The sequence below is a fragment of the Gopherus flavomarginatus genome (genome assembly GCF_025201925.1).
Source record: "Gopherus flavomarginatus isolate rGopFla2 chromosome 13 unlocalized genomic scaffold, rGopFla2.mat.asm SUPER_13_unloc_1, whole genome shotgun sequence".
Taxonomy (NCBI): Eukaryota; Metazoa; Chordata; order Testudines; family Testudinidae; genus Gopherus; species Gopherus flavomarginatus.
Window position 1 is genome coordinate 3,417,180 of NW_026114609.1, and position 70,715 is coordinate 3,487,894.

General features: G+C 51.8%; 5 non-coding genes across 5 annotated transcripts; 4 read left to right on the forward strand and 1 right to left on the reverse strand.

Annotated features, from left to right (window-relative positions):
• Positions 1 to 10,803: 10,803 nt before the first annotated feature.
• On the forward strand, positions 10,804 to 10,877 carry TRNAT-UGU (transfer RNA threonine (anticodon UGU)). Its single transcript has one exon. It is a non-coding gene; the product is annotated as a tRNA-Thr (tRNA).
• Positions 10,878 to 15,818: 4,941 nt separating this feature from the next.
• TRNAS-AGA (transfer RNA serine (anticodon AGA)) lies at positions 15,819 to 15,903 on the forward strand. The gene has a single exon. It is a non-coding gene; the product is annotated as a tRNA-Ser (tRNA).
• A 7,591-nt stretch (positions 15,904 to 23,494) lies between these two features.
• On the forward strand, positions 23,495 to 23,567 carry TRNAV-UAC (transfer RNA valine (anticodon UAC)). The gene has a single exon. It is a non-coding gene; the product is annotated as a tRNA-Val (tRNA).
• Positions 23,568 to 36,717: 13,150 nt separating this feature from the next.
• TRNAC-GCA (transfer RNA cysteine (anticodon GCA)) lies at positions 36,718 to 36,789 on the reverse strand. The gene has a single exon. It is a non-coding gene; the product is annotated as a tRNA-Cys (tRNA).
• Positions 36,790 to 47,585: 10,796 nt separating this feature from the next.
• On the forward strand, positions 47,586 to 47,667 carry TRNAS-GCU (transfer RNA serine (anticodon GCU)). The gene has a single exon. It is a non-coding gene; the product is annotated as a tRNA-Ser (tRNA).
• Positions 47,668 to 70,715: the final 23,048 nt, after the last annotated feature.

Sequence of the window (70,715 nt, forward strand, 5' to 3'; positions counted from 1 at the left end):
CAGTGCTTAGAAAAAGCTAGTGTTACTTAGGGTTTACTTGAATATGTTAAACTTAAAATCAAAACCTAATAAACAAAGAATAAAAACTTAGGGAAACTGAACTTAGCCTAGTTCCCTTGAAACTTAAAGTTTAAGAACGATTACAGCCTACTGATAGTACATAGAGAGAGAGTGGAGGAAGTAAGTCAGAATGATAGAGCAAAGTGCTCTAGGGAGGTGGGTTACCTCTTTTATAGGGCACAAGGGCTGGAAATCCTTCCTCCTATGCCCAAATTTCATTCCTCACCCACAAAACATTAGGATACGTTTACTTCATAGCTAGTATGTTTGTGCTTGTTGATGACATGTACATATGCACATAAGTTACCTTGTAGTGTACCTGTTAAATCTGTGGGTACAACAATGAAAAAACCCCTATGCCTTTCTCCATTGTCGATTGGTCTAGGTAACGGTCTTGGACAGGCATGGGTACTTATCTATTTAAGTAGCATGATAAAGGTCGATTTTCCTCTCTGAGTTAAAGGTCACAATATAGATATGCTAACTTTGCCTTAGCTTAACATACAGGATATGGCCTGTAGGTTCTCGTAAGTCATGTGTCTCAGTCCCCTAATCATTTTTATTGCCCTCTGCTGGACTCTCTCCAGTTTGTCCACATCCCTTCTCATGTGGGTCCCAACCCCAAAAGTACTCACATTTCACCCCATTGGCCCCAAAATGCCGGCTTTTAATATGTAAATAGGGTGCTGCCATGGTCAAGTCACTCCCGAGCTCTCCAGTGGATCCTGCTGGTGGAGAACAAGGTGAAAATTAGCCAGGATGTCACTCAGTCAAATCCCTGTGCTCCCCCGCAGGTGGTATCGGAAAGCTCCAAGATGGCTCACTTCCCTTTCTCTCATCAGCTTCAGGCCCCAGGGTTACAAATGCACAAACCAGTTGGGATTCTCCCCTGGCCTCAGGGTGTGGGGCTGCTCTGAGGGGATGGACTTGCTCACTTGGGATATTAGTGCAAAGATACAATTTCAATTTCTCTTAGAGAAATTGGAGGGCAATTTATATTTGGAAAAAATCTTATTCAATGAAAGGAAAGCTGCAGTGACATCCTGGTTACTGGGGTGCAAAATACTTTCCTCCTGGGAAAAACAAGAAGATAGAATTTGAAATTTACATAGTTTGTTCCAGTGTTGGTACAGGTTTAATTCTGCTTCTGTGTAGGTTTGTTTCAGGCTGTGACCGTTTTGGTTTATTGGGTTGTTTTGGTTTTTTTAGTTGGAATGGAGCTTTTAATTGACATTTGCTGGATTCAAATGCCTGACCTGCAACACCAGTTTTGACATAGTTCTGCATATTGTATACAGATTTGGCCAGTATTCAAGGATTCAGTTCCTTTATAGGAGATTTTAGTGGTCATGCTTATTTATTTGATGTTATTTTATCATTCTGCTGTAGCACACTTTTTTGATAAAATGTTGAAATTCTTAATTTACAGCATTTGTTAGCTTTTATTTTTACAAACAAAGTTTTTCTTAATGTTTGGGTTTTAAATTAAGCCTTGTTTTTGGTTTCAATTTTTCGTTTAGGTTTTGGTTACTGATGGGATCTTTAAGAGAACTTTGGATTCAGTACTAAAATTTGGACAGATTTAGAATATTTAAAGTAAATCCTGTTTACTATTTTATTTTAATAAAGGTTGTATTGCTCTAAACACTGGCTGGGGTGAGAGGAGATGAGCCTGGCCTTTAACTGAGAAGGAGCAGAGGCATGGCCCCCGTGAAGGGTGTGGCCAGGTGATGGGGGGGTACCGCCCCCCCAATTTTTTTTGTCTAGCCCATCTCAATCCCCCACTAAAGGAGAAGAGTCTGTTGCCACCCCTGCTGGTCACTGGGTGTCACTGCTGCTCCATAGGAAACATGCTCTGTGCCTTAGCCAGACTGGTGGGAAACACACTCTGTGCATTACCGTGACTGGTCCGTGGGTGTCACTGCTCGTAGAGGGCAGACACATGCTGTGCATTACGCCACCTGACCAGTGGGTGTCACTGCTGTATCAAGGGAAACACCTTCTGTGCATTACTCTGACTGCCCACTGGGTGTCACTGCTGCGCCAAGGGAGACATAAGAACGGCCAGACTGGTTCAGACGCAAAGTCCATCTAGCCCAGTATCCTCCTGTCTGCTGACAGTGGCCAGTGCCAGGTGCCCAGAGGGAATGAACAGAGCTGGGAATCATCAAGTGATCCATCCCCTATTGCCCATTCCCAGCTTCTGGCAAACAGAGGCTACAGGCACCATCCCTGCCCACCTTGGCTAATAGCCCTTGATGGATCTATCCACCATAAACTTATCTAGTTCTTTTCTCAACCCTCTTATAGTCTTGGCCTTCACAACATGCTCTTGCAAGGAGTTCCATAGGTTAACTATGCAACTGCCCTGAGTTTACACCCCCCTCCCGTCCCCAGGTTGTATATGGAAAGGATGAGGAGAGCCATGATGTGTCTGTCACTGGCTGGTGCCTCAGTTTCCTCTAGGCAGCAGTGCTGCAGGCTCCTTTGGTCTGTACCCATGCAACTGTGTCTGGGGAAGGGGGAGTAGAAGCTCATGCTCCCCAGCCCCACGCCCCTCCCCCAGCAGCTGGGGAATCCAGGCCAAATTTAACCCTGGTAGCTGGGCTGGGATTGGCCTGGGCTGGGACAGGGGTGGGGAGGAACTGGGAGGGAGACAGACGCACCTGCTGTGAGGGAAGATCCTCCCATTCCCTGCCAACCCCCCTCACTCCTTGCAGCACGGCACCCCCTAGCATTTCTTTGTCTGTCATGGGAGCTGTCTGCTGCCTGCTTCTCCCTTATCATCGTCTCTCCCCACCCTGGGGTACTGACATTGCCCGTCCTGTGCAAACAGGCAGGCCCCGGTGTGCCGCAAGGCACTGCCCTGCACTTGTGGGGGCAGCTGTTGGATGGAGCTATATCAAAATATGGGGGTGGGCAAGGCTGGGGACCAGGACTCCTGGGTTCTCCCCTCAAATGTGGGAGGGGAGTGGAGGTTAGGCAGTAGATTAGGGGAGGGGCAGGGCTGGGATCCAGGGCTCCTGCTTTTTCTGTTTTTCTCCACCTCCTGCAGCAGCCTCGGTCCTTTCAGTGCGTTTCTTGTTCCAAATTCATTTGCTGACTTGTGTAACTCACCCCAGAGGTGGCTGCATCTCAGTGTTGGGTGAGGCACCCTTGGCTGCATCACCTCCTAACCGCGTCTCTCTCCCCCTTCGGGTGACCCTGCAGCACTCCGCAAACATCTACAAGATCATGGGGCACTTTCAGCACTGGGCAGGCAGGGGCCAGGCGCCCAGCCCTCCCTCTAGAGAGTGGGACCCAGCAACCCCTACTTTTTACAGGGATTAAAAAGGGGCAAAGGAGGGCAAATCAGAGGAGGGGGTGGCCAGGGTCTGAGCAGGGGGTGAAAATTGACCGGTCGAGGGGTCAATCAACTGGAGGCAGAGTTAGGGGAGGGACTGAAGGGCAAAGTCAGGGAGGGGGGAAGGAGCCGGAGTTAAGCCCAGAGGGAGGCGCTGCCAGAGGGTTAAACCCCAGCACAGGCAGGGGCAGAGGGGTAACAGTTATCCCGGTGGGCTGAGACTCCAGTGTTTGCAAACATGGGGCGGGAGGGCAGAGGGCTTTTTTATTTCCCCTCCCACAGGCAGTACCTGTCAGCATGGACTTCCCAGGGCTGCGCTCTTAAAGGCACAGGCATCCCACCGCCTAGACACTGCAGCTCCTCTCTGATGTAACCTACTGAGGTGCTGCAGTAGGAGACTCAATTCAGTGAAACTGGGCATTCCCTATACGCCCCCCAGCCAGGGGGCTGTGCACCCCCTTCCCCGAATTTCCCCAACACCCCCTCCCTCAGTGGTCAGGTAGTTACATGCAGCGCTGCCAATGTTGTCATTGGTTGTAAATTTGAATGGAAATTGAAACGTTAACACACACTTTAAAAGCAGATACAACGTATGAAAAATACTTGTGCCTGAGAAAGTAAAATAGGTTTGAAAAGTCTGGACAAAGCCGGGTTTCCTCACCCAGCTGTTGTGTTTGCTGACAATGTCGGTGCATTGGCTTCGGCAGTGTTGGCCAACCTTAGAATTTCAAATGATGATTTGTAAGCGAGGTGTGAATGAGCTCTCCCCTGACAGCTACTGATGACCAGGGTTGGGGGAGGCTTTGGGACCAGACTGTATTTACATGAACTCACCTACTCTGCCGAGGTATCCAGCGGACAGAGCTGGGCTGCCTCTGCTCTAGGTGCCCGGAGGAGGGAAGGTGTGTGGGGCTCCAGCCTGGGACTCTTCCTCCCTCCTGCCAAGCCCTGACTATTAATCCCAGTCCTGGCACTCCTTTCTTCAAGGGGCGTGTGATGGCCCGAGGAAAAGTGTGGTAGGAAACACAAGGGCCAAGCTTGTGAACATCAGGTGCAGCAGCAAGAATCCCAACTATCAGGGTAGCAAGTTCTAGAGCCCTAACCCATTGTAGCCATCCCAGCCAAAGACTTGGCTCTAAGAGGTGTGAATCACCCAGCAGGAGGAGAAAGATTCATTCTTACACAGCTGGAGACAGGGAAGTTGAGCACTGTGAGCTCTGGGGCTTTACCACAAGGTCCCACTAAGATCTGAACTCAAATTACAAGATTCAGAGTCCTGAGTGCTGCCCATTACACCATGGGACCAGCTTGTGCTGCCTTCTCTGCACATCGGTGACCCTCATGGGGCTGGCTTGTGTAAGGGGGCTCTTGGCCCTTTACTAAAACGTAGTGTGGGTGGGCGGGTGGAGGGGGGTTGGTTGGCTAGTTCCCAGCACCAATAGAAGGGGGAAGGATCAATGGGAAATCAGGACCCTGAGACTGACAGTCCCCAGGGACAATGGGGAGAGGCCAAAGCTCCAAGTTAGCTGCACTGACAGGCCAGGCAGTGTAATGAGGGAGTCACCAGGCCAGGGGGTCCCATCCTCCATGTGAACTGGAACTGCCTGGGCGAGAGTGGGGCAGAGTTAAGGAGAGAGCAGGAGCCCGAGAAGAGCCAGGGAGCAGAGCTGTGCAGGTGTAGTGCCAGAAACTGCTACATGTAGGAATTTGCAACCTGTAGCAGTTACTGATACCTGAGGTTGTTCTTATTTGCTGACTTGTCCTAACTGGCTAAAACTTGACAGTGGTTTCTCTAGCAAAGGCCAGTCCCTGGGCCCTTGGTCCAGACATCCTCATTCACATCAGGCTAGGGTGACCAGATGTCAAAGATGAAATATCGGGACGCAGGGGGCAGAGCAAGAAAAAAAGCCAGAGGGCCCCCCCTGCTGCGAAGCGGCAGTGGCACAGCGCTGTCTCCAACCAACTCTTGGCTCTGACACCCGATACACCCCCATTTCCTTCGCTCCTGGGCCCAGGTTGGGCTCTGAGCTCTGCAGCCAAGCCATGATCCGGGCCCCTCCGGCAGCTCCGGGGCAAGGGGCGAACCAGGCAGCCGGGCCCAGCCCCTCCCAGCAGGAGCGTGTCCGCCCCACGTGTGTCTCCACCCTCTGCCCACATGCGTCCTGCTTGCTCTGCCCTGCCCCCAGCCCCACTGCGCTGCCTTACAGGCTGCAGGGCTGGAGCAGGCTCCGCGCTGTGCTCCCGGCCATGGCCATGGCCCATGTGCAAACCTGGGAGGGAGGAGAAATGCCACGTGCTTGGGGAAGAGGTGGGGCCAGGTCGAGGATTTGGGGAGGGATTCAATGCGGCAGTGAGGGGGTCGGGCTGGGGGAAAGGCCAGGGCCTGGATTTGGGGAGGGATCCAATGGGGGAAGGAGGGGGCGGAGTCGTGGTGAGTGGAGGCATGTGTCTCTCCGGACTCTGCCTGTGTGCTGGAGCAGAGGGCAAAATTATTTGTTTGTCCAGGGTCCCGACCAAACATCGGTCGGGACGTGGGACAAACAAGCAAATATCGGGACAGTCCTGATAAAATCGGGAAATCTGGTCACCCTACATCAGGCTTCAAGTTGAGAATCATTTCCCATTCCCACTCTGCGGGAGGGGAGACTTTTAAACGTGCTCTCTGTGTGCACATGGCTAAGCAAAGAGAACAAACCCAAATCCCCCCTGTGCTTTGGGAGCCAGGTTTGCGGTGGGAATTCTGTAGTTCAGATGACTTCACACCTGGTCATTGTGATTCTTTACCAGTTTCTCTGGCATTGGGGCATTTTTGTGCTTACAGCTGTGATGGCCGAGTGGTTAAGGCGTTGGAGTTGAACTTCAATAAGGTTCCCCTTCATGGGTTCCAAACTTGCTCATAGCGAGGCCTGTGTTTTAGCCAGTATCTCACCCAGGCAATACCTCTGTACAACCCCCTGAGACACTCTCAATTCTCTCCCCACCCCAAGTAAATCCTGTTCTGCTCCTTTCATAGAGATCCCTGGGGCAACACCTCACACTGTGTCCCTGAGGGGTCAGGCAAACTCTCAGCACCTGAAGCCTCTGGCACTCACCTAGTGCCCCATAGATCAGCCATAGCCCTGGTTCTGTTCCTCTCTCTAGAGTGCGAAAGGAGCCAAGTCAGCGACTCCATGGGAGCTATGGGACTGCAGAACCAACAGAGAAAAAATAGGTGCTCAGCTCCCACTAGCAGCCAGCTCCCCCCCTCCCCGCCTACTACAGGCCTTGCTGACAAGCTCCTCCTCTTCCCCTTCAGCACCTCCCACTTGCCAGTGATCAGCTGTTCAGTGGAGTGCAGGAGGTGCTGGGTGGGGAGGGGGAGGAGCAGGGACGGGAAGAGGTGGGGGTGGGAGAGGAATGGGGCAGGGAAGTGCAGGATGGGAAGAGATGGGACAGGGATGGGGGCTTGGGGGAACGGGTGGGGTGGGGAAAGGGCCTGGGGACGAAGGAGGGATTTGTCCCGGACCCCAGACCCATCTAAGGCCGGCCCTGAAGGGAAACACTGACTATCACAGTGACAATACAACTGACCTGCATTGCGGGAGAGACTGAGGGAGATCCACACTCATCAGGTCTCTTCTCTCCCCAAAGGTGAGCCAGACACTGCTCTCTCCTGGCTCTCACTCTATCAGCAGGACGCCAAGGAGCCATTTCCCCACAGGAAGTGCATTGAGTGCCCCTGTGGTGCTGGGGGCTGGCGCTGCTGCTGCCTGTGGGGCTGGCAGGGGGCTGATGTCTGCACAGACTCTCAGCTGCCAGGCTGGAGGGGGCACTTGGGACCTTACCAGACTGGCTCAGTGAAGACGGGGGGTTGACAGACGAATACAGACGCTCTCCAGAGCATGGAGCAGCATCCGACCATGCAGCCAGGAAATGAGCATTTCCTACAGCCTGGAGCCGAGGGGGAGGCAGCAGCTGCTGTTCCAGCTCCTGGGGGACAGGTCCTGCCAGCCAACAGACACTTCTTACTCACCACAGCTAAGGGCGCCGGGTTCCTCCAGTGGGAGTGTGAAGCAGCCGTTCGTTTTCCTGTCATTTTTGTGTGCAACTGCTGACAAAAACATCCCAGACAGAGAAGCAACAGGCCAAAATGCTATCATGCAGCTGTCAAAGTTGCTCAGTTGGGAGAGCGTTAGACTGAAGATCTGAAGGTCCCTCTTTCAATCCTGGGCTTTGACAGGCCCTGTGTGTGCAGGGAAGGCTTGTTTTCTGGGAGCATAGCAATGTCTGCACCCAAGGTGAGTTCCTGAGCTTGGGCTCTGCAGTAGGAAAGCATAGAATTGGCTTCTGCCCCTAGTTGGCCCACCTGCCCTTTAATGATGAGAGCTGTCTTTCCCAACATGGCAGGAAGAAAGTGAGGCAGGGCAGCCTTCAGGAATGGTGCCAGAGGGCTGCTAGGCAGGGATTGGGGATGAAAACTCCTCTGTGCAGCTGAGCAATGGCAGTACCAGGGAAGGAGCATCTGTAAAAGTGACCCAACAACACCTCTCCTCCTCTGGGCGCCTAGAGCAGAGGCAGATGGTGCTGATAGCTCCAAGGGAAGGCTTAAAAGCCACAGAGCAACTGAGGTCAGGGCTAGAGGAAGGCAGGACCATGTCTTGGTGTGGCCTTCAGAGAGGCACAAAAACACCCAGCCAGGCTGCTCCCTGCCATGCCAAACACCCACTGAAGGTCACCAGCATTTGGGGCAGCTGCTGATGTTCTGTGGCCAACATCACAAGATGGTAGGAAAGCAGGGCCAGCCCCCATGGTGGGGCCTCTAAACGGTCCCACTCACAGTGCTCACTTTTGCAGTGGGGCAGGAGATTTTACCCCAAGAGGCTTTTCCTGAACTGGCGAGAAGCAGAGAAACACCCAGGCTCCGAAGACGCTATGTAGCAAGTACCCTCCAGCACAGGGACAGGCGCACACGCCAGCCTGGGCAGTCGCCCACTTTCTTCGGCAAGTCAGGAATGGCAAAGGGTAGACTGGAAGCACTTGGGGCTCATGCCCCAGCCTTTGTGACACCCAACTCTCAGCTCCTTCCTGGGGCTCTAGCTGAAGCCAGAGCATTGGCCTGAGCAGCCAAGAAGAGGTTCCAGCCCTGAAGGGAACAGGACTTTCAGCACAAAGGTAAAAGTGCAGAAACACAACCACCAAGGGACTCAAACCCTCAATCTTTTGATCCACAGTCAGATACCTTATCCATTAGGCCACATGAGGGGTTTTTAGGACTTTTTTTTTGCCTCTCTTTTGCCCACCTGCTTGCTATCATGGTGAATGGTGGAGCACCAGGCTCTTACTCTGAAGGTCTAGGGTTCAAGCCCTTGTCTGGGTGCTCAGCTTTTAAGTTGCCTTGCGTGCCAGGAGCCAAATGATTCCCGGTGCTATCCACCAGCCACATGCTGATTCCCAGAATCCATGGCCATTTCCTGGAAAGGTTCCTTTCCTCAGGAATCAGGAGAGAGGCCACATCCACAGGAGCAGGCCTAGAACATGCAGTCTCTGGCTGGCAGGAAGCACTGTGGGGCCAGGTGCTGAGAAAGCTCAGAGGGAGAGCAGCAGACATGAGGGGAAGAGAAACAGAGAAGCAATGAGTAGAGAGGGCAGGTGTACAGGGGGTTCTGGTCTGGCTATTGTGGGGAACTTCCCTGGTTTATACATGACCCTGGTGCAATTGGCCAGAGAAAGGATCTGAGTCCCCACCCCCTTACCAGAGGCCTGCCTGACCCCAAGGATGCTCTTTCTACTCTCATGTGTGGCAGAGTCCTCGTAACCCCAACAAGGCTGGGCCCAAGAATCCTGCTGAGAAACCAATACTAGTCTGGTTGGGGAATTTGGTTTGAATGTATTATTAGTATTCTCTTCTGATTTCTGAATCAGTTCAGCTCAGTCTTTGTCCTCCAGGTGTGTTTCCAGCTGTTGAGTTATGGGGGAGAGAGGCCAAGTCATGGTGTCTCTACCCTTCTTTCATATTTTCTTCCAGCTTGTTAGGAAGCTCCTTTGCTAGGATGAGAATCAAGCAGTGTCCATCCTCACAAGGCAGACTTGTACAAACCATATGATCATTATATGAGAGTGGTGAATATGGGGCTTCCAGGGTGCTGCTTTGAGCACAGCGTGCCACACCTGGGCTTCCATTGCAATGGAGACGTACCCTTAGAGTCCATCTCTCCTGGGATAAAGATGGCAGCAGGGCTGGCCTGGCTCATCTGACTTGGGCTCATGGACGTAAAGCTGAGAGGCTAAAAACTGTGGTGCAGATATTTGTGTTCACACTGAAGCCTGAGTTCAAACACCCTCACCCCTCATGGGACCTCAGAGGTTGGGCTCAAGCCTATATGTCTGCACTGTAATTTTATAGAGGTTGGGAGGGAGTTTAGCAAGTGGAAATAGTAAAACTGCATTGAGGGGAGTGGATCACTGACCTATCAGCTCTTAACACCCAAACTTATAGTAACTCTATTATCAGTGCCTGTGAGTGTAATTTAAACCATAGGTCCATCTAGTTCTGAATCTTGTCTTCTGTCAGTAGCCAATGCCAGGTGCCCCAAAAGCCACTCCCCAAGGCACCACTGGGAGTTGAATCCAGGATCTCCTGTTTACAAAACAGGTACTTTAACCACCTAAACCATGGTACCTGCTGTTACTTAAAGCATTGTGTCTGCCCACACCTGACTGTCTGCCAATCCCCACTGGGCCCTGACAAACGTTGCTTGTGTTTGGGTTCTGTAAAGCAGAGGAGCAGGTGAAGTTTTGCTCCCAAGGTGTGTGTGTGATTCTTTGGACAGCTCTACACTACAAAATTAGGTTGGTGTAATTACGTTACTTAGGCTGGCAATGCAGTATATCAACCTAATCCCAGGGCAGATAGCGGCTCAGCTGTTAGAACTTTCTGGAGCTATGAAAGGGGAGGGGCCCAGCCTCTGTAGCAGGAATGCAGGGCAGGTGAGTTCACAGTGGGCATTATGGGATACTGGTGGAGGCCAGTTATGGTGATATAACGACCAGCAGCATTTACACTGACAATTTGTCACCTTAAGTTTGCTGCACAAAGCTCTAGGCCTCTCGTCGAGGTGGTTTTATTTTGTCACCAAAACAGGGCAGTTTTGTCGCCAGACGTGGCATTGCAGTGTGTGCACCAGCCAAAAGCTGCTGAACGAGGGAGCGTTGTGTGTTTTTCACACACCTGAGCAATATAATGATGCTGAAATAACTTTGTAGTGCAGACCTGGCCAAAGATTCACACACACACAGCTTGCAAGGAAAAGCTCACCTGCTTCTCTGCTTTGCAGAATCCAAACACAAGAAAAGCTTGTCAGGCCCCAGTGAGGATGGCAGGGAGTCAGGTGTGGGCAGACACTGTAGTTAAGCTACAGGTGGGCACCATGGCTTAGCTGGTTAAAGCCCCTACCTTGTAAGAAGGAGATCCTGGGTTCAACTCCCAGTGGTGCCTTGTTGATTAACTCTCGGGGCACCTGGTATTGGCTGCTGTCAGTGGACAAAACACAGAGCTACGTGGACCTTTGGTCCGGTCCAGCCCAGCATGGCAGTTTTAATTATACTCACAGGCACTGATAACAGAATTACTGAAAGTTTGGGAGTTAAGAGCTGATAGGTCAGTGGTCCAGCCTCTCACAGATGACCCCCCTCCCTTTGGGACAGGGGCAGATCTGGGCTCTCACACCAATTGCTCGTTGTGGCTTCCAGAATCTGTGAGCAGCTCATTTAGTTTGCACCAAGGGTTGAGCCCTGCTTCATGCACCGTGTGTGAGAATGAAAATCCTAAACCACCCTTTGAAATAACAAATGCAGCAGGACATGTTATTGTCCCTGCCCCAAAGCAGACAGACCAATGGAGAAATGCCATTGAGTCCAGGGTATTACTCCACTGCCATTTTACATTTTTTGCTTGCTAAACTCCCTCCCAACCTTGAGGGCTCCCAGAGCCCAATATTGAGCTTGAGCTGAGATGTCTACAGTGCAAATTTACCACCCCACGGCCAAAGCCTTGGGAGCCCAGCCTCCGAGACCCCACGAGGGGTGAGGGTTTCCAAGCCTGGGCTCCAGTTCCATTCCCAGGAGCCCAAATCAGATCATCCAGGCCAGCGGGATTTTATCACAGTATAGATGCCCTCTTAGGATATGTCTACATTGCAATGTAAGCCCAAGGTTAGCAGAAGTCATGTCAGCAGCCCCAACACATAAACATAAACCACGAGGAAAAGACCCACCCCCAAATAAGCTGGGCAGTGTCCTTTTCCCTACGGTTTGTAAATCCAGCAACCAAAAGTCCTTAAACATGAGCCCCCCCTGGCACCCCACTCACAGCTGTTGTCCTTAGTCAGTGCAAGCCCAGAGGTGCCTCTGTAGAGTTCACCTGCCATCCTGAGTGGAAAATGGGGAAAATAAGAAGGCACCGTATTCACTGTGTTGTCTAGGAACTCACTCATCCCTCCACTGCCACCCTGTCCTAAAGCTGGTTTAACACCTAAATTTTAGTATTGGGACCCCAGCCCACTTGGCCTTGGAACCCTTGTCCCCTGCCTAGCAAGTGCTATTGAATTGAAGGTGAGTCCCTCAGTCGGGGTCTGCCAAGCACAGTTGTGCTGCCCTTGATTCACACAACAAGGATAACAACCCTTTATTTCTCCTGTCCCAATAACAAGGAGACTGGGAATCCAACAAAAGCCAAAAGTGATCATTTTGGCAAGCAACGCAACATATTTCCAACGCACTGTAAAATCCACATGCAGACTCATACACGAAACCTTGCAAGAAAATCTTCCTGAGGGAGTCTGAGGCACCTGCTGCTGGAGGGAAGGAGGGAGCAGTGGTTTGGGATTGAGGGCACTGGGAATAGGAGGGACCTGTGCGTTGGGATTGAGGAGCAATGTAAAAAGGAGGGGGCTGTGGGTTGGGACAGAGGAGAAGGGTGAAGAGGAGTAGGTTCTGGTTGGGAGTGAGGAGCAGTATGCACAGGAGGGGCACTGGATTGGGACTGAGGGGCACTGAGAGTAGAGAGGACATGGGTTTAGGCTGAAGAGCATCATCATTTGGGGATCCAGCATGATAGAGAAAGGCAGCAGGTGATTCTAATTCCTTAGGGATATTCTGTTGTGTTTTCTGTGTGTGCGTGTGCATGCAGGGGAGGAACATGCTGTATGCCCAGAGGCCTTTATTCCTCCAGGCTGCAAGGACAGAGAGGATGTCAGGAAGTTGCCCCTTCAAACCCACACACACAAAGGCCCCTCTTAGGAAAGGCACAGTCTTGAAGACAAAAAGTAACACCAAAGAGGACATCAGAAGAACAATTTTTAAAGGTATAGTGAGTAGTTTATTACCTGACCAGGGTCTTGAACCCTGGACCATCATATTAAAAGTCTGACATTCTACCAGCTGAGTTAGCCAATCTCATGGCAAAAGAAGTACAAGTTATGCAGAGGAGAAACTAGTCAAGAAAAAGGGAAATGGATACAATATGGGAAACCTGCTGCTCTGTCTCTCTTCCCAGCCCTGGCCTGTCCTGGTATTAGTGCAGGTTAAAAAGACAAGGAAATATTGGCATCTACCAGCCTTTCATAGCTGTACAAGACTCAGGCACAGAACAGAGGTGCCCATCAAAGAGATAATGATAATGATGGGAAGGTTCACAATTGACTCAGTAATTGCATACAAAGGTGCATGTTTGGCAGTTACATTGGGAAATTCTGGCTCCTTCTCAGGCTCAGATTGGCCACCCCGGTCTAGGTGTAGAAGTTACAACATTGAAACTTGAAAGAGGGGCCAATTTCCCCATCATTTCCCACCTTCACATCCAAACACGATGACTTTCTGAATGAACCCACCTCGTTCAGCCAGAAGATCTTGGGGTGGGTGTAGGAGTCACTGGGTAAAATTCTCTGCACTCTGTTCTGGATCAGGTCAGAGCAGAGGTACCTAGTGATCTAGTCTGGCTGTAAAATCTATATATCAACCCCAAATATGGTGTGAAATTAATCCTCAGGAATGGCTGTTCCCCACCCAGACCCAGCAAAGGGCTTTCCAAGGGAGGGGGCTTTTGAGGAAGGAAAGAAGAAAGATATCCTTCTCTCCCTGGAGGAACTGGGCTCTGCGCTTTGGACAGAAAGGAGGGGAAGGAAATGGCCACATGATGGCAGTGGAACCTAAGAAATGAAACACAACAGGCTTCTGTGCACATTGATTCTGCACAGTGAACGAACCTGACTCCTGTATCCTGAAAAGCCAAAAAGCTATTTCTTTGTGTGACAGGGGGAAAAGAGTTCCAATCATTCCTGCCCATTTACTTTTGAATTATTTTACATTATAAAGAAAATTGTAACAAAATTAGTCTGAACTTGAGCTGCCTGTTATTAAAAGCCTGTTGCCCAATTCAGTTCCAACTGCCCTGCTAGAAACACCCCCAGGTCCCTGCTCACCCCAGGAAGAGGAAAAAGAGAACCCCCCACTGGGCACTGCCCTTGGCTCCAGGCTGCTGTCCCAGGGTGTGTGTGGGGACTGATTGTTTGCTGCTGAGGAGGGAGCCAGTACAGGGCTCTGGTGCTCTGCTCCTAGCATCTGCCCAGCCCAGGCTGTCCTCTGCCTCAGCTGCTGCTCCCAGCCTGCTCTAGAGTCAAACAAGCAGGGCTCCCAGGGGAACAGAGGCTGGGACAGGGCAGCAGCCTGGGTTGGGCTGAGAAGATGCTAGGAGTTCTCGTTCCCTGAGAACTGGCCTGGCTCGCTTCTCAATAGCAAACAAACCAATTCCACATCCCCTCCCCAGAAAAATCAGCCTGAAGCCAAGGGCAGCAGGGGACGATTGCCTTTAGTTCCCACCAAGGCAGGAGAGAACCCAGGGCCTTTCTAGCAGAGCTTATAGAACTGACATGGGGAAACCAGCCTTTAATAACAGGCAGCTCAAGTTGAAACTAAGTGTTTTTAATGATTTCTACAACATTGAATAACCCTGCGATCATAGTGTCATCATCCGTAAAATTGCTTCAGCCTTACAGGTTCTCAAGTACGAAACTAAACATCTCTTCAAATCCAAGGAAGTGGAGATCAGTCAATCTTCAGAGTCATCCCACATAAAATAATCATGTTGTGGTACATACTGGCCCCATCATGTGGCCATCGCTTTTCCCTCCTCTCTGTTAAAAGTTTTAGTATTTTGCACAGAAACTTTCTTCCCTCAGGAGAGACCTGGGAACCAGGGCTGCCAGCCAGACAAACACCTTTAAGAGGAGGCGTAATCTGTCAAAAAGTGATCTCCCTCCTTCAGTTCAGTGACACCGTGAAACGTTACTTATCAGGGCAGAGCCGGAGGACTGAAAGCAGCTACATCAAGCCCCTGTGTAACTCACAGGAATGAACACAAACACTCCCTTGTATCTGAAGAGATGTTTAGTTTTACCCTTGATAAACTACAAGGTTAAAGGGAAAGGTGATGGTGGTGTCAGATATAAAGAGTGAAACATGAAACAATCATCATACTTATGCTCATAGCAACTGTAAATATTTCTATATTCTTCTTATTATCATCAGTGTATTATTTTCTCTGTCATCTAGACATTGACTAGATCTTGACCAAGAAATTTGGATCTTGACAAAATAATCAACTACCCCTCGTTAAGATAATGGACTTGACACCCACTCGGGTGTCTCCACGCAGGTTCAAGTACTAACAACAGTGGCACCTTACAGCCATAGCTTTTAATCAGGGCAATACATTGATACAAATTCCTGTTAAATCATTTCTCAGACAGAGTCCATCGCCCACATTCCTTAAGACAGTGGGCCACCATGTGGACGTTTCATTTCCCTCCCCAATTTCACACAGAGGCACAATTTCCTTTGCACAGATCCAATAACAGTAAAACCTCCCTGAGTCTCTTGTCTGAGCCAGGGCATTCGATTGCAGTGAACCCTTCTCTCCTGCAATGGCAATGGTCAGACAGAGGGGACATGGTCACCTGCATCCCTACCAGGGAGATATTGGCTCGGCTCTTTCTTTCTTTCTGCTGCTGTTATTAGTCCATGAAACATCAGGGATGGAATGCAAGGCTAAGCTCACACACCAACCCCTGAAACATTTCAGTGCCCTAGAGAACTCCTGCCCCTGGCTATTGCAATGACATGGTGGAGATTCGAATAGGAAAGCGACTGTCTGAATTGTCAGTGTGGGGAATGAACAACAATCTATAGCAATGTCGTTAGCCACAAACACACTAATCATGCTCCAGCTGGAAGGGAAATGGGCAGGAACTCTTGCTGTTCACCATGGGCACAATTACACTAATGCACAGCCGTGAGTGTGCTGGGGGAGCTCGTCAGAGCCATTTGAAGTGACAATTCTGCGAGAACAGAACCATTGTGTAGCGCAATAGCTGTATATCAATTAGTTGTAGCCGAGTGGTTAAGGTGATGGACTAGAAATCCATTGGGGTCTCCCCATGCAGGTTTGAATCCTGCCAACTACCGAAGCATTAGTGTGTTGTCGTTGCTGCTGTCTTAGTGCCTGAGCATCCATGGAGCCAGATCTAGTCTCCCTCTGAGGCTGGCTATCCTTAAAATACTGCTGTAGCCCTGTGGAGTAGACAGCTGCTACAGTGAGGGGTGGGGTTTTCCATCCCTGTAATAGCTGCATTGGCAAAACAATCTTTCCTTTCATTTAGCACTATCTAACCATGGCTTAGGTCAGCTTAATTATACTGGTTCTGGGGAGTTTCACACCCTGAAAGACGTACTTGTTAGAGGGTTTGTCCCAATTATAGGCCTGTTAGCTTGACGTCTGTAGTATGTAAGGTCTTGGAAATAATTTTAAGGGAGAAAGTAGTTAAGGACATAGAGGTCAATGGTAATTGGGACGAATTGCAACACGGATTTACTAAAGGTAGATCGTTTCAAACCAATCTGATCTCCTTCTTTGAGAAGGTGACGGATTACTTAGATAAAGGAAATGCGGTAGATATAATTTACCTAGATTTCAGTAAGGCATTTGACATGGTTCCGCATGGGGAACTGTTAGTTAAATTGGAAAAGATGGGGATGAATATGAAAGTTGTAAGGTGGATAAGGAACTGGTTAAAGGGGAGACTCCAGCGGGTTGTATTGAAGGGTGAACTGTCAGGCTGGAAGGAGGTCACTAGTGGAGTCCCTCAAGAATCGGTTTTGGGACTGATCTTATTTAACCTTTTTATTACTGACCTTGGCACAAAGAGCGGGAATGTGCTAATAAAGTTTGCGGATGACACAAAGCTGGGGGGTATTGCTAACACGGAGAAGGACAGGGATACTATTCAGGAAGATCTGGACCACCTTGTAAACTGGAGTAATAGTAATAGGATGAAATACAATAGTGAAAAGTGCAAGGTCATGCACTTAGGGATTAATAATAAGAATTTTAGATATATGTTGGGGGCGCATCAGTTGGAAGCGACAGAGGAGGAGAAGGACCTTGGGATATTGGTTGATAGCAGGATGACTATGAGTCGCCAATGTGATACGGCTGTTAAAAAAGCAAATGCGATTTTAGGATGCATCAGGCGAGGTATTTCCAGCAAGGGTAAGGAGGTGTTAGTACTGTTATATAAGGTGCTGGTGAGACCCCATCTGGAATACTGTGTGCAGTTCTGGTGTCCCATGTTCAAGAAGGATGAATTCAAACTGGAACAGGTTCAGAGACGGGCTACTAGGATGATCCGAGGAATGGAAAACCTGCCTTATGAAAGGAGACTCAAAGAGCTTGGCTTGTTTAGCCTGGCCAAAAGAAGGCTGCGGGGGGATATGCTTGCTCTGTATAAATATATCAGGGGGGTTAACGTTAGGGAGGGAGAGGAATTATTTAAGTTTAGTACTAATGTAGGCACGAGGACGAATGGGTATAAACTGGATATTAGGAAGTTTAGACTTGAAATTAGGCGAAGGTTTCTGACCATTAGGGGAGTGAAGTTCTGGAACAGCCTTCCGAGGGAAGTAGTGGGGGCAAAAGACTTTTCTGGCTTTAAGACAAAGCTTGATAAGTATATGGAGGGGATGTTATGATAGGATCATTAATTTGGGCAATTGGATTACCACCAGATAGGTCTGCTCAATGGTCTGCAGGGAGATGTTGGATGGGATGGGAACAGAGTTACTGCAGAGAACTCCTTCTTGGGTGCTGGCTGGTGAGTCTTGCCCACATGCTCAGGGTTTAGCTGATCGCCATATTTGGGGTCGGGAAGGAATTTTCCTCCAGGGCGGATTGGCAGGGGCCCTGGAGGTTTTTTGCCTTCCCCTGCAGCGTGGGGCACGGGTCGCTTGCTGGTGGATTCTCTGCAGCTTGAGGTCTTCAAACCAATTTTGAGGATTTCAATAACTCGGTCCTGGGTTAGGGGTTGTTATAAAAGTGGATGGGTAGGGTTCTGTGGCCTGCCTTGTGCAGGAGGTCAGACTAGATGATCATATTGGTCCCTTCTGACCTATGAGTCTATGAGTCTATGAACCCTGTAATATTTACATCTTGAAGTTACAGAGCTAATTCTTTACTATTTCCTTTCTTTTATTAAAAGATTTCTTTTTTTAGAGAACCTGATTGATTTTTTTTCCTTGTTTCCCTTGTGTTATTGCAGGGGATTGGGATAACTCACCAGAACAGGTGGGGGGGGAGACGGGAGGGGGAGAGAAAGAATCTCTCTTTGTTTTCCTTGAATCTGTTTGCCTCTTTGTGGAAAGGAAGGGAGATGCCTCTCTGTATGGTGATTTAAGAGGTTGGATCAGTATCTCTCAGGATAGCCCAGGGAGGGAAACTCTAGGAGGGGGAAAGGTGGGGGAATGGTTTATTACTCCTTGTTTTAAGAACCCAAGGGATCTGGGTTCTTGGGGTCCCCAGAGAAGGCTGGGGAGGTCAGAGTACTCCAAAACACTATATTTTTAGGTGGTGGCAGCGCTATCAAATCTAAGCTGGTAATTAAGCTTAGAGGATTCAGATGCTAGTATCTCATTTTCTGAACTCTAAGGTTCAGATCTGAGAAGGAATGCTGTAATACCCGTAGCCCACGTCCAGACTAACCCGCGGCCTCGGCGGGTTAAAATCGATTGCTCGGGGATCGATATATCGTGTCTAGTCTGGACGCGATGTATCGATCCCCGAGCGCGCTTACATCGATTCCGGAACTCTATCAACCTGAACGGAGTTCCGGAATCGATAGGGAGAGCCGCAGACATCGATGCCGCGCCATCCAGACGGGTGAGTACCTCGATTTTAGAAATTCGACTTCAGCTACGTTATTCACGTAGCTGAAGTTGCGTATCTAAAATCGATTTTAATACCTAGTCTGGACGTGGCCGTAGTGTAGACATACCCTGTGATTAACAGCTTTGGTGGCTAATTGAAAGGCTGATGGTTCAAACTCAAGTGAAGATGGAGGTGTTTTTTTTCAGTGATGAGAATCCAGTACATTTTAACAGGCTGAAAATCTCCTCAATGCTGCTCTAGCCTCATTGGGCAAGCATAAGTGTCCCTTTCACCAGATGCATTGGAGTATAGTGGTGAGCATAGCTGACTTCCAAGCAGTTGACCTGGGTTCAATTCCCAGCCAATGCAGTGATGTGATGTTCTCTCTCCTGGGAATTGGTTTAATTTCAGTCACATTGTATCAGTTTAGCAATGGAATGAGAGAATCAATGTCCTGCAGGGCATTCAACACACAATGGAGGAAGAAAGGGCTGGGACTAGACAATGAGCAGGTGGAGTTATCCTGGTATTACAATGTTTGGTTTATTTTTTTTTTAAAACTTCCTTTACTTTCCTCTCCCTTTTAGACTCAGAGCCTTTAAGGTCAGAAGGGAGCAATGTGATCATCTAGTCCGACCTGCTGCACCTTACAGGCCAAAAGACCCCCCCTCCCCTTCTGTAATAGACCCGGGAGGGGAGGCAGCTCTGTGCACTGCCCCTACCCCAGGCAGCACATGGAAGCCCTCTGCCACACAGCATGCCCCAAGAGGGAGTGGGGGGCCAAGCAGATGATCCAGCATGAGGGGATCATTCTCATTCGTAGCTGTCCAGCTGTATGGGGCAGGAGGTCCTTGTATTTGGAGCAGTGGGAGTGAACTGCGTGCACTTGTGTCTCTGAGCACAATTTTGTGAATAGTATGGTGTGTGTAGGGGGGGTGAGTGTGAGTGTTGCTGCGGGTGTGATTGTTTCTTTCTTTGGGGGTTGGACTAACATGTCCCTCTGGGTGTGTTGTGTGTGAGCGTTCTTGGGATTGTGTGAGTCCCTTTGTGTGTGTGTGTGTGTGTCACTTGCTGCAGAGTACAAAATCCTGCAAAGCCATTTCTTACTGGTTAGCCCAGCAACACACTGATACAAACAGTGTCACAGACTCACACACACAGAGCAGGGCTCAGCAGAGGGCAGCAGGGACACACACGTCTCCCCTGGGCCAGCTTGGACAATTTCCCATCACTACTTGGCACAGTGCTTGTGCCCTCACACGGGGATGGGCAGTGACTGGGCAGCGGGGGCAGATGTGCTGGATCTGTAAAAGCAGCAGAGAGTCCTGTGGCACCTTATAGACCAACAGACGTATTGGAGCATGAGCTTTCGTGGGTGAATTCCCACTTCGTTGGCTAGATTCAGAAGGAAGCACTTTGGGAAAATCAGTCAAGGCCCTTAGCAGAGCTGGGACACAGACCCAGTGACCCCTGCACCACCCTGAGAGGGCAGTGGGGTTTAGTGGTCAGAGCAGGGAGAGGCTGGACACCAGGACCCCTGGGTTCTATCCTTGGCTCTGGAAGTGGATGGGCCTAGAGCAGTGGGACTGGGATCCAGGACTCCTGGGTTCCATAGGGGAGACTGTTTTTCCCTGTGCTTCCCTCGCTGGAGATCCCAGCCCAGCCCCCTAGTGCAGACTGAGCAGGAGTGGGGGGAGTTGTTCTCCCACTTTGGAGTTATGATTCAAACTCCTCCCCCAGGGACTGTGACATCACAGAATCTGCCCCCCCCAACACAGAGAAAACTAGTGGGGTTAGGAGGGCTCTAGCTGCACCCACCAGACAACCCTGGTCATTGCAAGAAACCCCCAAACCTACTTGCACCCACAAAACACCCTCTCAGGGTATACGCCCTGTGCTAGGACAGGACCTCTTGCTCCCACCCCTTTTCTTATCACCACAAGCTGCTCCCAGCCAGGCACCGCACCCCATTCACACACCTTTTGTCACTACATAGCTCAGTGGCAATCACTGCCCCAAAGTGACTCCGGTGCAGGCACTCCCCACACGAACTCCCCACACCGGATTCTGTCCACACACAGAGAATTCTCTCTGCCCGGCTCCTTCGGTTCATCTCACTGCTCTCCCTACTGCCGCCAGACACTGCTCATCTGCATAACCCCGCATTGTTTGGTTCTTGCTGGCCCGTGCTTGTGCCTGCTGGTTTCCTTCCTGCTGTCCCTGGTGTGTAAAGACAGAAGCGTTTTTGAATCTCTTTGAGTTGTTGTTAGTGCTTCAGTTGTTTGCCTTAATCTTATGCCGTTGGATCTCTTTCAGGGTGTGTTTTGGATCTGAGAAGTAAAAGGCTGCTCTGTGTGTGTGTGGTGTTATGGAGCGAGGTAGCAAAGGTTGGTTGCAGAGATGGTGCATGTGCCACGAAAATTGTTTCTTGTTTCTCCCAGGAGGAAGGTGTTTTGCACCCCAGTAACCGGGCTCTCACTGCAGCTTTCCTTTCACTAAATAAGATTTTTACCAAATATAAATTGCCCTCCAATTTCTCTAAGAGAAGTTGAAATTGTATCTTTGTACTAATATCCCAAGTGTGCAAGTCCATCCCCTCAGAGCAGCCCCACACCCTGAGGCCAGGGGAGAATCCCAGCTGGTTTGTGCATTTGTAACCCTGGGGCCTGAAGCTGATGAGAGAAAGGGAAGTGAGCCATCTTGGAGCTTTCCGATACCACCTGCGGGGAGCACAGGGATTTGACTGAGTGACATCCTGGCTAATTTTCACCTTGTTCTCCGCCAGCAGGATCCACTGGAGAGCTCGGGAGTGACTTGACCATGGCAGCACCCTATTTACATATTAAAAGCTGGCATTTTGGGGCCAATGGGGTGAAATGTGAGTACTTTTGGGGTTGGGACACACATGAGAAGGGATATGGACAAACTGGAGAGAGTCCAGCAGAGGGCAATAAAAATGATTAGGGGACTGAGACAGTATATCAACTAGTTGTGGCTGAGTGGTTAAGGTGATGGAGTAGAAATCCATTGGGGTTTCCCCACGCAGGTTCAAATGTTGCCAACTACAGAAGCATTAGTGTATTGTCATTGCTGGTGTCTTAGTGTCTGAGCGTCCATGGAGCCAGATCTGGTCTCACTCTGAGGCTGTCTACACTTAAAATACTGCTGTAGCACTGGGGAGTAGACAGCTGCTACAGTGAGGGGAGGGGTTTTCCATCCCTGTAATAGCTACATTGACAGAACAATCTTTCCTTTCATTTAGCACTATCTAACCATGGCTTAGGTCAGCTTAATTATACTGGCTCTGGGGTTTTTTACACCCTGAAAAACATACTAGTTAGAGGGTTTATCCCATCACCCTCCCATTCCCTGGCCCTTCTTGCATGACTAGAGAGCAGCAATACCCGAAGTTCAAAGGTGCAAACAATTCAATGTTTATTGGGGTAAACTTCCAGCAAGCAATGATTCCAGTTTCCTTCCTCTGTATCCCCCTTCCCAGCTCTGACACCACAGAGGCTTGTCTGTGTCCTTGTTCCCATTCCCTGTTCCTATTTCCCCCCTTAGCAAAACATAATTCCAGTTCCCCTACCCCATTCCCATTCCCCCCCTTTACTTTCTGATTGACTGCAATCTATATAGTAAAACTGGAGTTCTGCTTAGCTATACCTTAGCTAATCATTTTACTGAAATGTAACTAACCAATCCTAACATACTGTAACATGATTATCTAACCAATTATACCCCACTGCCTTAATTGGTTTACCCCAAACATATTAATTATACAGCAGACAGAAACAATCACAGAACCAGACAGAGATTATACAGACAAGCAATAGGAAAGTGGGGACTACAGTGACAGAACAACAAAGAAATGAGAATTTCACACCCCAGCTATTGAGCAGTGAGTTGTTGCCAGATGGGATGCTATCATGGCAGAGGTTATGGGTGCTGATTGCTTAACTGTCTGGCCCACAGGGCAGGATTTTGAGGTTCACCATTACTGTCTCAGAATGCTAGCACCCATCTTTTCTTCACTTAAAATGCGAGCAGGGAGATTATAACACCACAGAACTCATGGAGCTCCAGGAAACTTGTAACTTTAGGTCCAGGTGAGTGTGTTTAAAAATCAGCTGTGCTGTGGAAGGTCTCTAGGAGTTGAAAGAGATGTGCCATCTCAACCTCCCTAAAGAGTTCATCAACTATTAATGAAAACTAGGGTTGATAAGTCACATTCTTTGTAGTATCAGGATGGTGGACGGGTCTAAAGCGCTAGTTATGAGACTCATTTTTTCTAATCCTTTGGGTGTTCTGGTCTCTGCATGGAAACATGGTTTCAAATCCCACTCCTGATATTACCATTTAATTATATCTGGAGAAAATGGCCTCACTTCAATCTCCTTTGGAACAATAGAACCCTATTTGCTTAGCTTTTCTATTCCAGTAGCTGCGAGAGAAGCTCCAAACCAGGGGGAAACAGGGCCTCTTCTCTCGACCGATCAATTTTTGTCTTTCTTCATTCCAAGCCATTTTCTGAGATACATCCATATTTCCCACACTATTGTGTTTAGAGTTCTTTGCTTTTATGAAACTTTAGAATCATCATTTAATTGCCACACAACTGTACTTCTGAAGTGAAGTGAAACAATATTATTTGGATATTCTTGCAGAAGAGTTTTGCTTTCTGACCTGGAAATGAACAAGGCCTACCTGAGGGGCACAATGCTACTCCCTTTTCTTGGCTCATCCAAAAAACATACGTTCTTGATGGCCTTTGTTTTCCTGTTCTTCAAAGGGAAATCAGCTGGTGTAGCAGCTACTGAGAAAGCCTTAGAAAAGGGCTCCAGGTTTCACAGTAGCTGGTTTCTGTTGTGTAGTGGTTATCACATTTGCTTTACACGCAAACGGTCCCTGGTTCAAAACCAGGCAGAAACAGTGCTGCTTTCTCTCTCTTGGTCTCTTATTGCTCCAAGTCTTTTCTCAAATACATCCATAGCTTTTATGATTTCTTCCTCGTTATTTTTTTTTCCTTTCATGGAGCTTTAAATTCAAAAGGAGAGGTTTAGCTGGCATTTTGAGGGAAGGAACAGACCATCATTTGGGAGACCGCCAGCTCCATAACAAATCTGAGCATAGAAGAATCCCAACCCATTGTCCAGCATATTTAGCTCCCAGCCAGCAGTTTTTCTCTTGTCTTTTTTTTTTTTTTTTGAGCTAACCTTGAGTCCAGGGGGCGCACACTCTCTGCCCCACACATCAAATCTGGCCCTGCTGCAAAGTGACCCCTAAGAACCAGCAACCTGCATGAGAGCATGACTGGGGGGAAAGGGTTTCCCATGAAGCGTATAAGCCACTGGATGCGTTGGAAAGAGCAGCTCTGACTGTAACAGTCAGCAAAGAAGGTCTGTTTGGGGATGTGGCTCAGTGGTACAGTGCCTGCTTTGCATGTATCAGGCCCTGAGCTCACTCCCCACATTTGCCTTTCACCTCTGCTGCTTTGCTCATGGCCAGCTGGCATGTGGCCCAGCCAGTCTCCCTGCACAAGTTTCAGTCCTGAGCAGTGAGGGCAAAGTGCCAATTGCATGGAAGCTCTGTAGGGGTTTCTGCTCCTAAAGCACCATGGTGACCCTAAGATTCCCATCCACTGAGCTGCTTGATGAGGAAGGACTGGAGAGAAGGGTCCCATCAGCACCAAGGGAGGGACAAGGACATGGAGGAGCAGTCAGTGCTGAGAGAGGAAAGAGGTCAGTGATTTACACAAGACAGGGGACACTGGCCCTTGGAGGGGACAGGAGGTGAGGCCAGCTTGTTTACAATGATGCTGATGATGAATAGAAAAAAAAGGCTGGAGTCAATGAAACAAGAGAGCATAGAAGGAGAAGGGCAGCTCCACAGAGGGCCCTGGGTGCTCATACACCCCAGTTCATAAGTATACAACATCAGACTGGCCACACTGGGTCAGATCAAAGGTCCATCTAGCCTAGTAGCCTGTCTTCTTACAGTGGCCGACCCAAGGTGCCCAAGGGTTCCACAGGTTGACTGTATGTTATGTGAAGAAATATTTCCTTTTGTTTGGTTTAAATCTGCTGCCTCTTCATTTCATTTGGTGAGCCCTAGTTCTTGTGTCTAGAGGAGTAAATAACGCTTCCTTATTTACTTTCTCCAACCCAATCATTGTTTTATAGACCTATATCATCTCTTTTCCAAGCTGAAAAGTCTCAGTTTTATTAATCACTCTTCATATGAAAGCTGCTGCATATCCCTAATCATTTTTGTTGCCCTTTTCTGAACCTTTTCCAATTACAATATATCTTTTATCAAGTGGGGTGACAACATCTGCACGCAGTATTCAAGATGTGGGTGTGCCATGGATTTCTGTAGAGGCGCCCTGGCTTGTCCTAGATAGCAAGAATAGACAAACAGGGACCCAGCCCCCTACAGTGATCCCATGGACAAGAACGTGGTTGTTAGTGGGGTGAAGGTTTCCTCTGGACAAAGGGGAGCTGAAATCCCTCAGTGTCCTGGAACTTAAGTAATGAAAGCTTCAAACCCTTCATAGCCATGCGTTGAGATACATCAGTAGAAGGTTGGGCTGGAGCAGGGGTCGGCAACCTATGCCAATTTTTAATGGCTCGCTGGGGCCTGCTGGGACTCCAGTATGCCATTAGAAATCCTCCCGGCGTGGCAACCCGCTGGCCCCTTCCTCGCCTTCCCCCCGAGCCCTGCTGCCACACGTGCAGCACTCTGGGGGACAGGGGTCTGCACTCCCGCGGGGCAGCATTTGGCTCTGCAGGGAGCGAAAGATGATCCGCGCTCATCCGTTGCCCTGCCACCTTGCGCGCAGCACTTTGGGGGCGGGGCTGCACGCGTGGCAGCAGGGCTCCGACTGAGCGGGAAGCATCATGGTAAGGGGGCCGGGGTTGGGGGGGTGGAGTCAGCAGGGGGCAATCAGAGGACAGGGAGCAGGGTGGGTTGGATGGGGGGTGGGATACCGTGGGGGTGGTTGGAGCGGAGGTCTCTGGAGGGGGCAGTCAGGGAGCGGGGGGGTAGATGGGGCTTGGGAGTCCCAGGGTCTGTTAAGGGGTGGGGGGTGGATAGGAGACAGGGCAGTCAGGGAACAGGGAGCAAGGAGGGTCCTGGGGGCACAGTTAGGGGTCTCGGGGGGGGTCAGGGAACAAGGAGCTGGGTGGGTTGGATGAGTCAGGAGTTTGGGGAGGGCTGTCAGGAGGTAGGGGTGTGGAGAGTGGTTGTGGCAGGCAGAGAGCGGCGGGGTGTATGGGTCCAGAGTTCTGGGGCTCCTGTCAGGGGGCGGGGAGTGGTTAGATAGGCATGGGAGTCCGGGAGGTTCTGTCTGGGTGCAGGGGTGTGGATAAGGGTTGGGGCAGTCAGATACACTCAGCCTTCTCCCCTGCATTGGGTGGGTGGTGCTGCCACTGCCTGCTGGAAAGTCATGAGGGTGGTGGGGCTCTGTGAACAGCTCAGTCCCTGACCCTGGTGGCAGAAATGATGAGATGGAGGCTCCAGCTATTTCTAGGATTTACTATTTCCACTTGCCTGTGAAGTCCAGCTTTCCCCAGCACATTCACTGTGGTGCAGTTGGGTCACTGTTTCCATGGCTGAACAGCAAAGAATCACTCCCAGTTTCCCTTTTATCTGCAGCAGGGTTAGTCTGTGTTGGTGGTTAAGGAGGTGGATCTAGTTGTAAATTGTGATTCATTCCCCACCTTGACAATTCACATAGTCCCTTTCTCATGCAGATTCCCAGCACCTCAGTGATTCTGGTAGCAGGGGTTGGGGCCTGAGATTTTCAGAGTTCCTTTACCCTCCACTTGGAGTGAACTCAATTTTTTTACCATCCCAGAAATTCCATGAAATAACAACAGGGGCATAAAGAAAGAGGGGAGAGAATATTGATCCAGCCTCTGAGGGTTTGGGCTGCTTTAACTCTTGGTAAAAATATGAACTTGATTCCAAGAAGGGAGAGAGGAGAAGCCTGAAGCTGACTTTAGTCCCAGGCTGGGGTCTCCTGAAGGGTAGGAAACATCCTTGGCTGTCACCCAAGGACAGTAGGCTGCTGGCAACATACCAGGGCTGGGATGAGAGGGGAGTGTTACATAGACTTTATCACACAGGCCCCATCCTGCTCCTCAGAGCCCACAGGTGAGAATCTAGAGAAGGGTGAGTCATTTCTCAGCTGCATTCTCAGGAGTAGTCAGTAGCCGTCCTTGATCAGAGACCCAGGGGAGCAACCTCAGCAGTTCTGCGGAGAGGTTTGGCTGCCAGGGGATCCAGCTCGGAGAGGGAGTGCTGGGGGATCTGGAGGGCCAGTCCAATAGGGCTGTCTCAGGAGTCAGAGGTGGCTTTGCCAGTGGGAAGGCGCTAGGCCAGATGTTGGTGGGATGGGGAAGCAGGGAATACAGGATATGAAGCTGGCTAAAATGAAACTGCACAAAAAACCCTTCCTCTTTGCTCCAGCTAAAGGCCCTACTTTGGCCTCTCCCCTTTCATAAAAATCTCCATATCTACCCCAACTGTCAGAAACCCCCTTTCTCCCATGGGTATTTTCACAGTTTCTTCCTTTTTTCATGGTCTCGTACAAATATTTTTGCTATGGAAATGATCAAGTACATTTAACATGAGAAAAACAATCAAACAACACATCTGTATCTCCTTCTCCAAGCATGGTGTGTCTCAGTTTAGCTACTGAAAAGTCTAGGCAGGCAGAGTCACCTCTGCATTATTTAGCGAAGGGATAGCTCAGTGGTTTGTGCATTATCTTACTAAATGCAGGGTTGTGAGTTCAATTATTGAGGGGGCCACTCAAGAATCTGGGGTAAAATCAGTACTCAGTCCTGCTAGCGAAGGCAGGGGGCTGGACTGAATGGTCCCTTCTAGTTCTAGGAAATAGGGTACCTCCATTATCTATTTTTTCTTACTTCACATCAGACCCAGGACTTGCACCCAGCAGTTCTTGGGGCCCTGGGACAGAACTGAGCTTCACTGGCAGCAGTGAGGGAGAACGGTTGGGACTGAACTATCTGGGGAATATTTTAATCCTTATCTAATTTTCAGAGGATTAAATCAATGCAGCTTCCACTTCTCCGTCTTTCCCAAGGAAATAACGTTTCTGTGTGAAGTACCCAAACCTTTTAACAATAAGAAGTGAAATGAAATGGCCACATGATGGCAACAGACCCTACGAAATTTCTTAGTCTCTAGGGTGCCACACGGCCTCTTGTTCTGTTTGAGGATACAGACTAACACAGCTGCTCCTCTGAAACCTATGAGCAGGGCCGGTGCAACCATTTAGGCGGACTAGGCGGTTGCCTAGGGCACCAAGATTTGGGGGCACCAAAAAACGGCACTCCCCAATTTTTTTTAAATGGTTGAGCAGCCGCTGCTGCTGGGAGAGAGAGGGAGTCTGAGCTGCTGACCTGGGTCAGGACGCCGCCGCGGCAGCCGGCAGCCCAGGGCCCCCCCGGGTCAGGGCGCCGCCCCGGCAGCTAACAGCCCAAGGGGTCCCCTGGGTCAGCGCGCCGCCCCGGCAGCCGGCAGCCCAGGGCCCCCCTGGGTCAGGGCGCCACCGCAGCAGCTGACAGCCCAAGGGGTCCCCTGGGTCAGCGCGCCGACGGGGCAGCCGGCAGACCAGGGCCCGCCCCCGGGTCAGGGCACCACCGGGGCAGCCGGCAGACCAGGGCCCCCCTGGGTCAGGGCGCCGACGGGGCAGCCAGCAGCCCACGGCCCCCCCGGGTCAGGGCGCCGACGGGGCAGCCGGTAGCCCAGGGGGTCCCCTGGGTCAGGGCGCCGCCGCAGCAGCCGGGAGCCCAGGGGGTCCCCTGGGTCAGCGCGCCACAGCGGCAGCCGGCAGCCCAGGGCCCCCCCGGGTTAGGCCGTCGCTGTCGCAGCCGGCAGCTCAGGGGGTCCCCTGGGTCAGGGCGCCACAGCGGCAGCCGGCAGCCCAGGGCCCCCCCGGGTTAGGCCGTCGCTGTGGCAGCCGGCAGCTCAGGGGGTCCCCTGGGTCAGGGTGCCACAGCGGCAGCCAGCAGCCCAGGGCCCCCCCTGGTTAGGGCGTCGCTGCGGCAGCCGGAAGCCCAGGGGGTCCCCTGGGTCAGGGCGCTGCCACGGCAGCCTGCAGCCCAGGGGGTCCCCTGGGTCAGCGCACCAGCAGCAGCCGGCAGCCCAGGCCCCCCCTGGATCAGGGCACCACCGCGGCAGCCCAGAGGTTCTGGCTGCCTGCGACGCGCTGACCCAAGGGAATCCCTGGGCTGCAGGCAGAGGCTCAGAATCCCTCTCCCTCCCAGAGCAGGGGCTCCAGCCTGTGTCATTATTTTCGTTGCTGGCGGGGGCGCCGGCGGCTGGGCAGAGCTGCACAGCTCTGCTTAGGGCACGTGGCAGGAGCCCTGCGAGGGCAGCACGACACCAGGGCTTCGTGAGGAAAGTGGGGGCTGCCCCCTGGCTCAGCCTCCACGTCAGCCCAGCGAGGGGCAGGAGAAGAAAAGAGACTCAGCCGTGGTCTGCTGGAGCGGGGGAAGAACGAGGTCCCCGATGCTCATGCGTTGGGCAAGGTGAGCAAGTGATTCCCCACCGCTTGGCCTCAGGTGCCTGTGCTCCTGCCCCCTTCGTCCTTGGCTGGTCCCTGCTGCTGCTCCCCTTGTGCCTGCACGGCTGGAGAGAACAGCAGCCTGCAGAGCTGAGCTGCCCAGTGCCCCCAGGCACCCCCCTGACCCCATCCCCCCCACGGCCCTGACCCCCAGGTCCGAGCCCAGTCCCTCTGAGCTGGAAACCCCCTGACCCCATCCCCCCCATGGCCCTGACAACCAGCTCCGAGCCCAGTCCCTCTGAGCTGGAAAAACCCTCGACCCCATCCCCCCCACAGCCCTGACCCCCAGCTCCGAGCCCAGTCCCTCTGAGCTGTAAACACCCTGACCCCATTCACCCCACAGCCCTGACCCCCAGCTCCGAGCCCAGCACCTCTGAGCTCGAAACCCCCGACCCCATCCTCCCCACAGCCCTGACCCCCAGCTCCGAGCCCAGTCCCTCTGAGCTGGAAACACCCTGACCCCATCCCTCCACAGCCCTGACCCAGAGCTCCGAGCCCAATCCCATTGAGCTGGAAACACCCTGACCCCATCCCCCCACAGCCCTGACCCCCAGCTCCGATCCCAGTCCGTCTAAGCTGGAAACCCCCTCTACCCCGTCCCCCCACAGCCCTAACCCCCAGCTCTGGGCCCGAGCTGGAAACCACTTCGACCCCATCCCCCCACAGCCCTGACCCCAGCTCCGAGCCCAGTCCCTCTGAGCTGGAAACTCCCTCGATCCCATCCCTCCCCAGCCCTGACCCCCAGCTCCGAACCCAGTCCCTCTGAACTGGAAACCCCGTTGTCCCCATCCCCCCACAGCCCTGACCCCCAGCTCCGAACCCAGTCCCTCTGAACTGGAAACCCCGTCGTCCCCGTCCCCCCACAGACCTGACCCCCAGCTCCGAACCCAGTCCCTCTGAGCTGGAAACCCCCTGACCCTATCCCCCCACAGTCCAGACCCCCAGCTCCGAACCCAGTCCCTCTGAGCTGGAAACCCCATGACCCCATCCCCCAGAGCCCTGACCCCCAGCTCCGAGGTCAGTCCCTCTGAGCTGGAAATCCCCTGGACCTCACCCCACCACAGCCCTGACCCCCAGCTCCGAGCCCAGTCCCTCTGAGCTGGAAACCCCCTCGATCCCATCCCTCCCCAGCCCTGACCCCCAGCTCCGAGCCCAGTCCCTCTGAGCTGGAAACCCCCTGACCCAATCCCCCCATAGCCGTGACCCCCAGCTCCGATCCCAGTCCCTCTGAGCTGGAAACCGACTCGACCCCATCCCCCCACAGCCCTGACACCCAGCTCCGAGCCCAGTCCTTCTCAGACGGAAACCCCCTCGACCCGATCCCAACACAGCCCTGATACCCAGCTCTGAGCCCAGTACCCTCTGAGCTGGATACACCAGCGACCCCATCCCCCCCACAGCCCTGACCCCCAGCTCCGAGCCCAGCCCCTCTGAGCTGGAAACCCCCTGACCCCATCCCCCCCACACTCCTGACCCCCAGCTCCGAGCCCAGTCCCTCTGAGCTGGAAACCCCCTCGACCCCATCCCCCCCACAGCCCTGACCCCCAGCTCCGAGCCCAACCCCTCTGAGCTGGAAACCCCCTGACCCCATCCCCCGCACAGCCCTGACCCCCAGCTCTGAGCCCAGTCCCTCTGAGCTGGAAACCCCCTCAACCCCATGCCCCCCACAGCCCTGACCCCCATTTCTGAGCCCAGTCCCTCTGAGCTGGATACCCCCTCGACCCCATCCCCCCCACAGCCCTGACCCCCAGCTCCGAGCCCAGTCCCTCTGAGCTGGAAACCGCCTGACCCCATCCCCCCCACAGCCCTGACCCCCAGCTCCGAGCCCAGTCCCTCTGAGCTGGAAACCCTCTGACCTCAACCCCCCCACAGTCCTGATCCCCAGCTCTGAGCCCAACCCCTCTGAGCTGGAAACCCCCTGACCCCATCCCCCCACAGCCCTGACCCCCCGTTCCTACCCCAGCCCCTCTGAGCTGGAAACCCCCTGACCTCAACCCCCCCACAGCCCTGATCCCCAGCTCTGAGCCCAGTCCCATTGAGCTTGAAACCCCCTGACCCCATCCCCCCACAGTCCTGACCCCCAGCTCCGATCCCAGTACCGGGCCCAGTCCCTCTGAGCTGAAAACCACTTCGACCCCATCCCCCCACAGCCCTGACCCCCAGCTATGAGCCCAGTCTCTCTGAGCTGGAAAACCCCTCGACCCCAAACCCCGCAAAGCCCTGATCCCCAGCTCTGAGCACAGTCCCTCTGAGCTGGAAACCCCCTAGACCCCATCCCCCCGACAGCCCTGACCCCCAGCTCCGAGCCCAGCCCCTCTGAGCTGGAAACCCCCTGACCCCAACCCCCCCAAAGCCCTGATCCCCAGCTCCAAGCCCAGTCCCTCTGAGCTGGATAACCCCTCGACCCCATCCCCCAACAGCCCTGACCCCCAGTTCCTACCCGAGTCCCTCTGAGCTACAAACCCCCTCGACTGGATCCCTCCCATAGACCTGACCCCCAGCTCCGACCCCAGTCCCTCTGAGCTAGAAACCCCCTCGACTGGATCCCCCCCCAATAGCCCTGACCCGCAGCTCCGATCCCAGTCCCTCTGAGCTGGAAACACCCTCGACCCCATCCCCCCCACAGGCCTGACGCCCAGCTACGAGCCCAGCCCCTCTGAGCTGGAAACCCCCTCGACCCCATCCCCCCCACAGCCCTGACCCCAAGCTCCGAGCCCAGTCCCTCTGAGCTGGAAACCCCCTGATCCCATCCCCCCCACAGCCCTGACCCCCAGCTCCGTGCCCAGTCCCTCTCAGCTGGAAACCCCCTCGACCCCATTCCCCCCACAGCCCTGACCCCCAGCTCCAAGCCCAGTCCCCCTCTGAGCTGGAAACACCTTCGATCCCTTCCCTCCCCAGCCCTGACCCCCAGCTCCGATCCCAGTCCCTCTGAGCTGGAAACACCCTCGACCCCATCCCCCGCACAGCCCTGAACCCCAGCTCCGAGCCCAGTCCCTCTGAGCTGGAAACCCCCTGACCCCATCCCCCCCCCCACAGCCCTGACCCCTAGCTCTGAGCCCAGTCCCTCTGAGCTGGAAACCCCCTCGACCCCATCCCCCTCACAGCCCTGACCCCCAGCTCCGACCCAGTTCCTCTTAGCTGGAAACCCCCTCGACCCCATCCCCCTCACAGCCCTGACCCCCAGCTCCGACCCAGTTCCTCTTAGCTGGAAACCCCCTCGACCCTATACCCCAAGAACCCTGACCCCCAGCTCCGAGCCCAGTCCCTTTGAGCTGCAAACCCCCTGACCCATTCCCCACCACAGCCTTGACCCCCAGCTCCGAGCCCAGTCCCTCCCAGCTGGAAACCCTCTGACCCCATCCCCCCCAGAGCCCTGACCCCGAGCTCCGAGCCCAGTCCCTCTGAGCTGGAAATCCCCTCGACTCCATCCCCCTCACATCCCTGACCCCCATCTCTGAGCCCAGTCCCTCTCAGCTGGAATCCCCCTGACCCCATCCCCCTCACAGCCCTGACCCCCAGCTCCGAGCCCAGACCCTCTGATCGGGAAACCCTCTCGACCCGATCCCCCCACAGCCCTGACCCCAAGCTCCGAGCCCAGTCCCTCTGAGCTGGAAACCCCCTCGACTACATCCCCCCCAGAGCCCTGACCCCGAGCTCCGAGCCCAGCCCCTGTGAGCTGGAAACCCCCTGACCCCATCCCCCCCACAGCCCTGACCCCCCGGTCCGAGCCCAGTCCCTCTGAGCTGGAAACCCCCTGACCCAATCCCCCCCACAGCCCTGACTCCCAGCTCTGGGCACAGTCCCTCTGAGCTGGAAATCACTTCGACCCCATCCCCCCACAGCCCTGACCCCCAGGTACGAGCCTAGTCTCTCTGAGCTGGAAACCCCCTCGACCACATCCCCCGCACAGCCCTGACCCCCAGCTCTGAGCCGAGCCCCTCTGAGCTGGAAACCCCCTGACCCCAACCCCCCCTCAGCCCTGACCCCCAGCTCTGAGCCCAGTCCCTCTGAGCTGAAGGCCCCCTGACCCTATCCCCCCACAGCCCTGACCCCCAGCTCCGAACCCAGTCCCTCTGAGCTGGAAACCCCATGACCCCATCCCCCCCACAGCCCTGAACCCCAGCTCCGAGCCCAGTCCCTCTGAGCTGGAAATCCCCTCGACCCCATCCCCCCACAGCCCTGACCCCCAGCTCCGAGCCCAGTCCCTCTGAGATGGAAACCCCCTCGACCCCATCCCCCCCACAGCCCTGACCCCCAGCTCTGAGCCCAGTCCCTCTGAGCTGGAAACCCCCTCGACCCCATCCCCCCCACAGCCCTGACCCCCAGCTCCGAGCCCAGCCCCTCTGAGCTGGAAACCCCCTCGACCCCATCCCCCCACAGCCCTGGCTCCCAGCTCCGAGCCCAGTCCCTAGGAGCTGGATACCCCCTGACCCTATCCCCCCCACAGCCCTGACCCCCATCTCGGAGCCCAATCCCTCTCAGCTGGAAACCCCCTCGACCCCCCCCCCCACAGCCCTGACCCCCAGCTCCGAGCCCAGTCCCTTTGAGCTGGAAACCCCCTCGACTCCATCCCCCCCACAGCCCTGACCCCCAGCTCCGAGCCCAGTCCCTCTGAGCTGGAAACCCCCTCGACTCCATCCCCCCCACAGCCCTGACCCCCAGCTCTGATCCCAATCCCTCTGAGCTGGAAACTCCCTCGACTCCATCCCCCCCACAGGCCTGACCCCCAGCTCTGAGCCCAGTCCCTCTGAGATGGAAACCCCCTCGACCCCATCCCCCCCACAGCCCTGACCCCCAGCTCTTAGCCCAGTCCCTCTGAGCTGGAAACCCCCTCGACCCCATCCCCCCCACAGCCCTGACCCCCAGCTCCGAGCCCAGCCCCTCTGAGCTGGAAACCCCCTCGACCCCATCCCCCCACAGCCCTGGCTCCCAGCTCCGAGCCCAGTCCCTCTGAGCTGGAAACCCCCTCGACCCCATCCCCCCACAGCCCTGACCCCCAGCTCCGAGCCTAGCCCCTCTGAGCTGGAAACTCCCTCGACCCCATCCCCCCCACAGCCCTGACCTCCAGCTCCGAGCACAGTCCCTTTGAGCTGGAAACCCCCTCGACTCCATCCCCCCCACAGCCCTGACCCCCAGCTCCGAGCCCAGTCCGTCTCAGCTGGAGACCCCCTGATCCCATCCCCCCCACAGCCCTGACCGCCAGCTCCGAGCCCAGTCCCTCTGAGCTGGAAACACCCTCGACCCCATCCCCCCCACAGCCCTGACCCCCAGCTCCGAGCCCAGTCCCTCTGAGCTGGAAACCCCCTGACCCTATCCCCCCACAGCCCTGACCCCCAGCTCCGAGCCCAGTCCCTCTGAGCTGGAAATCCCCTCGACCCCATCCCCCCACAGCCCTGACCCCCAGCTCCGAGCCCAGTCCCTCTGAGCTGGAAATCCCCTCGACCCCATCCCTCCCCAGCCCTGACCCCCAGCTCCGAGCCCAGTCCCTCCGAGCTGGAAACCCCCTCGACTCCATCCCCCCCACAGCCCTGACCCCCAGCTCCGATCCCAATCCCTCTGATTTGGAAATCCCCTCGACTCCATCCCCCCCACAGGCCTGACCCCCATCTCTGAGCCCAGTCCCTCTGAGATGGAAACCCCCTCGACCCCATCCCCCCCACAGCCCTGACCCACAGCTCCGGGCCCAGTCCCTCTAAGCTGGAAACCCCCTTGACCCCATCCCCCCACAGCCCTGACCCCCAGCTCCGAGCCCAGTCCCTCTGAGCTGGAAACCCCGTCGACTCCATCCCCCCCACAGCCCTAACCCCCAGCCCCGAGCCCAGTCCCTCTGAGCTGGAAACCCCCTCGGCCCCATCCCCCCTCAGCCCTGACCCCCAGTTCCGAGCCCAGTCCCTGTGAGCTGGAAACCCCCTCTACTCCATCCCCCCCACAGCCCTGACCCCCAGCTCCGAGCCCAGTCTCTCTGAGCTGGAAACCCCCTCGACCCCATCCCCCCACAGCCCTGACCCCCAGCTCCGAGCCCAGTCTCTCTGAGCTGGAAACCCCCTCGACCCCATCCCCCCACAGCCCTGACCCCCAGCTCCCAGCCCAGTCCCTCTGAGCTGGAAACCCCTTGACCCCATCCCCCCCACAGCCCTGACCCCCAGCTGACAGATAGTGTCCCTAACACAGTTATTGCTCTTCTCATCCTCTTGACTCTCCTAGTTTCTGTGGCCAGTGGTGAGCGAAGCTTCTCGAAGCTCAAATTGATAAAAACATACATGCGAACATCAATGTTGCAACAAAGAGTTGTTGGGCTATCTACCTTGTCACTAGAACATGACATTGCTCACAGCATTGACTTGGAGGAACTTGTTTTTAAATTTGCTAAGCTTAAAGCGCAGAAACATGAATTCTAAATTATAACATGTTACTCCGTGACTGTGTATTGTCTATAATGTATGTGATTTTTTTTTTGGTGGGGGGCGCAAGTTGAAAGTTTCGCGTAGGGCACAAAATATGCTTGCACCGGCCCTGCCTATGAGATGAGAAGCCATGTTTTTGTTCAATGAGCATTGAAGCTGAAAAGGGAGACGTTTTCCTCATTGATTTCTAGGCCCCCACTCTAATGCCCTAAACACCCCTTTCCTCCCACAGCCAGGAACAGAACCCCATGGTCATGACTACTAGCCCCCCTGACCCTGCTCCCTGTGACAAAGGAAAAACCTCTGAAGCCCCTCACCTCCCTGCTTGAGCTGCCCTTGAAACCCAATGAGGTTTCCTTGGGCAGTTTTGACACTCCCAGGAAGGGTGTAATTTTAGGAGCAGGTTCCAAATAGTGCAATTAACCAGCCAGAAGGGGCAGCAGGTGTCAGCACAGGAGCCATTGAAATAACTCTGCACTTACTTAGACGCAGACATAACAAGCTCTATGGCTGGTAAATGTACAGAGACTGCTCCTGCTCATGAACTAGCAGCCCATAACCCGTAAACAACTGCCATTTGAATGCATCTGAAAGTTACACAGAACAACGATCTGTGTTAAAGGAAGGCTGCCATTTATTAGAGCCCCAATTGATGCCGTGCGCACAAAGAGAGGTTTCAATGTGTAACCGGGAGTTTGGTAAATTTTGGTTATTTTATTTTTCTAAGAGGTTCCTGTCCATCTCCAGTAGAGTTTTCAGTCCCAATGGCAACTTAGGAAATGTAATACAGACTAGTCCATTCCTGCCAAGTGGATGTGGTTCTTGTTCGTCTGCACATTGTAGCCCATGGAGGCTAAGGACCTGAAAATGTGTTTTCACGTGCCTTTGTTTAATTGATGAAAACAAACCTAGACACTTAGAGGATTGGAAGTGATTTCAGCTGGGGGACACGTTTGCTAGGTTTTTATGCATTTGCACAGGAAAACATTGAGGGTGCACATGTATTTCAGGGACCCCCATTTAGTGGAGCTCCTGAATATATTGGAAATAGAATCATCTTTACTGAAGAAACAGGTTTGTGAGGGAGCACTTGGATTTGAACCAAGGACCACTTGATTTGCAGTCAAACACTTTCCCACTGAGCTATACCCCCATAACATTTGCATAGGCAAATCAGTGATCTTAAGGATTTTGAAGGACAGGCTCTGCCTCAGAGAGCTCCTTTTCTATTCCCAGACCACAGGGGTTTTAAAAATGGGGTTTGATTAAATTTTATATACACATGTAGACACCACAGCTTCCACATACACCAGCATAGCTTCCCCCCACTGACATAGCTACCACCTCTCGAGGAGATGGATTAACTGCACCGACGGGACAGCTCTCTCCCCTCCACTTAGAGCATCTTCATTATTTATGAATAGGTGGGAAATAACCTCCTGAATGGAAAGGAACCAATTTATCAAATATTGCTGTGTCTGCATTCAATATGGGGAATTGGTCATATTGGGCTGGATTAGTAGGAACATTGCAAGCAGATAGAGGGAAGTGATTATTCCCCTCCATTCAGCACTGGTGAGGCCACATCTGGAGCATAGCATCCAGTTTTCACCCCCCCCCCCACTACAGAAACAAATTGGAGAGAGTTTAGGGAAGGGCAACAAAAATGATTAGGAGGCAGGGGACTTACGAGGAGAGGCTGAGGGCAGCGCTGCCCAGAGGGAGGGCAGGTGGGGCAATTTGCCCCAGGCCCCGCAGGGGCCCCTATGATCATATAGTATTCTATAGTATTGCAACTTTTTTTTATGGAAGGGGCCCCTGAAATTGTTTTGCCCCAGGCCCCCTGAATCCTGTGGGCAGCCCTGCCCAGCCTGTGGTGCTGTCCCCCCACTCCACTCATTCTCCTCCTTCTGAGGCCCCACTTGTTCTCTGCCCTCAATCCCATTTGGCCACTTCCCACACCTGCTCTTTGGCTGAGGCCTGCTGGTCCACCTTTCGCTCGCTCCTCTCCTCCCCCAAGGCCTCCTCGTGCCATTCCACCCTCTACCCCAAGGTCTGCCTGCTGCCCACACCTCTCTGCCCCCTCCCCTGAGACCAACACTGCCCATTGCCCACACCTCTCTGAGCCCTCCTCTGAGACCTGTCCTGCCCACACCTCTCTGCCCCCTCCCCTGAGACTCACCCTGCCCATTGCCCACACCTCTCTGAGCCCTCCCTTGAGACTCACCCTGCCCATTGCCCACACCTCTCTGAGCCCTCCCCGAGACTCAACCTGCTCATTGCCCACAGCTCTCTGCCCCCTCCCCCGAGACTCACCCTGCCCATCGCCCACACCTCTCTGAGCCCTCCCCTGAGACCTGCCCTGCCCACCTCTCTACCCCTCCCCTGAGACCCACCCTGCCCATCGCTCACACCTCTTTGTCCCCTCCCCTCTCTCTGCCCCCTCCCCTAAGACCAGCCCTGCCCACACCTCTCTGCCCCCTCCCCTGAGACCAGTCCTGCCCACACCTCTCTGCCCTCTCCCCTAGACCGGCCTTGCCCACCACTTGCATCTCTCTGACCTTCCCCTGAGACCTGCCCTGCCCACTGCTTGTACCTCTCTGACCCTCCCCTGAGACCTGCCCTGCCCACTGCTTGTACGTCTCTGACCCCTTGTCTAAGACCTGCCTTGCCCACCTCCCACATCTCTCTGCCCCCTCCCCTGACCTGACCTGCCCACCACCCACACCTCTCTGCCCCTCCCCTGAGACCCACCCTGTCCACCTCTTTCTTTGGTCATCTGTTGTTATTCCTTGAAACATCAAGGATGGAATAAAAAGCTGAGTTTACTCCAGGGTGAGGAAAGAAAGGAGCCATCAACCCCCTGGCAAAGCTCAGTGCCCCAGAGAAAACCTGCCCCCTGCTATTGCAATCACTGATATACTGGGGATATGACAGGAAAGGGACTGTCTGAATGATCAAGGCTTTAAACTAGGTTCGACGGGGACAGGTGAGCAAAGCCCACAGGTAAGTGGGGAACAAGACCTGGGAGATGGGTTGGAAACAGGAGGGAGCACGGGCTGTAATGGCAGAGAGGAAAGAGGGTCAGGGCAAAGCTGGGAGGCAAAATCAAACCAGTATCTTAGATGCCTTTATACAAATGCAAGAAGTATGGGTAATAAGCAGGAAGAACTGGAAGTGCTAATAAATAAATACAACTATGACATTATTGGCATTACTGAAACTTGGTGGGATAATACACACGACTGGAATGTTGGTGTGGATGGGTATAGTTTGCTCAGGAAAGATAGACAGGGGAAAAAGGGAGGAGGTGTTGCCTTATATATTAAAAATGTACACACTTGGACTGAGGTGGAGATGGACATAGGAGACGGAAGGGTGGAGAGTCTCTGGGTTAGGCTAAAAGGGGTAAAAAGCACAGGTGATGTCGTGCTGGGAGTCTACTACAGGCCACCTAATCAGGCGGAAGAGGTGGATGAGGCTTTTTTCAAACAACTAACAAAATCATCCAAAGCCCAAGATTTGGTGGTGATGGGGGACTTCAACTATCCAGATATATGTTGGGACAATAACACCGCAGGGCACAGACTATCCAATAAGTTCCTAGACTGCACTGCAGACAACTTATTTTAGAAAGTTGAAAAAGCTACTAGGGGGGAAGCTGTTCTAGACTTGATTTTAACAAATAGGGAGGAACTTGTTGAGAATTTGAAAGTAGAAGGAAGCTTGGGTGAAAGTGATCATGAAATCATAGAATTTGCAATTCTAAGGAAGGGTAGAAGGGAGTACAGCAGAATAGAGACAATGGATTTCAGGAAGGCAGATTTTGGTAAGCTCAGAGAGCTGATAGGCAAGGTCCCATGGGAATTAAGACTGAGGGGAAAAACAACTGAGGAAAGTTGGCAGTTTTTCAAAGGGAGGCTATTAAGGGCCCAAAAGCAAGTTATTCCGATGGTTAGGAAAGATAGAAAATGTGGCAAAAGACCACCTTGGCTTACCCTTGAGATCTTGCATGACCTACAAAATAAAAAGGCGTCATATAAAAAATGGAAACTAGGTCAGATCACGAAGGATGAATATAGGCAAATAACACAGGAATGCAGAGGCAAGATTAGAAAAGCAAAGGCACAAAATGAGCTCAAACTAGCTATGGGAATAAAGGGAAACAAGAAGACTTTTTATCAATACATTAGAAGCAAGAGGAAGACTAAGGACAGGGTAGGCCCACTGCTCAATGAGGAGGGGGTAACAGTAACGGGAGACTTGGAAATGGCAGAGATGCTTAATGACTTCTTTGTTTCGGTCTTCACTGAGAAGTCTGAAGGAATGTCTAGTATAGTGAATGCTTACGGGAAGAGGGTAGATTTAGAAGAGAAAATAAGGAAAGAGCAAGTAAAAAATCACTTAGAAAAGTTAGATGCCTGCAAGTCACCAGGGCCTGATGAAATGCATCCTAGAATACTCAAGGAGTTAATAGAGGAGGTATCTGAGCCTCTAGCTATTATCTTTGGGAAATCATGGGAGACGGGGGAGATTCCAGAAGACTGGAAGGGGGCAAATATAGTGCCCATCTATAAAAAGGGAAATAAAAACAACCCAGGAAACTACAGAACAGTTAGTTTAACTTCTGTGCCAGGGAAGATAATGGAGCAGGTAATCAAAGAAATCATCTGCAAACACTTGGAAGGTGGTAAGGTGATAGGGAATAGCCAGCATGGATTTGTAAAGAACAAATCGTGTCAAACTAATCTGATAACATTCTTTGATAGGATAACGAGCCTTGTGGATAAGGGAGAAGCGGTGGATGTGGTATATCTAGACTTCAGTAAGGCATTTGATACAGTCTCGCATGATATTCTTACAGATAAGCTAGGAAAGTACAATTTAGATGGGGCTACTATAAGGTGGGTGCATAACTGGCTGGATAACCGTACTCAGAGAGTAGTTGTTAATGGCTCCCAATCCTGCTGGAAAGGTATAACAAGTGGGGTTCCGCAGGGGTCTGTTTTGGGACCGGTTCTGTTCAATATCTTCATCAACGATTTAGATGTTGGCATAGAAAGTACGCTTATTAAGTTTGCGGACGATACCAAATTGGGAGGGATTGCAACTGCTTTGGAGGACAGGGTCAAAATTCAAAATGATCTGGACAAGTTGGAGAAATGGTCTGAGGTAAACAGGATGAAGTTCAATAAAGATAAATGCAAAGTGCTCCACTTAGGAAGGAACAATCAGTTTCACACATACAGAATGGGAAGAGACTGTCTAGGAAGGAGTATGGCAGAAAGAGATCTAGGGGTCATAGTGGACCACAAGCTTAATATGAGTCAACAGTGTGATACTGTTGCAAAAAAAGCAAACGTGATTCTGGGATGCATTAACAGGTGTGTTGTAAACAAGACACGAGAAGTCATTCTTCCGCTTTACTCTGCGCTGGTTAGGCCTCAACTGGAGTATTGTGTCCAGTTCTGGGCACCACATTTCAAGAAAGATGTGGAGAAATTGGAGAGGGTCCAGAGAAGAGCAACAAGAATGATTAAAGGTCTAGAGAACATGACCTATGAAGGAAGGCTGAAGGAATTGGGTTTGTTTAGTTTGGAAAAGAGAAGACTGAGAGGGGACATGATAGCAGTTTTCAGGTATCTAAAAGGGTGTCATCAGGAGGAGGGAGAAAACTTGTTCACCTTAGCCTCCAATGATAGAACAAGAAGCAATGGGCTTAAACTGCAGCAAGGGAGATTTAGGTTGGACATTAGGAAAAAGTTCCTAACTGTCAGGGTAGTTAAACACTGGAATAGATTGCCTAGGGAAGTTGTGGAATCTCCATCTCTGGAGATATTTAAGAGTAGGTTAGATAAATGTCTATCAGGGATGGTCTAGACAGTATTTGGTCCTGCCATGAGGGCAGGGGACTGGACTCGATGACCTCTCGAGGTCCCTTCCAGTCCTAGAGTCTATGAGTCTATGAAATGGACAACAAGCTACAGCTATGTCATTAACCACAAACAGGGCAGCCCGGGGGGGTGGGGGGCAAGTGAGGCAATTTGTCCCAGGCCTCGGGCCCCACAGGGGCCCCCACAAGAGTTTTTTGGGGCCCCTCGAGCGGGGTCCTTCACTTGCTCTGGGAGCCCCAGAAAACTCTTGCGGGGCCCGGGCCCCCGCAGCTTCTTCCGCTCCTGGTCTTTGCCCTGAAGACCTAGCTGCACTTCGGCGGTGGGTCCCGTTTCGGTGGCAATTCAGCTGCAGGGGCCCCCACTGTGAGTCTTCGGGGCACTTCGGCAGCTGATCCAGGAGCAGAAGGACCCCGTGCTGCCGAATTACCGCTGAAGCGGAGGCACCCTGCTGCCGAAGACGTCAGGCCACCAGAATCCTCTGGGCGGCCCTGACCACAAACGCACTCGCCTCATGCTCCAGCCAGAAGGGAAAGGAGCAGGAATTCTTGCTGTTCAGCCATGGACACACTTACACAATGGCACAGCAGTGTGTGTGTTGTGGAAGCTGGTCTGAGGAAACAACTGGAATTGATCACTCAGTGAGAACAGAACTAGAGGACAGTGAAAGCCACATATCAAGTAAGTAGTTGTGGCTGAGTGGTTAAGGTGATAGGCTAGAAATCCATTGGGGTCTCCCTGTGCAGGTTCAAATCCTGCCAATTATGGAGGAAGCTGTGGTTCTTCTGTTTTGATGGAGCTGAGTCTTGTCTCATTCTTAAGCTATGTCTAGATGAAAGAATAACATGGCTTTAGTTAAAGTGTTTTAATTGAACAGCTATTGCATGTCCACCCTATGCCCTGTGTCACCAGTGCACATCCATGCTAGCATCTCTTGGATGGCCGCAGAGAGCAGTGCATTGTGGTAGCTATCCCACTGTGCAACTGGCTGCAGGGTGCTTTGGGAAGGGTTTGCAATGCCTCACAGGCTGGTACAGCATCACATGATACAGTTTTCTATCCCATTGTTCCATGGGCATCCTACTAGATTGCCAGCTGCTTTTCAACTGCAGTGTGCTTGGTGGGGGAGAGACAGTGTGTGCATTGTGGAAGAGTGAGTGTGTCGGCACACTGTCTCTAAGTTCAGACAGCTGCTGGAAGCAACCAGTCCTGAGGCAGGGGACAGCCCCGACATCAGCCCCTCTTCTCTCACTGGCTCAGCTCAGCACAGCCCAGCACTCTCTGTCACACACACACACATACACGTACACACTGCTGCCTGCTTAGCTCTGTGTCAGGGGTGCTGGAACAGGGCGGTTAGAGGATCATGGCCTCACCACTCTTTACTGGCTGTTAGGACAAATTATGGGGGAGGGGGAAGGGTGCAGTCTTGGGGAAGAGGCGTTCTGTGGGTGTGGCCTCGAGGGGAGAAGTGCTGTGAGTGGGGGTCCTTAGGGAAGGAGTGTCATGGGGGTGCCACAGTTCGGATAACAGTGCCCCCCCACTGTAAGGAAGCTTCTGCCGCCCCTGCTCTGTGTTCGCAGAGCGGGAGAGAGCAGCATCCACGACAGTGATTTGCTCCCCAGGACTCTGGCAGGGGGGCTCGGGAGGTGATTTAAAGGGCCTGGGGTCCAACTGCAGCAGGGAGGCATGGGTCCTTTAAATCACCAGCCTGGGGAAGACGGGCCGGGCTGGCACAGCGTACTGGCTCTTGCCAGTACCCCATACTGTAACATACCTGCTTACTTTCACCTCCGGAAGGTCCTCATGTGGATAAATAACTGGTTAAAAGATAGGAAACAAAGGATAGGACTAAATGGTCAGTTTTCAGGATGGAAACAGGTATCTCGTGGTGTCTGTACTAGGACCAGGACTAGTCAACATATTAATAAATGATCTGCTGAACAGTGAGGTGACAAAATTTGCAGATGATCCAAAACTACTGGCTTGCTTCCTAGAACGAACGCTCCTTGAGTGGGGTGATCCACAGGGAGCAGCTCAAACCTCCAAAGTGCCTGGCCAGGGGCAGGACATTAGCACAGCAAGGGAGGTGTGTGGCAGTGACATCACAAAAGCCCTTTGCAGGACCTCAGACTATTGGTCAAAGGTGGTGGGGAGGTGATGACCTCACAGAGAGATGCTGACATCAGCCAGGCAGGAGAGGGGTGAGGGGCCAGGGAAACCTCAAAGACCCCTGTGGCTTTGCTTCAGCAAGTCTCCTTCTCCAGGTCTCTCTTTGAGGACTGAGAGAGTATTCGGGTTCACGTACGTGAGTGCCAGGAGAAATCTCTTTCAAGTTTTCTCCTTCCCTTTGCCTGATTTTATGAAAAAACAGCCATCCCTGTTTAGAAGGTAAGAGCCTCCTCGAGGTTTGAAACCTGTTCAGTCTGATCCCTCTGGTGACAGCTGAATGCTAGGCATGGAAAACACGAGGTTAAGGAGGCAGAATTTTATTCCACACCTGAGATTTTGTCCCTTAGAATCACTGGGGACATTAGGGTTTGTCCTTTTTGTTTCACTTTTTCCTCCATCCATCCCTTCCTCCTTTCTCTTTGTCTCTTGCTTTTGTCCTTTCACCTGTTCCCCTCCCAACACCAAGAGTAAAGTAAGTGTGTGTGTGTGTGTGTGTGTGTTGCGGGGGAGTGCTCTGTAGCTCCCACTCTGGGAGGTCCACCCAAAAATGTGCGGCTGAGATAATGCTCAGGCAGTGATCCCCACCGGTGACCTGGGCCATACTTTGGGCTCTGTGGTGAGAACCCTCAGCCTCCCATCCTGAGTCTCTACCCTGATTGGTTGAGCAGGGGGTTATTGACAAGAAGGAGACTCAGGTCCTTGTTCTTCTCTTTTAAGACCAAGTAAATAAGTCATAACCAGTCATATGTTTGAAGAATTTTGCTGCTTCTCTGCATTAATGGTCTCTGAGCAGTTCGTGATTCTCTCTAACATTGCAGTTCTCCTCAGATACTTGCTGAATAATTACTGTGCACTGTTGTTGGTCTTGAGCTCATGTGAGAGCACTTTACTCAGGTCATTCCATGTATGAAATTCAAGATCTGATGGTTAGTTTCAAAATCAGGGCTCTTGAGTCCTTTTCCCTACTCTGCCACTGACTGGCTGTGAGACCTAAGACAAGTCAATTCTCCTTTCTCAGCCTTAGCTTCTCCCTCTTTCAAGTAGGGATAATAATAATTCGGTCTTACCTACCTCAACACACACACTGTCTCTCCTCGCACACAAACAGTCTCTGCAGTTGAAAGGCAGCTGGCAATCTAGTAGGATGCCCGTGGAACAATGGGGTAGAGAAACCTGCATCACTGAAAGTACAGCCATGAAGACACCACACACCAGCCTTTCCTAGCTGGCAAAAATCAAACCTCCACAGAAAGAGCCCTATGGTGTCATACCCCAGCTCCCTAAGCCCTCAGCCACAACCACTTAACACAGGGGCCTTTCTACACTCTGGTTCTGTTCTCACTGAAGGGTCATTTCCAATTGTTTGCTCAGATCAGCTTCCCCAGCACACTCACTGCTGTGCAGCTCTGTACCTGTGGCCATGGCTGAACAGCAAGAATTCCTGCCCATTTCCCTACTGGCTGGATCATGGTTAGAGCGTGTTTGTGGTTAATGATGTCGCTGTAGATTGTTCATTTCCTGCTTTGTGAATTCAGACAGTCCCTTTCCCAACATATCTCCAGCACATCAGTCCCTGGCTGGGTCTCCTGGGCAGTGGAAAACATCCCTTGTTTGGTGCTGCCAAGGGGAACGTGCAGAGCTGGGATGTCCCTCGGCTTGGATCAAAGGGGGATGTTGGATGGAATTTATCACACAACGCTCCCTGCTCCCCAGAGCCCCATGGGGAGAATCTAGAGAAGGGGGAGTCATTTCTCCCCTGCACTCCCAGAAGAGCTGCTAGGACTCCTTCCTGCCAGCTACTCACCCCTGGATTCCTCCTCAGCTCCTGGGATCTTTCTGCTCCAAAGGCTCCAGAGGCCTGGGGTGGGGAGGGCGTCACTGCACAGTCTGAAACACAAGGGAGGTTTCTGGAATTGAAGGAAGGGGCAGAAAATGGAGAGGAAAGAAACAGAGAGAAAACGCCTCATCTCTCTCCCCTCCCCCTCCCTCTCCCCCTCCCAGCAAGAAATGTTCTCAAGGATCAGCGTTAGGGGAATTGGTGCCCTGGGCAAAACTTGTACCTTAGCACTTCCCCATTGCCCCTGGACGATCCCCCTCCCCCTTTCCCCCCAGCTCCTGCACTCCCAACCCTTGCACCTCCTTCACCCCTATCTCCTGCCCCCTCCTGTACCCTAACCCCTACACTGTGTCCCCTTTGCCCTTAAGTCCCACACTCCCTTCCTGTGCTACCAGGCACTGCCCTCTGCTGCACCCCTTCACCCCTAACCCCTGCACCTCCTCCTGCACCCACGTGGGGACAGTGACTTGTGTGCATGGAGCAGCTGGCGTTGCTGCCCGCTCCTCCCTGGAAGGCTGCTCCTCCAGGCACTCCTAGGAGCTGCGGGGGTGGGGTGCGGGGGCAAGAAGCATCATCTGAGTTCCCTGCATCCGGGTCACTTTCCTCAGCCAGGCTGCATAAGGGGAGGGCAGAGAGCAGCAGCTTCTGATGCTCCCCTCACAGCACAGCCCAGGTGGGGAAAGTGACCAGGATGCATGGAGCACATAGTGTTGCTCCTCTCTCCCCGCAAACCTCTATGGGGCCATGGAGGAGCACTGGGGCAGGGGAGAGCAGTGAGCACCTTTGCACTGGCACACAGTGCCCTTTGACCCCCTGGAGCCCTGGGCAGCTGCCGGGGGGCCCCACCCCTAAGCCCAGCCAGGCTCCCCAGCACAAACAGCAGAGAACACAGAGAGACTGGCCACACACTGAGCAGCGGTAGCCTGGGCAGCACCTAATGGAGGCTCAGGGGGGCTCAGCCTCCCCAAACCTTGTGTCACCAAGGGCCAGTGGAGCCAAAGACTAGGGGCCCTGGAGAAATTAGGTCCCCCTGGAAAAGTCTGCCCCATGTCAGCCCCAGGGCTGGAGGAGCTCTCACTCCGTGCTACGGCCCGGGGGCTGCAGCAGGGGCACAGAACTTCTCTGGTCTTGGGGCCACAATGGGGCAGGGGTAAAGGAGTGACAGGGTGGGGCTAGTGGGGGAAGGGGTGGAACAGAGGTGACATAGTGGATGGGGCCGTGGGTGGAAGATGTGGCAGGGGGCAGAGCCACAGACAGAAGAGAGGGGGCCTCGTTCCAGTGCTGGGGCCCCTGCACTTGTTCTCCCTTTCCCTGGGCTTTGGCATCACTAGCCCCTGCTTAACGTGTAGGGTTCAGTGGTCCCAAAAATCTGGGGCATGACTCCTAGAGGAACAAAGAGGAAGTTTCATAGGGGCACCTCAGGGGCTGAGCCAGACCCCATGGAGGGAGCACCAGTCAGCCTGACTCTGTCCCAGCTCTTTTCCAACCCCACCCTCATCCACGGCCCGTGACTGCCAGCTCAGCCTCGACCCCCTTGCCCCTGTCTGCACCCCTTTCTTCAGCAAGCAACACCCCACTGCCTGCCCCAGTTTTCAACTATGGCTCCGAGGGTCCACAGCCATGGATAAGAGGGCACAGTGTGAAATGTTTGGGGACCACTGCTTTAGGGTGACGTTCTGAATCACTTCTATGCAGTCCAATAAAAGCTATTCCTCACCTATCAGGACCGACTAAGTATGTTCTGCTGCCCTTCACTCATGCAGAAAGGATAATAACATTTCATACCACTCAGTGCTAGAGTGATTTGTAACAAGCCACCAGCTAAAACTGGTCATTTTGGGGAAGCGGCCCCATGATGCTGCATACCTAGGCAGAGTAGCTGTGTCTATGCAAACATGGTCTGTTCCTGAAGCCTTTCCCACAGCTGGTCAGTAGGAGTGAGGTGGGAGCTCATTCAGCCCCTGCTTCCGCTTAGTATTTAAAAACACCTTAGTGTCCCTGTCTCTGCTGGCCTTAGATTTCTCATCCTGTCCACTGCCTGACATCTCGGATGAGGTGACCGAGTGGTTAAGGCGATGGACTGCTAATCCATTGTGCTCTGCACGCATGGGTTCAAGTCCCATCCTCATCAGATGCATTTAGTCTTCACTCCTCCTTTCTAGACCACCATCTCCCCTTTGGTACAATGACAGATCAAACAATGTTGCTTCCTGCAAACAAAACCCTGCTCAGAAACCCCCTTGCTTTAAATAAAATGTCTAAATCTCAGATTTCTAAAAATAAAATTCTCAAGTCCTGTATGTCTTAGCTTTTATATCAAAAGGTAACAGCCTCATAATCTTCCCCCAAACACCCTGAGACCTCCCCAAATTATTAAAATACCCCAGTTCTCAGCAAGGCCATGACAGTGACTCACAGCTAGAGTGTCTAGGCTAAGCTGTTCTGAAGGAGGCAACTCAAACATTTTCTCCCTGCTTCCCTTGGCAAGGTCTGATTGGGAAAACAAAATTCCTCAAACTGAAAATTTTCAGCTGAAAAACCAGTACTACCTATTTGGGGACCTTGGTTTGAATGTATTATTATTATTATCTTCTGATTTATGAATCAGTTTTGTCAACCAGTTTGTGTTTCCAGCTGTTGATTTGTGGGGGAGAGATGCCAAGTCATGATGTCTCTTCCCCTCTTTCATAGTTTCTTCCAACTTTCTAGAAAGCTCCTTTGCTATGATGTGAGTCAAGCAGTGTCCATTGTTGCTGTATTATCTCGGTGAATTCTGCATCGTACAAGGTTTCTGGGATAGTCCTTGGGAGTGTAGATACCTTCAATGGGCCAGCAGTGAGTCTGGCTCCTCCCTTGTCGCACCTGAAAGGCTGGTGGGGGGCATTTCCCAACCTCATAACATATTTCTGTAATGCACACAGAGCAAACTTCATAACTTCCCAAACCAATGTGAGCACATAGAATGCAAGAAGACATTAAGGTTCAACAGATGAGCAGTTCAAGATTTTTGAAATGATACCTCACCAGGCAGATTTTGTTCAAATGTATCATCACTATATGAGAGTGGTGAATATGGGGCTTGCAGGGTGCTGCTTTGAGCACAGCGTGCCACACCTGGGCTTCCATTGCAATGGGAGCGTACCCATAGAATCCATCTCTCCTGGGATAAAGATGGCAGGATGGCTGGCCTGGGTCATCTGACTTGGGCTCATGGAGCTAAAGCTGAGAGGCTAAAAACAGTGGTGCAGATATTTCTGTTCACACTGAAGCCTGGGTTCAGAAACCCTCACCCCTCGTGGGGTCTCAGAGGTTAGGTTCAAGTCCATATGTCTGCACTGAAATTTTATAGTCTTGCAGTCCAAGTCCCATAACCCTGAGTCAGCTGACCTGGGCTTTGAGACAGGTGACCTGGGTGTTTTAATCATAGTGTAGACATAACACTAGGATAGGTCTAGGAGCCCAGAAGGTTGGGAGGGAGTTTAGCAAGTGCAAATGGTAAAACTGCAGGGAAGTATTACCCTGGAGTCATGGCAGTTCTCCATCGGTCTGTCTGCTTTTGAGGCAGGGATAATAACTGCCAGTGGTGCCCTGTTGAGTGGCTTTTGGGACACCTGCTCTTGGCTGTTGTCAGAAGGACCTTTGGTCTAGCCCAGTGTGGTTTTTTTTATGGTTTAAATTACACACACAGGCACTGATAACAGAGTTACTGAACGTTTGGGATTTAGGAGCTGGTAGGTCAGTGGTCCAGTCCCCTCATGGATGACCCCCTCTCTCTGGGACAGGGGTAGGTCTAAGCTCTCACACCAAATGCTCATTGTGGCTGCCAGAATCTGTGGGCAGCTCACCTAGTTTATGCTGAGGGTTGAGTCCTGCTTTGTGCCCAGTGTCTGAGAATGAAAATCCTAAACCACCCTATGAAATAATGAACGCAGCAGGATGTGCTATTGTCCCTGCCCCAAAGCAGGCAGACCAATGGAGAAATGCCATTGAGTCCAGGGTAATACTTCATTGCAGTTTTACCTTTTTTGCTTGCTAAACTCCCTCCCAACTTTGAGGGGGCCCAGAGCCCAGTATTGAGCCTGAGCTGAGACATCTACACTGCAAATTTACCACCCCACGGCCAAAGCCTCGGGAGCCTGAGTTGGCATTGGGCAGCCCTGGGTGTTTCATTGCAGCGTGGACATAGCGTAGTATTATGTCTGCACTGTCATAAACACACCCAAGTCACTATTCTGAAACCCTGGGTCAGTTGATTCAGGCTTGTGGGACTTTTGCTACAGGATTATAAAATTACAGTGTAGACACTTGGGCTTGAGCCCAGCCTCCGAGACCCCACAAGGGGTGAGGGTCTCCGAACCTGGGCTCTAGTCTGAGCCTAAATGTCTACACTGCAGTTTTTAGCCTCACAACCTGAGCCCCAGGAGTCCAAGTCAGATGATCCAGGCCAGCCGGGCCACACTGCTTTTATCACGTTATAGATGCCCTCTCAGGGTATGTCTACATTGCAATGTAAGCCCAGGGTTAGCAGAAGTCATGTCAGCAGCCCCAACGCATAAACATAAACCACGAGGAAAAGACCCACCCACAAATAAGCTGGGCAGTGTCCTTCTCCCTACGGTTCATAAGTCCAGCAACCAAAAGTCCTTTAACATGAGCCATCCCTTCTCTGCACTCCACTCACTGCTGTTGTCCTTAGTCAGTGCAAGCCCAGAGGTGCCTATGTAGAGTTCACTCATACTTATCTGCTGATAATCAAAGATCAATTGCCAAAATTAGGCTATCCCATCATACCATCCCTTCCATAAACTTATCAAGCTTGGTCTTAAAGCCAGATATGTCTTTTGCCCCCACTACTCCCCTTGGAAGGCTGTTCCAGAACTTCACTCCTCTAATGGTTAGAAACCTTCATCTAATTTCAAGTCTAAACTTCCTAGTGTCCAGTTTATACCCATTTGTTCTTGTATCTACGTTGGTACTAACCTTAAATAATTCCTCTCCCTCTCTAATATTAATCCCTCTGATATATTTATAAAGAGCAAGCATATCCCCCCTCAGCCTTCTTTTGGCTAGGCTAAACAAGCCAAGCTCTTTGAGTCTCCTTTCATATGACAGGTTTTTCATTCTTCGGATCATCCTAGTAGCCCGTCTCTGAACCTGTTCCAGTTTGAATTCATCCTTCTTAAATATGGGAGACCAGAACTGCACACAGTATTCCAGGTGGGGTCTCACCAGTGCCTCATATAACGGTACTAACACGTCCTTATCTTTGCTGGAAATACCTCGCCTGATGCATCCTAAAACCGCATTAGCTTTTTTAATGGCCATATCACATTGGCGGCTCATAGTCATCCTGTGATCAACCAATACCCCAAGGTCCTTCTCCTCCTCTGTTGCTTCCAACTGATGCACCCCCAATGTATATCTAAAGTTCTTATTATTAATTCCTAAGTGCATGACCTTGCACTTTTCACTATTAAATTTCATCCTATTACTATTACTCCAGTTTACAAGGTCATCCAGATCTTCCTGTATGATATCCCGGTTCTTCTCCGTGTTAGCAATACCCCCCAGCTTTGTGTCATCCGCAGACTTTATTAGCACATTCCCGCTTTTTGTGCCAAGGTCAGTAATAAAAAGGTTAAATGGTTTCACCTGCCATACTGGGTGGAAAGGGAAAAATAAGAAGGCATTATACTCACTATGTTGTCTAGGGACTCACTCATTCCTCCACAGCCACCCTGTCCTAACGCTGATCTAACCCCTAAATTTTAGTATTAGGACCCAGGCGTGGGCCCATTTGGCTTTCGAACCCCTGTTCCCTGCCTAGCAAGTGCTATTGAATTAAGGGTGAGGCCCTCAGTCGGGGTCTGCCGAGCACAGTTGTGCTGCCCTCAATTTACACAACAAGGATAACAACGCTTTATTTCTCCTGCCCCAAAAACAAGGAGGCTGGGAATCCAACACCAGGCAAAAGTGATCGTTTCGGCAAGCAATCCAACATATTTCCAACATACTGTAAAATCCACATGCAGACTCATACATGAAACCTTGCAAGAAAATCTTCCTGAGGGGGTCTGAAGCACCTGCTGCTGGAGGGAAGCAGGGAGCTGTGGGTTGGGATTGAGGGGCACCGGGAATAGGAGGGGCCTATGAGTTGGGATTGAGGAGCAGCGTGAGGAGGAGGGGCCTGTGGGTTGGAATTCAGGGGCACTGGGAATAGAAGGGGGCTGTGGGTTGGGATTGAGAGGGCTCTGGTTAGGGACAGAGGAGAAGGGTGAAGAGGAGTAGGCTCTGGTTGGGAGTGAGAAGCAGTGTGCATAGGAGGGACTGAGGATTGGGATTGAGGGGCACTGAGAAAAGAGGGGACATGGGTTTCGGCTGAAGAGCATCCTTGTTTGGGGATCCAGCAGGAAAGGGGAAAGCAGCAGGTGATTCTAATTCCTAGGGATATTCTGTGTGTTTGTATGTGTGTGTGTGTGTGCAGGGAAGGAACATGCTATATGCCCAGTGGCCTTTATTCCTCCAGGCTGCAAGGACAGATAGGTTGTCAGAAATTGCCCCTTCAAACCCACACACAAAAAGGCCCTTCTGAGGAAAGGGAAAATCCTGAAGAGAAAAAATAATGTTAAAGAGGACTCCAAAGAGACAGTTTAAGATCTTGGGGAGTAGTTTATCACCTGACCAGTGACTTGACCCATGGACCTACAGATTAAAAGTCTGATGTTCTACCAACTGAGCTTGCCAGAGTTACAACTTGAAAGAGAAACTTGGTGCAGAGGAGAACTAGTAAAGAAAACAAAAGTGGGAAACAGTAGGGAAAACCTGCTGCTCTCTCTGGCCTGCTGAACACTACAAGTTTATATATAATTTAACAGCATTAAATAGCATTAACCCTGCACCCGTCCACACAATGAAGCCCTTTATATCAATATAAAGGGCTCTTAATACCGATATCTGTACTCCTCCCCGACGAGGGGAGTATTGCTGAAATCGGTACTTGCCATGTTGGATTAGGATTAGCGTGGCCGCAATTCAGCGGTATTGGCCCCCTTTGAGCTCCTCTTGCAGAGGCAATAAAGTCAGTGTTGTTTCAAATTAATGCATTTTTTATTACTTCGTCACACAAACAAGGGGACACTGCCACGGTAGCCCAGGAGGGGTGGGGGAGGAGGGAAGCAACGGGTGGGGTTGTTGCAGGGGTACCCCCTGGAATGGCATGCAGCTCATCATTTCTGCTGGATGTCTGGGGCTCTGACCCGGAGTGGCCGTTTGCCTCTCTGGTTCTTTAGCAGGCTTGCCTGATAGTCGAGACAGGACTGACTCTCCTTTTAGACAAAACTCAAAGAAGGGAATGACCTGGGGAGTCATTCCCATTTTTGTCCATGCGCCCCAGGCCAACCTCACCGAGGCCGGCCAGGAACACCCATGACAGCAGCAGACGGTACAGTATAACTGGTAACTGTCATTGTCAACTTGCAAAGCAGCAGATAGGACGGTATGGCTGGTAACCATCTTTGCTAATTTGAAAAGGCAAGGGGATGCTGCTGTGTAGTGCTGCAGTACTGTGTCTATCAGCATCATCCAGTAGTCATACGGTGACGGTGAAAAAAGGCTGCATGGGCTGCATGGTTGCCGTGCTATGGCGTCTGCCCAGGCAATCCAGGCAAAAGGGCGCGAAATGATTGTCTGCCGTTGCTTTCACGGAGGAAGGACTGAGTGACGACATTTACCCAGAATCACCCACGACACTGTTTTTCCCCCATCAGGCATTGGGACCTCAACCTAGAATTCCAATGGGTGGGAGAGACTGCAGAAACTATGGGATAGCTATGGGATAGCTACCCACAGTGCAACATTCCGGAAATTGACACTCGCCTCGGTATATGGACGCACACTGCCGAACTAATGTGCTTAGTGTGTCCGTGTGCACTCGACTTTATACAATCTGTTTCCAAAAACTGGTTTCTGTAAAATCGGAATAATCCCGTAGTGTAGACATACCCTGTGATTAACACCTTTGGTGGCTAATTGAAAGGCTGGTGGTTCAAACCCAAGTGAAGATGGAGATGGTTTTTTTTAGTGATGAGAATCCAGTTCATTTTAATGGGCAGAAAATCTCCTCAATGCTTGTCTAGCCTCATTGGGCAAGCATAAGTGATACTTTCACCAGGTGCATTGGTGGTATAATGGTGAGCATATCTTTCTTCCAAGCAGTTGACATGGGTTCAATTCCCAGCCAGTGCAGTGATGTGATGTTTTCTCTGCTGGGAATTAGTTTAATTTCAGTCACATTGTATCAGTTTATCAATGGAATGAGAGAATCAATGTTCTGCAGGTTATTCAACACACAATGGAGGAAGAAAGGGGTGGGACTAGACAACGAGCAGGTGGAGTTATCCTGGTATTACAATATTTGGTTTATTTTTTTAAAAAAGTTCCTTTACTTCCCTCTCCCTTTTAGACTCAGAGCCCTTAAGGTCAGAAAGGAGCAATGTGTTCATCTAGTCCGACCTGCTGCACCTTACAGGCCAAAAGACCCCCCTCCCCTCCTGTAATAGACCCAGTAGGGGAGGCAGCTCTGTGCACTGCCCCTACCCCAGGCAGCACATGGACGACCTCTTCCCCCCTCCCCTAATGGGTGTGCAGACATGTGCCAGCAGCACTAAGGTGGCTCCCTGCCCACTCTGCCTCCGTCCCTCCGTGTCACTCCCAGAAATGGCCAGCATGTCCCGGCATCCCCTGGGGCGGGGGAAGTGTCTCCATTCATTGCCCCTGCCCCAAGTACCAACTCCACAGCCCTCATTGGCCAGGAACTGCAGCCAATGGGAGCTCTGGGGGCAGAGCCTGCAGGCAGCGGCACACAGAGACCCCCTGGCACGGCCCACCTAGGACCTGCTGCCGCTGGGTTGTGTGTACCAGTCACTTTGGGAGCTGCAGTGCCCGGGGTAAGCGCCACCCCTCCTGCACGCCAACCCGCTCCCCCAGAGCAGAGCCCGCATCCCACACCCAAATTTCCTCCCAGAGCTTTGCTTGTTTTCCTTTCACCCAGAACCATCCTTCTTCTCCTGGGATGCAAGTAGCCATCCCTGGGAAGCCAAGAGGTAGGCACAGGATTCTACCTCCCAGCAGCCAACCTCACCTCCCCAGGCTTTTCAGGCTTTGCAGAACAAATGGGCTTAGCTTCTGCCCTGCCTTCCTCAGCTAGACTTTCCTCTTTTGCCCCATTCCTGCCTCACTCCCTCCTTTGGCAAATCACACAAAGGAAGCCAGCAGGAAGAGCCGGCCACCATAGGCCAACCTCCAAGGGCAGACGAGACTAAGCCACAAGGCTTCAAAAGGTGACTGGCCAAGGTACTCTAGCTTTCACCTGCTGATGCTAAGACTTTTTCCCAGCTCATTTCACCACCCTCTGTCCTGCTGGGGTTGAGCTTATCACAGCTGTTACCCATTACTGGGCCAGCTAGTAAGCGTAGGGAGGACTAATGACCCACCAGAGTTTGGCAGAAAGCAGCACATTTATTATACTGACAGCTAAGTTGAAAAGAAGAAGTGGGGGTGTCACACTCACACTTGCTTACTCATGCTCCCAGGACAGGCACAGCACTGGAGATGTCAGGATTCTGCAAGGTCAGTCTCCCACAGTGCAGCTATGGACGGTGCGATGAAGGTAAGTCTTCCTGAGGCACAATGAAATACAACGCAGAGAACCACTGGCCAGGCGGTCAGGCAAAGGGAATTCACTGGAGGTACAAGCTTGTGAGTGGCTCCTGAGCACGTGGCCCCTTCTCCTTTTAAGGACCTGCACCTAATGGCCTGCGACTAGAGATGACTTGGTTGCATCTGGTTGGTCATGCTCCACTTTGGGCAGTGTCCATGCTCTGGGTGTGTGAGTGCTGCCTAATTAGAGTCCCAAACACCTTGTCTACCTGGAAGCTCTTCTGCCCTTCTAGCTGTTCAACCAGCCCATTCATCCCACAAGCATTCCAGGAGTGGGAGGGGGAAAACCACTTCACAGGTATTCAGAGAGGGAGAGGAGACAAAAGCAGGAGGGAGGGAAGTATAGCACACCTATTGAGCATACAGGTTATACATTGCATAGAAATCACTGCTGCTCGTACAACAGCAGGGACAGGCCAGTAGGAGCTGGGAAAAGGAAGCCATCATGTTTCTGCCTGGTTTTAAACCAGGGACCTTTTGTGTGTTAAGCAAACTTGATAACCACTACGCTACAGAAACTCTGTTACAGTGCTCTGCCCCTCCCTTCATAAGAATATAAGAATGGCCATACTGGGTCAGACCAAAGGTCCATCCAACCCCATATCCTATCTGCCAACAGTGGCCAATGCCAGGTGCCCCAGAGGAACTGAACCTAACAGGTAATGATCAAGTGATCTCTCTCCTGCCATCCATCTCCACCGTCTGACAAACAGAGGCTAGGGATACCATTCCTTACACATCCTGGCTAATAGCCATTCATGGACTTAACCTCCATTAATTTATCTGCAAAAAGAACAAGGAGTAATTGTGGCACCTTAGAGACTAATAAATTTATTTGAGCATAAGATTTCATGGGCTAAAACCCACTTTATCGGATGCATGCAGTGGAAAATACAGCAGGAAGATATATAGATATAGATATAGATACACACACACACACACACACACAGAACATGAAAAAATGGGTGTTGTCATACACACTATAACAAGAGTGAGCAGTTAAGGTGAGCTATTATCAGCAGGAGAAAAAACCTTTTGTAGTGATAATCGGGATGGCCTATTTCCAACAGTTGACAGGAAGATGTGAGTAACAGTAGGGGGACAAATAAACATGGGGAAATAGTTTTATTTTGTGTAATAACCCGTCCACTCCCAGGCTTTATTCAAGCCTACTTTAATGGTGTCCACTTTGCAAATTAATTCCAATTCAGCAGTCTCTTGTGGGAGTCTGTTGTTGAAGGTTTTTTTGTTGTAATATTGCGACTTTTAGGTCTGTAATCAAGTGACCAGGAAGATTGAAGTGTTCTCCGACTGGTTTTTGAATGTTATAATTCTTGATGTCTGATTTGTGTCCTTTTATGTTTTTATGTAGAGACTGTCTGGTTTGGCCAATGTACATGGCAGAGGGGCATTGCTGGCACATAATAGCATATATCACATTGGTAGATATGCAGGTGAATGAGCCTCTGATAGTGTGGTTGATGTGATTAGGTCCTATGATGGTGTCCCCTGAATAGATATGTGGACAGAGTTGGCAACAGGCTTTATTGCAAGGATAGGTTCCTGGATTAGTGTTTATGTTGTTTAGTTGCTGGTAAGTATTTGCTTCAGGTTGGGGGGCTGTCCCTAAGCAAGGACTGGCCTGTCTCCCAAGATCTGTGACAGTGAGGGATCATCCTTCAGGATAGGTTGTAGATCCTTGATGATGCACTGGACAGGTTTTAGTTGGGGGGCTGAAGGTGACGGCTAGTGGGGTTGTATTACTTTCTTCGTTGGACCTGTCCTGTAGTAGGTGACTTCTGGGTACTCTTCTGGCTCTGTCTATCTGTTTCTTCACTTCAGCAGGTGGGTAGTGTACTTGTAAGAATGCTTGATAGAGATCTTGTAGGTGTTTGTCTCTGTCTGAGGAGTTGGAGCAAATGTGGTTGTATCTTAGAGCTTGGCTGTAGACAATGGATTGTGTGGTGTGGTCTGGGTGAAAGCTGGAGGCATGTAGGTAAGTATAGCGGTCAGTATGTTTCCAGTATAGGGTGGTGTTTATGTGACCATTGCTTATTAGGACAGTAGTGTCCAGGAAGTGGATCTCTTGTGTGGACTGGTCCAGGCTGACATTGTAGGTGGGATGGACATTGTTGAAATCATGGTGGAATTCCTCAAGGGTTTTCTTTTCCATGAGTCCAGAAGATGAAGATGTCATCAGTGTAGGGCAAGTAGAGTGGGGGCATTAGGGGATGAGAGCTGAAGAAGCATTGTTCTAAGTCAGCCATAAAAATGTTGGCATGCTATGTGGCAATGCGAGTACCCGTAGCAGTGCTGCTGACTTGAAGGTATACATTGTCCCCAAATGTGAAATAGTTGTGGGTGAGGACAAAGTCACAAAGTTCAGCCACCAGGTTTGCCGTGACATTATCGGGGATACTGTTCCTGACGGCTTGTAATCCATCTTTGTGTGGAATGTTGGTGTAGAGGGCTTCTACCTCCATACTGGCCAGGATGGTGTTTTCTGGAAGATCATCAATGGATTGTAGTTTCCTCAGGAAGTCAGTTGCATCTCGAAGATAGCTGGGAGTGCTGGTAGCATAGGGCCTGAGGAGGGAGTCTAGACAGCCGGACTATCCTGCTGTCCGGGTGTCATTGCCTGAAATGATGGGGCATCCAGGATTTCCAGGTTTATGGATCTTGGATAGCAGACAGAATACCCCTGCTGCTTTTTTGGCCTGCTGCTTCTCTGTCTGGGATGTTTTTATCAGCCCTGGCACACAAAAATGGCATCATTGTGAGCGCCCACGAAGGCAAGATGAATTTTGGCTGCCTTGCTCAGCTTGACTTGCTCCTTCACCCCATTCCTGCCTTAGATCCTGGGTCACCTGGTGGCTGAAGATGGTCCATTGTCTCAAGCGGTGCCAGAGCCTGACATAGTGCCCCTGGGCAGCCTTTGCTCTGCACATGCCGGCCATGCACATTTGCAAATACTTTAAAGTGCCTGTCAGTAAGTTCTGGGGACAGTTGCTCACCTTCAGAGGAAGCTCCCTAAAATTGGCCTGTCTCACCCAGTGGTACATTGATCTCTGTTCAGATTGAGCCAAAGTGGAGGGGGAGCCTAGCTGCTGTGGCCGCCGCTGCTGTGAGGGCGGCCACTGTTGAGGATGAAGCCATCCTACAAGCACCTTCCACCAAGCCACCCACTGAAAATCCTGTAGGGTGTAAGGTGAGAGTAGAAGAACACTAGAGGTGGGGGCCTCCCCCTTCCCTCATCATCGGCCATCCCATACCCGGTGCTCCACCCAGTGGGGTAAAAATAATACAGCCATATCGCAAGAGTCAGTTGCGTTCTTTGTGGTTGCCCCACCATTTCCCTTGGGCCTGACCTGCCTTCCAGCTCAGCCACCACTGAAAATTGAAACACAAAAAAGTAGAGCCGTACAAGGCTTCAAAGCCCACTAAACCCAACCCCCCTTCTAATATGGCAGAAAAGCCACATGTCTCCTGACTAGGGAGGGACGTCCTATTGCCCCACAGGAAGTGGAAGGCCACGGTGTTCAGTCTCAGCAGCACTCATGGAGCAGGGGGAAACACATGGCTGAGGAAATTCCCCACAGCCAAAAGATAGGTCTTGAGCATCACAACTTTGTAGGCTAATGACAAGGTCCACTTATGCCACTGGCTGAGCCTTTCCTCACAGGCCAGCAACCGCTTCTCCCAGTTCGCGTTCCCCACATCGTCCCCACACGAAAGGTAGAAGGCCCAGCTCATCAGCCTGCCCACTCTTGCAGCCCTCCTCTTCCCCCCTGACTGAAAGGAAGGAGTATTGAGCCTCCCTCCCTTAGGCTCTTCAGCATTCCTGGGGACACCAAAACTGCACAAGTGACTTTGGGCCAGTAGGTCAACCAATAGGGCTGCCTCCCAGGCCAGGCTGCAGCCCAGCTTCAGGACTCAGAGGAAATGCAGCTCGCATCCCTACCTACAGGACTCCAGGCACAGCCAGACTTCTGGATCAAACATCCCCTCTTGTGCTCAAGTCACAACAGCTAGCGGGCAAAAGACAGACTTTCATGGCCTTTGAGAAAGCAAGACAGAGCCTTGGAAGACCCAGTAGGGTTAGGTGCCACAGGAATTGCTCTCAGATCCCACTGAGACTTCAACTCAGATAGCAGGATTCAAAATCCTGAGTGCTGGCCCTTACACCATGGGACCAATATGGAACACCCAGACCTCTGCTGAGTTCTGATGAGGATGACCCTGTGTGGGCAACCCTGCATTTGCTCACCAAGTTGTCATGCAGCAATTTGCTGCAGCTCCCAGAGGCCTTTCTTAATCCAGACTGAGAGGCCAGTGGGCATGTGATGAAGTTCCCCCTTCAGTCCTAGGCAATACATGGTCCTTCCTAGGAAAGGCCAAGTCCTGAAAAGGAGAAGCTGAAGTCAAGGAGCGTCCTCAAGAGATGCCTTCTGAAGATCTTGGAAGATATTACAGGGAGAACTGTCTTTTTCACTGACCTGAACCGTAGACCCTCATATTAAAAGCCTGATGCTCTACCAACTGAACTAGCCAGGCTCACCTGTACAAATGGCAAATTTCATGCAGAAGAGAAATTAGTCATGAAAATGAGGGCAGGAAACAATACAGAAAACTTGCTACTCTTGCTTTCTTAGCAGTCCTAGCCCCAGCCTGCTCCTCCATCTGGCGCCCTGAGGCCTTATTCTTTCTTTAGTTAAATATCAAATCCAGGAGAAAACACAGTTATACAGAAATGTCATTGGAAATGCAAAAATTAAAAAGGAAAATGCAATTCCCAACACTGTAGCGTATCTGGGCCATTCCTGTATCAAGAGCACCCACTAAGGTCCCTGTGTGCTTACAAGAAACCTGGAGGAACTCATACCACAGCCTGAACATGAAACTCAACTGCTCCCAGGTGCTGCAGTAAAACCCTTTCCCAGCTGTGAAGTTGCACTCCATAGGATTTTATGAAAATATGCTAATGAGTGTGAATATAAAGTAACTGAAATATGCTTCATGCAAAAGGTCTCTTGTAAGGTATCATTACAAAGCTTATAATCTACTATGTGTGTTCATCCTATTCGTACGAACCGATAATTCCTGTATCTGAAACTAGAAATATGAAATATAACTCTGAGGTCCGATTGTAATGATGCAAAGTGTGGTTTGGACTCTTGATGGCTCCCATTAACCAGGACAATTGACTGGAGATGGCTCTGTCCTGCACCATCTGTGAGTAAGGCCAGGAAGAATGAAGGCTTGGGGTCTCCCAGGACATGTGACCATGTCACCTGGTACAGGAATCCATCTTAAACCTGGGGCTTTTCCCCAGGAGAGAGACAAAAGTTTCCTGCCTCGTAGCAAAGCTGTATAAGGGGATGGAACAGAAGAAAGGTGGGTGCAGTCATGAGAAATCCCCTAGCTACCTTGAGCTGGAACAAGGACTATACCTGGTGAAAAGATTGGGCCCAGACAAGAAATAAGTCTAGACTGTGAAAGAAGAGTATTGGAAGATCTCTGAGGGTGAGTCTTGATCTGTATTGAGTTTCATGCTGTATTAGGCTTGGACTTGCATGTTTTTGTTTTATTTTGCTCTATGGAGAATACAAATGGCACAGAGAAGGAAAAGATAATGCCATAGAAAAGTCTCTGTGTGTGTGTTAGATGGGTGGAGTGTGTCTAGAAATCACTCTCCTCTAGTTTCTTTTCTATGATTTCCTTTGGAAAAACTGAAGCAGGGAACAGAAGCCATTGCTACCACCTCTGAGACTTGAACTCATGACTTTTAGATTATGAGACTGACATGCTGTCAACTGCACTAAGTAGACTTGGTAAAGCTTTAGGCTCCGTGCATGTAGGACCCTCCTACATCAGTGACTGGGGCAGGGAAGGAGCCAGGGGTGTGCTGGAAGAAGCAGGGAGCTCTGGTGCCCACAGACCTGTCCTGGCAGCTTTCTCAGCAGCAGAGAAATCAATTTGCCCTGCCAGTGAACAATCTCCTGGAACTAATGGCAGCACAGGGGGGATGTTTCCAAGCTGTTCACCTACTGCCACATTTTGGAACTTACTCTCCTTTTCCTAGCAGGGCACTTTCCATGGGAATTAGGCAAAGCAAACTACACAGGTAAGAGGAACACGTTGGGGAAGGTACACGGGGAACAGAATCCAGGGCTCCAGATAAGGCCTGAATTTATAATCCCAGCAGCTTGCCCTTCTGCACTAACCAATTGCACCACTGCAGATGCTGTTTAGATGGATTTGGGAAGCAGGCAGTTCCCAGTCTCTGTGGTTCACACCTTTGCCTATTAATTGAAAAGCAGCTGGTTCAAACCTAATTCAAGATGCGGCTTTTCAGTGATGAGACTCCAGTACGTTTTAACAGGAAGAAAATCTCCTCTATTCTGGTTTAGCCCCATTTGACTCCTTCTGCCCATCTTCTCCGCGCCCCCCAGTCTCTTTCCTTCCCCACTGGGGCCATGCAGAGAGGAGCCGCAGTCAGTCTCTGTCACAGAGAGTCTGTATCCTACAAACGGAGGGAGGGGTCACTCTAAAACATTGATAACGGGGAGGGGAGGGGTGTGCGTGGTTAGGAGGAGAAAGGATGGAGACCTAACAGTAGGGCCCAGAAAGATTCCTCCAAATAGGGGAGATCCCCTGCTGCCCCCCATCTGCGGGAAGAACAACTGTGTGTGGGGGGTCTCCACATTCTGTTCCCGCCCCAAGAGCCAACTATGGCAATGGGAGCTGCAGGGCTGGAGTCTGTGGGCAGCAGTGCTCAGAGATGCCCCCAGCCCTCCCACTTAGGGGCTGCTGCCAGAGGGGGGTGCAGGTTTCTTTCAAGAGCTGCCCGAGGTAAATGCTGCACCCTTCATCCTCTCCTGTACTCTCAACCCCCTGCCCCAACCCAGACCCCACACCTGCACCCAAACTCCTTCCAGGACCCTGCTCCTTGCACACTCTCCTGCACCTCAACCCCCTGACTGAGCCCAGACCCTGAACCCAAACTCTCTCCCAGATCCCAGCCCCTCTCCCTCCCACACCCAAACTCCCTCCCAGAGCCTTAGGCAAGTGTGGGGAGGGGGGGCAGGACTTGGTCCCATTCTGGGCACCACCAAAAATTATACCAACCTGCCGCCTCTGTCCAGGCCAACCTTCTGCTGATGCACTTCAGCCCACACCCGTGCAGGGTTTGAAGCTTCCATTGCTTAAATTCCAGGACACTGAGGGATTTCAGCTCCACTTTGCCCACAGGGAACCTTCACCCCACTCCCAACCAGGTTCTTGTCCATGGGATCACTGTTAGGGGGACTGGGTCCCTCGGTGTCTTTTCTCTCTCTACGACAGGCCAGGGTGCAATAACTGGGGCATCAGAGCACCCAGGACCTTCTGTGGGGCTGCCATTCCCCTTCCCCTTCTCTGGTCTCATCTGTCATTGACTCCAGCCTTTTCTCTATCCATCGTCAGCACCTCCCAAGCAAGCTGCACTCACCTCAAAAAGACATAAAGTCCTGTGGCACCTTATAGACTAACAGACGTATTGGAGCATAAGCTTTCGCATGTGAATACCTGCTTCGTCAGATGAACGTGGCGGAAATTTGCAGGAGCAGCTATAAATATGCAGGTAAGAATCAGTCTAGAGATAAGGAGGTTAGTTCAATCAGGGAGGATGAGGCCCTCTTCTAGCAGCTGAGGTGTGAACGCCAAGGGAGGAGAAATTGCTTTTGTAGTTGGCTCGCCAGGCACAGAATTCCCACTGCATTCATCCGATGAAGTGGGGATTCACCCCTCAAAGCTTATGCTCCTGTACATCTGTTAGTCTATAAGGTGCCACAGGACTTTAGCTTTTTAAAAATCCTGGTTAACGCAGCTACCCCTGTGATACTCCAAAAGACAGAGACAGTGTCCCCTATTGGGTGTACATCACTGGCCTCTCTCCTTTCAAAGCACTGACTGCCCCTCTGTTTCCTTGCCTCTCAGTCTGAGCAGATGGGACCTTTCCCTCCAGTGCTGGAGGATTCGCCCTTCTCATCTACCCTTGTCCCAAGCAGCACAGTGAGAGGGAATCTTAAATGTACCAAGGTGACTTTGGAGCAGAAACCCCCCAGACCTTCCATGCAATTGGCACTTGCCCCTCACTGAGCAGGACTGAAACTGGTGGGCCACATCCCCTCTGGGCATGAGCAAAGCATCAAGGTGAAAAAATGAACCTGGATATGCTGGGGAGTGAACCCAGGGTCTCATACATGCAAAGCATGTGCTCTACCACTAAGCTACATCCCCAGATGGGCTGTGTTTGCTATGGGTTATACTCAAAGCCTTCCTGTCCTCACTGCATCCAGTGACCTATAAGCTTCACAAGAAGCCCATTCCCCTCTCTGAGGACCAGGCCTGCTCTCCTGGAGGTTACTTGTTCATAGGAGTCACTTTGCAGCAGGGCAAGATTCTATGTGTGGGGCAGAGAGAGTTTGTGCCCTGGACTCAGGGGGCAGAGACACAGTCAGCCCTCTCCCCTGCATTGGGTGGCAGGGGTGCTGCAATCCCCTGCTGTAAGGTCATTGAGAGGTATGCTGTGAGCAGCTCAACACCTCACCCTGGTGGCAGAAGTGGGGTGGGGAGTTCTAGGTGTTTCCACCTGCCTGTGAAGTCCAGCTTTCCCCAGCACATTCACTGTGGTGCAATTCGGTCACTGTTTCCATGGCTGAACAGCAAAGAATCACTCCCAGTTTCCCTTCTAGCCGCAGCAGGATTAGCCTGTGTCAGTGGTTAATGAGGTGGATCTAGTTGTAGATTGTTATTCATTCCCCACCTTGACAATTCACACAGTCCCTTTCCTAATCAAATCCCCAACACCTCAGTGATCCTGGTAGCAGGGGTTGGGTCCTGAGACTTTGAGGGTCCTTTTTACCCTTCACCTGGAGTGAACTCAGCTTTTCCCCCATCCCAGACAATCCATGAAATAACAACAGAGGCATAAAGAAAGAGGGGAGGGAACATCTCACTGCCAGGGCTGGATGTGCCCAGGGCCCCAACTCATCCATTGTTTCCATGGAATTTGGCCCCCTGCTTTGCACAAGGGACAGAGAAAGATCTTGCTGTTCCTGTGGCTATGCAAGGTAAATTGTGCTTCTGTATGAAAGAGAGGATGGAAATGGCCCCATGATGGGACAATACCTTCAGGATTAAGACCTAAGGACTCAGGCTGAGTCCTTTAACAAATTGTCTTCCATGGAACAGGGCCAGATTCAGCATTTTTGCCACCCCAAGCGGAAACAAAAAATAAAAAAGCTGCAATCAGCAGCAGCTCTACCTCTGCCACTTTTGGCAGTGAGTCTTTCCCTCCAAGGGGGACTGAGAGGACCCAATAGCCACAGAAGCCTCCCCATTCCATTGGCCATCCCTAGTGCCTGGAGCCAGCCCTGCCACGGAGACACTGGGAAGATGGGGGAATCAGGAAACAGCCACAAATTTATTTGCATTGCAAGTGAAGAATGACTGAAGGTTTTTTTAATGGAAGTTAGTTTTTCCCGACTGGGAATTGAAGCCAGGGCTTGGTAATGAAAGTGCCAAATCCTAACCACTAGACCACCAGGGAGCTGATAATGTTGTTTTTTTTCTCACTTATGCTACACTTTCTTAGGCTACTTTCTATCCACTCTCTGACAGTACTCCATTGTCCACTCCCTGAGGGGTTAAGAACAGAGAGTACAGGAACCCCTGTACTCAGGGTCACAACCTCAGCCCAACACAAGCCACTGAAATAAACTCTAAGGATGCTTCCTCCAGCAGGATCACAGAGCCACGCAAAAAAAAATCAGGAGGAACCATCCTCCTCTGTCTTCATTTATCCCATCGCAACCCTCTCAGCAGCCGACTCTTGCAGGAAGGACACTCAGACGATAGGAGCTCTGGCATAGAGACCAAGGGAGGGGTTTTGCTTCCTCTCACTGTGAGCTGATCACAGTCTGACTCCGTGCAACAGGGCTCTGAACTTTGTCACCTTGTGTGTTCTGAGAGCAGAGCTCCCCGGACCCTTCTGCTGAGAGCATGGTGATTGCACAACAGCTGCAAGGCCTTTTTCCCTCTCCTTGGCTTCCCCAGACTTTCCCCACAAATGGTTCTATCAGGTGCTGGAGGGATCTAAGGACCTGCAGGTTTCCCTCACCCATCTCTTAAAGCAAACAGTGATTCTCTTCTCTGACACTCCTGGGTCTGGGCTTCTTTTGAGTTTTTCCCAAGGGTGGGGCCTGATTCCCTGTGAAAATGTGTGTGGTAATCTTTTTCAGACTCTCCCCCACTAGATGAGTCCAACAGCACCTTCCCTTGGTGGGAGAATCCTAAATTCCGACCTCCCGCCCTAGTTGCTCTGACCCGCTGATGGCGGCAGCATGCTAAATCAACCCCAGCTCTCTGGGCTAGAAAGCAGCATCTAACCAGCCTTGTGACAGCTCTGGTTTGCTCGCTGGAGACATAACAAACCAGGAAAGAAGGCAAATGTAAGACAGGGAACCTCAGCTCACAAATAAAAACCTTCAGGGCACCTTCTACACTGCGTCTGGGCAGTTGACTGACTTTAAATCTAGCTAGCTCTGTTGGTAGAGCATGATGCTCTTAATCCCACCATCATAAATCCAAGCCCCATGGTGGGTGGTAGCGACAGCCCTTAGGTGTCACTCTTCTGCTAATAGTCACAGATCAAAATGAAACAAACTCTCTATGCTCTTTGGCAGGTCATGTTTCTTCCTCTCTCTGAGCTTCAGTAAAACATGAAGAGAGACCAAACTGACATTTGCATCCTATGTTAAGAGAGTATTTTCTCCTCTTCCATTGTACACCAGGCAAGAAGAGGGGATAATAACCAGTTAACGGATGATTGCAGAGGGAAAAGTTTGGTCTTTATAAATAGGACAATGATCAATTGGTCTCCATGTCCACTGATGGTAGGACAAGAAGTAATGGGCTTAATCTGTAGCCAGCGAGATTCACGTTAGATATTGGGAACAGCTTTCTAACTCTGAGGGTAGTTAAGCTCTGGAATAGGCTCCCAAGGGTGTCTGTGGAGTCTCTGTCCTAGGAGGTTTTTAAGAACAGGTTGAACAAACCTCTGTCAAGGATACTCTGCATATACTTGGTCCCAAAGACAACCTGCTCTGGCTCTGGTTCCCTCCTTCTGCTCCCTGCCTGGGCCGGCAGTTGGGGGCACTTGATCCCACATGCCCCCAATGCATCATCTCTGCTTGACCCTGCCTCAGCAGACAGCGCTGGATTTCATGACCTCTCCAGGGCCCTTGCAGCCATACAGCTCTATAATTTGATGCCATCGCAATACAATATAAACAACAACAAAAGTGGAAACACCCCAATCTAACATCTAACAATTCAGCGTGAACTGACATTCCACAGCACAAAGTGACAACACGTAGGAGTGCAAAGCCCGACAATTCAGCACCATGCAAATGAACGCCCCATGGGGCAAAATGACGCACTGCAAAAGAGCTCAGCTCAAACCAGTGCAACACAAAGCGGTGCAAAAACCATACAACACGAAACAATGCATCAGAGTGCAAAGTGACACTGTGCAAAACAGCTCAGCGTGGAACAACGACACAGCACAAACCCACACAACAGAATCATATAGAAAGGTAGGGCAGGGAGGGACCCCGAGAGTCAGGACCAAGTCTCCCTAGGCCACCCCGACAGGTGTTTGAAGAACAGGGAAACAAAGGGCACCACACACTTATGTTTTTTTGGATGAGTCAAGAAAAGGGAGTAGCATTGTCCCCCTCGGGTAGCTCCTGTTCAATTCCAGGTCAGAAAACAAAACTCTTCTGCAAGAATATCCAAAAAATGTTGTGTTTCACTTCACTTCAGAAGTACAGTTGTGTGGCAATTAAATGATGACCCTAAAGTTTCATAAAAGTGTGGGAAATACGGATGTATTTGAGAAAATGGCTTGGAATGAAGGAAGACAAAAAATTGATGGGTCGAGAGAACAGGCCCTGTTTCCCCCTGGTTTGGAGCTTCTCTCACAGCTACTGGAATAGAAAAGCTAAGCAAATGATGTTCTGTTGTTCCAAAGGAGACTGAAGTGAGACCATTTTCTCTGGATAGAATTAATGGTAATATCAGGAGTGGGATGTGAAACCACGTCTCTTTGCAGAGACCAGAACACCCAAGGGATTAGAAAAAAAAGAGTCTAATAACTAGCACTTTAGACAATTCCACCATCCTGATATTACAAAGAATATGACTTATCAACCCTAGTTTTTATTAATAGTTGATTAACTCTGCCAGGGGACGGGGGAGCGGCCGTGCCTGCGGGGGCAGGGCACTGTGTTCTCTCCTCAGCTCTGCTAAGGGACTCTCTAGCGGCCGTTCTTGCGGGGGCAGGGCGCTGCCTTCCCTCCCCAGCTCTGCGAGGGGACTGGGGAGTGGCCATTCCATTGGGGGCGGGACACTGGGTTCCCTCCTCGCTCTGCGAGGGGAGTCAGGAGAGGCCGTTCTTACAGGGGCGGGTGCTACGTTCCCTCCTCACCTCTGCAAGTGGACTGTGGGGCCGTCATTCCAGCGGGGTCAGGGCGCTGCTTTCCATCCCCAGCTCTGCGGGGGGACTGGGGAGTGGTCGTTCCTGTGGGGGCCAGGAGTTCTGTTCCCTCCCCAGCTCTGCCAGGAGACTGGGGAGCAGCCATTTCTGGAGGGGCAGGGTGCTGGGTTCCCTCTCCAGCTCTGCGAGGGGAATTGGGCGCGGCCGTTCCTGGGTGGGCGGGGTGCTGGGTTCCCTCCTCAGCTCTGCAAGGGGAGTGGGGAGCGGCCGTTACTGCGGGAGCAGGGCATTGCTTTTCTCTCCCCGGCTCTGCAAGGGGAGTGGGGAGTGACGTTTCCTGTGGGGACGCGGCGCTGGGCTCCCTCTCCAGCTCTTCGATGGGACTAGGCAGTGTCCATTCCTGCGCGGGCAGGGCGCTGCCTTCCCTCCCTGGCTCTTTGAGGTGACTGGAGATCGGTTGCTCCTGCGGGCATGCAGAGCTGCCTTCCCTCCCCATCTCTACCAGGGGACTGGGGAGCGGCAGTTCCAGCGGGGGCGGGGCACTGGGTTCCCCTCCCAGCTCTGCAAGGGGCTGGTGAGCGGCCATTCCTGTCGGCGCGGGGCACTGGGTTACCTCCCCGCCTCTGCCAGGAGACCAGGGATCGGCCATTGCTGCGGTGGCGAGGATTTGCCCTCCCTCCCCAGCTCTGCCAGGGGACTGGGGAGCGGCTGTTGCTGTGGGGGTGGGGCACTGGGTTGCCTCCCGAGCTCTTCCAGTGGACTGGGGAGTGGCCGTTCCTGCGGGGGAGGGGCGCAGACTTCCATCCCCAACTCTGCGAGGGGACTGGCCCCCTCTCGTTCCCCCGGGGTGGGGCACTGGGTTCACCTCCCAGCTCTGTGAGAGTGTCATAAACAGATTGTTAAGGGTTAATGTCTCTTCTACCTGTAAAGGGTTACAAGCAGGGAACTGGACACCTGACCAGAAGACCAATCAGAAGACAAGATACTTTTACATTTGGGTGGAGGGAAGTTTTTGTGTGTGTTCTTTGTCCGTTGTGTGTTCTTCTCTCGGAGGGTCTGAGAGAGACCAGACATTACTACAGGCTCTCTAAGTTTCTTTTCATACAGTAAGTAAAACAGGTGGTTTAGGCTTTTCGATTGTTTTACTCTATTTGCAATTGTGGATCTGGCTGGTTAACTTTTATATGTGTAGTTGCTGGGAATATTTTGATTTGTATTGGTACTGGGGGGAAAGTCTCTTTCTGGTGTCTGTAAGCTATAAGACCCTGTAATATTTACATCTTGAAGTTACAGAGATAATTCTTTACTTTTTTCTTTTTTTTATTAAAAGATTTCTTTTTAGAGAACCTGATTGATTTTTTTTTCTTTCTTGTTTTCCTTGTTTTATCCCAGGGAATTGGAATAACTCACCAGGACGGGTGGGGGAGACAGGAGGAGGGAGAGAGAAAATCTCTCTCTGTTTTCCTTCAATCTGTTTGCCTCTTTGTAGAAGGGAAGGGAGATGCTTCTCTGTATGGTAATTTAAGAGGTTGGATCAGTATCTCAGGATAGCCCAGGGAGGGAAGTTCTGGGAGAGAGAAAGGTGGAGGAATGGTTTATTTCTCCTTGTTTTAAGAACTCAAGGGATCTGGGTTCTTGGGATTCCCACGGAAGGTTGGGGAGGTCAGAGTGCCCCAAAACACTATATTTTTGGGTGGTGGCAGCCTATCAGATCTAAGCTGGTAATTAAGCTTAGGGAAATTCATGCTAGTATCTCATTTTCTGGACTCTAAGGTTGAAATTTAAGAAAGAATGCTAGGACAGAGAGACTGGGCAGCTGTCATTCCTGCATATGTGGGGCACTAGGTTCCCTTCCCAGCTCTGCGGTGGGACTGGGGAGCGACCTTTCCAGCGGTGGTAGAGCTCTGCCTTCCCTCCCCAGCTCTGCGAGGGGACTGAGGTACTTCAGTTCCTGCGGGGGCGGGGTGCTGCCTTCCCTTCCCAGCTCTGCCAGGGTATTGCGGAGGGGTCATTTCTGCAGGGATGGGGCACTGGGTTCCATCCCAGCTCTGTGAGGGGACTGGGGAGAGGTCGTTCCTGCGGGGGAAGGTCGCTGGGATCCCTCCCCAGCTATGCGAGGGGAATGGGGAGCAGCCGTTCCTGTGGGGGTCGGTGCACTGCCTTCCCTACCCAGCTCTCCCAGGGGACTGGGGAGCGTCCGTTCCTGCGGGGGCAGGGCACTGCCTTCCTTCTCCAGCTCTGCGAGGGAAATGGGGAGCAGCCGTTCCTGCGGGGGGGTGTTCTGCCTTCCCTACCTAGCTCTCCCAGGGGACTGGGGTGCAGCCGTTACGACGGGGGCGGGGTGCTGGTTTCCCGTCCCTGCTCTGCGAGGGGACTGGGGAGCGGCCGTTACAGCGGGGGCGGGTCGCAGCCTTCCCTCCCCATCTCTACCAGGGGAATGGTGAGTGGCCGTTCCTGCAGAGGCGGGGCGCTGCTTTCCCTCATCAGCTCTGCGACGGGACTGGGGTGCAGCTGTTCCTGCGGGGGCAGGGCGCTGGCTACCCTCCCCAGCTCTGCGAGGGGACTGAGGTGCAGCTGTTCCTGCGGAGGCGGGGCGCTGCTTTCCCTCATCAGCTCTGCGACGGGACTGGGGTGCAGCCGTTCCTGCAGGGGCATGGCGCTGGCTACCCTCCCCAGCTCTCCCAGGGGACTGGGGAGCGGCCGTTCCTGCAGGGGTGGGGCGATGCCTTACCTCCCCAGCTCTGCGTGTGGACTGTAGGGCCGCCATACCAGTGGGGGCATGGCGCTTTGTTCCCTCCCCAGCTCTGCGAGGAAACTGGGGAGCGACCGTTCCAGCGATGGTGGGGCACTGGGTTCCCTCCCCAGCTCTGCGAGGGGACTGGGGAGCGGCCATTCCAGCGGGGCGGTGCGCTGCCTTCCCT